The following is a 71,239-nucleotide window of genomic DNA, read 5'->3' as shown; positions in this document are numbered from 1 at the left end:
CCCCTTTTTTAGGTTTTAAACATACTTTCATTAAGGGCCTTAGCACTTTTCTAAGGCAAAACAGAATAAAACAGCACAAATACAATTTAGTTAATACTGTTAGATTATGATATCTCTATCCTCTCTTTAGAATGTTGCCCAGTGGCAGCAGTTTTCATTTCTAAAAATAATTTTGTACCTATAATTTTATTTTGCCACAAATAAAACTAGTAACAAAGATGTGACCAATAGTATTTGCCAGCAAAATCTTTCAAAAAGTAGCATATCTGCATTAAAAAATTGTGTAACATTCTCATACATATTTGCTCATTTTTTGAGATATGCTGTCCTGTCTTAAGATCCTATATTGTTGACTACAGAGGCTGCCAAAAATACTACAGTAAAGGATGTCAAATGTTGTTGTGAAGTTATTTTAAGAGCCTGTTAAGGTGGATTGCAGAATTAGTGTCGGTTGCAGGACCCTGTTTTAAGACAAATCATTATTAGAAGGTGTTTGACTTAATTTTTATGGGGCTGATATTTTCACACTTTATGTATTATCTTATAGGCTAAAATAAACCACATGACTGATGAAGTGAAGATGAAACTTATTTTTTTCTGTCTGGTAGAATTTCTAGAGTTGGTCACTTGCTTTGAGCAAGTTGGTGTCCGGCTTCTCTGGCACCTTAAATTAAGATGGCCCTGCATGTGCAAATCAATATATATATTTGCAAGGAAGTAATGACAAAACAGGCATGCTCTTTACCATAAATCATCCATCCTCCAATTCCCTTTTTTTGTAATGGCACTCAGAGGAGCACACAGGCTGCAGATCACAAAAGGGGAGCCATCACTTTCCTCCCCAGCCAGCTCAAGGGTGGCATTCAAGTGTTTCAGATGCAATTCCAGCTGCCCTTTACATTTGGTAATCAGTATGAACCATCACTAATGTCTGACTCACCATTAGAAGTGTTTTTTACACTACCAAAAGAAGATAAGACTAATAGGAACCTGCACTGTCCCAATGGCTCCAAGGACTCTGGGTCACTTCACCCCTTCTTAGCCCTCTGAGCAATCCAGCGCCAGCATCCTGCACAAACAAAAACATGGAATCAACCTCTTGAGAAAATTGTGTTGATCCTCAGAAAAAACCCAAATATATGAAAGACATTGCCAAAGCTCTATTTGCTTAAACCTGCATGGAATTATCTTAGTGAAAAATTAGAGAAGCCAACTAGCCCTAAGAGGGGAATGTTTCCCATCATAAAGAAATATCCCACCAGTGGCTCCCTGCCAGCAGGGAGAAAGAGAAAAGGACACCAGCCCCTCTAGAGCAGCTCAATCAAAACCATATAGCAGTTATTCTGCCCACTCAAAAATCACCCCATTGGAGTCTCCGAGTGCAAAACCAGTGCCATGTCCCAGGTACTGGCTAGTAGCAGGCCAATGCTACTATTTCAATGCTACATTTCTGGGCATGATTGTGGATATAGTTTCCAAGAGTTACTGTCAGTGTCCCAGTGAGGCTAATCACAAAAATAAAATGAGCAGTATATAGCCAAAGCCAAGCAAGACTGATTTAAAAGTAGTACCAAACAAGGGAAGTTACAAAAATGAAAATTGTAGAAGCATGTGTTATATTTCTGTTTCATAACAAGAATAAAAATAGTAGTCTGGAAAAAGAAAGTTTTATTTCCTATTTTCACTGCTAAGAACACCTACATGGAATAATTCCATATTCATAGCTGTTTCTCCTCTACAGCTATTATCTGTAAGCTGCCATGGAAGCCAACACACAATACAGTCTAGTGCAGTGAATGGAGTTATTATGAGACTCTAAGAACTTTTGTCTTCTTTGGAACCCTCACACTAGCTACAGGCAATTATGATTTGCAATAGAAGGAGAGGACCCAGCAATCTGCACAGCCCACATAGTGCATCACATTGTCTCACTGGCACAGATTATGGATACAGCAGAGCCAAAGCGGAGTGTAAATACCTTAATGTCTTCCTTGCTTATGTCATTCCTGGAGAGCATTAGCTCTCCATCTGTAGAATATTGTCTGAGCTGCTACAGATATGTCTATTCAAATGTGTCTTAATATTCAGCTGACTGTGCCTTTTTGACATGTCCCATCAAATAGCCAATAATGATGTCTTTTTGGCATTCCTAAAACTACTCCCCATGTCTCTCAATTACTTGCCCCCAGCAAAATGGCTGCAGTTATTAGCTTGTGCTTCACTAGTCATTTGTGTTTTTCCAGTTCAATGTGAAGTATGACTTCCTGACACTTATTTGCTGATGGCAACTAGCTGCCTTTCCTTCCCCCCTGAGGTTTTGTTTCCCCTCCAAAACATACTAGATTTTTCACTGGCCAGAAGCATAATTATTCTTCACTGTCAGTAAATCCCTCAGTTTCTGTTCTGCTTAGGTTCTGTTCACATCCGGTATATAGGTACTATACTTACTTAGTAACAAATAAACTTCTAGAGTATAATTAAGAGGTATTTTCAAAGTACCAAATCCAAACAGCATACAATATACCATCTGACATGGTCAAAAAAAGACAGCCATAGAAAAATTACTTGGAACTTAAGAGTATGATTTTTTGGTTGGTGTTGTTGATCACCTTGGGTTGTAGTCTTTGACTCCAAAATACAGTTTCATATTAACATATGCACAGTAATGCTACAAACTGCCTTGGAAGAGGTTTTTAGTTTGGTTTTGTGAAGAAGAATGAGTGTTTCATTTAATCTTCTTAGAATCAGCCATAAATAAAGCTCACTGAAAATCATTTATATCTGTGCTATTTCCATTCGTCAGAAGAAATTAACAATTTTTTAGATTTTAAAATTCAATCTCCATAAAACACTGGTTACAGAAAAAGTCTTTTGTTCATTTCTGGGCATCACACACAGCTATCCTGGAGTTTCTGATTAAACTGGTGGGATTGTAAATGCCTAACAATGCACTGAAAACAAATAAAATCCAAAGAGTGAATTGGAAATGGAGGCAACAGAAGCATGTCTATCCCACACAATCCCATGTTCTGGCCTACTTCATTATTCCCTTTACTGTTTTCTGTACATCGCATTGCCAGACTGTGCAATTGGATGATTGATTGTTGACTGTACATATTACAAGTGGTACTTCAGCATTCTAGTACTTCCTGATCTGTTTTCATGACAAAGTGAGCCCAGGCCTCTCAGTGTTCAGCTTTGAATCCCCCCCTGTGCAGTCGTCCTTCCCTCCATACTCTGCTTGGCAAAATGGCAGCTCTAATCCTTCAAACCACAAATGGGTCTGACATGATGGATTTGAGATGTGGTGAACCAAGTCTATGGGTGAACAGCAAGAACAGATATGAAACCAGCACAAAGATCATGTTAAATATGTGGGTTTGCATTAAATAGTGCCAAGGACAATTACTAGGAAAATGATAAATTCTGTGTTCACATGATCAGGCTGGTCCCTGGCCATATGAGCCAGTGTTCTCACAGGTCTCCCCAAGGTCACTTACAGCTATGAATCCCTTGATGACCATTCCCAGCAGGCAGTGTGTGCCCCACCACGTTGTTTTATGGCCTGTTTATATGGGCAGGGTAGATCATGCCTGGTGGTCTCTTTAGCAGTAAACAAAAGTAAACCTTCATACTTTTAATGCCTAATCTAATGCCTAATCTAGAGGTAGCTTTACAGCCCTAGCATCCCCCAATGTACCATAGGGGTAGCTACCCTAAATTCACTATTATCTAATATGTCACTGTGTTAAGATTTGGACACAGGAAAAAACAATTGTGATCCATTTGTGACTGAAAGAACCTTTTAGTTCAGTGGAACAGCAGCCAGCAGTTTAATTTTGTGCCATATGTTATTATATTTGTATATACTGGGTTAGATGTGTAAAGTATTAACTCCACATTATGTTGTCAGTGAAGAATTGCTCAGCATTCATTTGATATTATGCACAATAGCAGATTTAAAAGGTTTAGGATGAGAAGTATGAGAGAAAGTGATATAAACAGATTAATAGAGAACTGTTTAGACCAATTTTTATGGTGAATCATCTAAATGGATATTTGTTTAGTTATTATTTATATTGTTGTTTAGTTACTACAATATTCTTCTCACACTTTTTGTTTGATAGCAAAAATTCAGCCTCTGTTTGGACTACATTTCAGACTAGAGAGTAGGAAAAATGTTCTAAGTTTCTTTATTAGTATTACTACTTTTAGAGGGACTCCACAGATTGACATGATTTGGGAAGAAGACATTCTCAAGAAACCTTGTGGAAGAATGAGAGACCTGTCATCTAGAGAGATTGGCTATTGACCTGAAAATAGAGGCAGGAGGAAGGCACCATTGGACTGTCTGTCACAGCTTTTTAATGCCCACTCTTTTCTCACAGCAACACATATTCATTCTACTTACAATTTTCCCCTCAAATCAGACTTGCAGTCTGCAGCCTAACATAAAAACAACACAGAAATAGTTGCAAGCTTTACAAAACAACAGAAATTACTCTTCACAACATTAATCAATTGTCCTACATTTTACTGGGGAGAAGTCATCAGCATAGACAATAATCATTAAAAAAAGAAAACAAATCTGTTTCTCCATCAGGTTCAATATTGCTAAAAAGCAAAGAAATGAGAAAACAAAACCAAACATGGTGAAAACTGTTTATAACCAAGAAATCTGGGTAAAGAAGCAATTTGAATACATCCTGGAGGCAGCAAATGTCCCTCTAAATTGCCTGCATCTGAGGGTTCCCATGTATATGCAATTCACATAGAAATCAATGTAAAGCTCTAGCTATGCTTTCTATTGCTCAGCAACTCAGAGAACTTCAGCATGACTCCCACAGAAGACAAAGAGAGGGTGAGACTTTTAACTTGGCACCTGTAATTTAACACAAAACGTAAAGAAAATGGATACATTTTAAAATGTTTTATATTTGTTCCAACAACACCTGAAAAGAAAGGGTTGTAGACTTCAGTTTGAGTTCAGTCCTGCAAAGTGCTAAGAAAGAAATCCTGGTGTCACCTCAGACGCAGCTTAAAAAAACCATCATCAAAAGGAAACCTCACATCCACCACACTTACCTTACTTGTTCTAGGCTAAGGCTATCTATCTCCTCTGAAGTAAATGCAGCAAAAATTGGCTTCATTTTTAGCACAAGGAATTAGCACCCGCTGTAGAAAAAAATTCACCCTCCTTATATGTATGTGGGGGGTTTGTAGACCTTCAAGCATTTCCCTGTAATGGTGCCAAAGGATTTTGGTAATTGATTTTGAACAAGCTCCTCTGAATGAAGCCTGCTGAAGCTAATTGCAAACCATATTAAATTAAGAGAATCAGATGGTACAGTGGGGAGAAGTTAAATAACTTTAAAGCTACAATGGAAAGCTTGACCATTTCATTAGAAGTTGCTATCTATAATGCTGCAAGGGATGGAAAAATCTCATTTTCTCTTGAAAACAGCTATTTCAGCTGTACTAGGCAAAGTCCTTCTTAATTAGCCAGGTGATATACACGTAGCCTTTGAAGTCAGGGTATCTGTCCACAAGGATTACTCGTGTTTCTAGAAGATACACTGATAATTAAACAAAAGTTTTAGGGCTGGGCATTAAATAAAGCAAGAAGTAGACATTTCCTCACATAGCTCTGTTGCAAACAGCTTTCAAAACAGTGAGGGTTCAGCTTTCAGACAGTGAGAGAGAGAATGTCCAAGTGAGAGAATGTACCATTTTGGTACACAGTACCACTGGCAAGAGGGACAGGCAATAGGAAGGAGGCTGGGAGCTGTTCCTGACTGATGAATAAAGCACTTCTCTGCTGTCTAGGAGGCCAGCAGAAGGTGAGATGGTGACTTTGGGAATCAGCATGTAGCCTGTGAAATAGCTACAGCTTCTCACCTGTGGAGCAGAGGCCTCTTGTACCTCAGCATGTAATAGGATGCAATTGACAAAATGCTGTCCACAAAATGCACTTGTCCTTATCAATGGTCTTCGGCACAAAACAGTGGAAGGGCCATGCAAACATGAAAGTGAGGTTAGGAAATGAGTTTCCCAGTTTTAACTGCAAAAGGATTTATGTTGCCCTAGCACTTGCTGCCCTTGCAGTTTGATGAGCCTTTGATGTAGTTATGTGTGACAGTCTCACCGTGAGGTGAGGGAAACCTGCTGGGGGAACTGGAGTTGCTGTGGGGAGAGGGCAGAACTGGTGCGAAACACCTCAAGCCCTTTCCAAGAGCTCTTTGGCAGAGTGGCAGGATGTTTTTCAGAGGGTTCATCAACATCATAGCCCAGAAGTCTGGACTTCTACCTAACCCACAAGAGCAGCTTCGTTTGAGAGGACTCAGCTATCTTGGAAGACATGCAAGAAAATCCGATATATGTAATGTGGTGAAAGAGTGGGATTGTTTGTGTCTGGATGAAATTAAAATAAATAAATGAATAATGTTTTTGTTTGTGTTGCATGGTTTGGCTGATGTAGTTTATGGCTGTCAGCAGCTCATGACATTGCAGAAAGAGTCCTTGTGACCCTCTAGCAGGGTCCAAGTGACAGAGGTGACAGCAGTGTATTTCAGGAACCTAGTTACACTCTACTAGGGCTGCTCACTGCTTCAGCCCCTGGCACAGCACAGGTTGGAAAAGCAGGGCTCTGCCCTAAGCCCACCTTCGCACATTTCCTTCAATCTCACACACACATTCCAAGCAATTAGTTTGCGCCTCTCCTCTTAATACTGAAATTGTGGTGGGATCTGATTAACCTGCTCCTGGTGGACTCAAAACAGGCCCAGCAGCTGTGACTTGCACAGTCAAGAAGAAGGCAGGAGGTATCTTTCATATTTGAGGGAGACTCTATGTTTATCTGAAGAAGCTAGTGTTTCTGAGCTTAAAATTAAAACATGATGCCATGAAAAATGTCCATGTCCCACAGTACTTGTTAGATTTTCCATCACTCTACGAATGCAGGAAACACTGTCACCCCATTTACACCTTTGTGGCTCAGTAATGAAAGTCTTTTGTGAGGAAAAAAGGAAGAAAAGCCTGGAAGAGCTAAGCCTAGGAGCTAGTCATTACTCTTCTTGTCAGTGGCTGTATCTCAGTGAACTTTATAAGTAATTCATGATGGTCCCTTTGGTTTTTTACTCCACAGCATAGTGGGACTGTCCATTGAGACTGTGATTCCTTGTTGGGCTTTACAAAGAGTCAATGGTTGACCAAGAAGAGACAAAGAAGGTTTGTGAATCTGTTGAACTGAGGGGCTATTAAATTTTTTAGCTAAATTTGAGAGGAGGAGAACGTCATCTAGAATAAAAGGAGCATACTCAACCCATATGTCAAAGCCTAATAAATCCTGTCTTTAATTTTGGGATTGTGAATGGATCAATTAAATGGATGTTACATTCTTGAATGAACCCTTGTAATTTTTATCCATTTGTAGCATAAAAGCATTTTCCTAAGTGGTAACCAGGGGCTCAGAAACAAAGGACTCTTGAGCCCACTTTCATTTCCTTTTCCCAAAGAGCTCAAGTCTGAAATAGTCTTCAGATTAAACCAGAAATGAGGACTCGACACTTAAGCAAAGTAATAAATGAAGCTTCTCCACAACAGTGGCACTTCTGGCTAAATGATAAAATATGTAGACAAAAGCTTTTCATTTGGAGCATTTCATGAGCATATTTCTAAGAGGTAAGAATACTTCAGAAGCTGAGAAACATTTTTTTCCTCCCTTTCACAAAAAACAGTTCTTCTATAGAACAAAGAAAGTGGCAAGGAACATAATTTTCCTTCCCATTCTGGGGAAGGTGATAGGCTCTCCTCAGAGCCAGGAAAACAGGCGAAGCCAAATGCTGACATGGTGCCTGCAGCACTGATTCACCTGTACAGAGTCACACCATAAACTGAGCAGTCACAAAGGCACAGATGGGCATGTCAGGACCAGCATGACTTCACCTGTGCATGGCCAAGATGAAAAGCAGGCTTCATCCAGTGGCATATTGCCCAGAGGTGAAATATATTTAATGGAAGCAGCTGGGAAGAAGAAAGGAAAAGCAGAGGCATCATGACAAGGGTTTTCTGAGACCCCTGGTGCCATGAGCTGTGAGTGAGCTGGGTGTGCTCTGTCCCAGCTGCTGCCCCCGACTCAGAGGATGTGCACAGCAGCTCAGGGAGCCACACTTTTCTGAAATGAACCAGGAATGCAGCATACCCCAGAGAAATATGTCATTAAAGACAGCAACCATGCTCCTAGCACCACTGCAGTTTCTTTCTGCTCTCCACAACTGATAACACATATCAAAGGCAGTGATTTCAGTTCCTGCTGGTTTTTGACCCTCCAACTTCCACTCTCCTCCCAGAGATTCACAAACACCAGTTACCTCCTCCTCATCTCAGAGCTAAAGTTAGTTCAGCATGTGAATATTTTCTCACTGCAATGACAAACAGGAAAAGTTAGCTTTAATTTTGTTTGTCTGCATGAGTATCTGCTTGCCTGTGTGACATCATTAACACCCCCTGCTCCAAAAAAATCACCAAGAGAATAAAGAATTTCAGCACTTCCCATAAGAGACAGGCTGATCAGGGCATTAGGGAAGTAAATTTATTCACAACTTCCATTTACACAGCGCTCTTCCTTAGTGTCCAGGCAGCAGAAAAGGTGGGTTCATTTTCACCCCTTCTTTTTCAGATGTGGGAAGATTACAACATTGAGAGAGCAAATAATTACACTGAGGTCAGTCACCTGTGGAGCAGGACACAGGAGCTGGGGCTGATTTATACCATCCTCTGCCACCAACACAGAGTGAACTCAGCAGAGAAGCCAGTTTCAGAAACCAGCTCCAAATCTGGTGTATCAAAGTCACATGAACTGATGAGAGATCCCTGTGTATCTCATGAATGAACTTGTTTATTCATGCTCCCTTCATGACCATGTCCCTCACCTGCAGGCTGTGGTGCAGAGGGATTTTCAGGTTTTTCATGTTCAGTGAAAATTCAGTTGACTCCTGCATCATGCAGAGTTCCATTTACATAAGGATTTGCAATGCGTCTCCAAATCAAAATCACATGAATCAAATCTGTGGGTGAAGTAGCTAACAAGTACAGTCATAATGGAACAGAGACTAAAAGATTTAAGCTTGGTTCTAGAGACCCAAATAAGCACACACACACAGTGTATCTGCCTGCCTCCAGCTTGCCTATTGTCCTTGAACCTGCTCAACACCACCAAATACAGAAGCAAATACAACGGAGATATCAGGCCTTTGCAATTGCTGCAAAAATTGATAGTCATATAAAAGAGAGATGTCAAAAGTACTTCCATTGTAGGAAAATCCACCTTTTATGGACCACAGAGGATTCCACACAGAAACGGTCCAGTTGCAAAGTATCTAATCTAAAGGGTTTACTGATTTATCTGACACTGTAATTACTGTTCAAAAAAATGGAAAAGAGAAAGTTCCTGACAGTGTAATAAAAGTTTTAAAGGAAGGAAAATTAGGGGTGCCTAGATTTCCAGACACAGCCTCCCTCTAAGAAATAAATCCCAAATTAGTCAGTGACGTAAATAATCACCTAAGAGCCCATGCTTCTGAGATTGTGGCCTCAATTATTTTTGTCATGAGACTTAGGAGAGATTAAGCAGATAGGGGCAGAGCATGCTGATTAAGGAAAAAGTGGTTTGCTCAGCAGATGTCTTGTCAAAACCACATCCTTTAATCTGAAGTACAAACACACTAAGACCAGCATTCCAATTATCTGTTTTAGGCATCAAAGCATAGAGTATTCTGGGGCACAGCAGCAGGGAACATGAAGGAAGCGTGGTCATTAGGGCACAGAAAAACTATATGGTAAATGTCTTTCTGTGCAAGGATAAACACGTTTGTCTAGGCAGTTTTCCACCAGGAGGAACTTGGGCACAGCCGTCCCTCATTGTTAACACTCAAGGGACATTGTGGTGCCCTGGAGATGTGCCAGGGATGAACTCATCTTTCTGCTTTTTTCAGGAAAAGGATGCTCTGTGCAGAGCCCATGAGCCAAGCAGCACTGAGAACAGGAACAGTGGTGTGACCTCAACAGAAACCACCCCAGTTTCTGGGAAGCTGGAGACAGAACAATCTCATGTCTCTCTCCAGAGAGCATTGAGAATGAAAAAGATTAACTTGGACATTGAGCTCAATTCCATGACTGAGACTTGGTAGTCTGAAGAAATCTGTAGCCTAAGAGACTGAAGATGAGGCTAAGAAAGTGGAAATCTTAAGTTCTGTCAATGTGGTCACTCATGTGACATGTAAACTTGTCTACATGAGAAAATCTTTCATTTTTATTAGCTGTAATAAACTGCTTTAAAGTGTTTGTTCACACAAAATTGAAAGTAGCAATTTTTGTCCAAGTGGAGGATAGATTCAGCTTGTTCTTCCACAGTTCAGAGGAGACTTTATGCAAACAGGAGCTGTTCAGCCAGGAACCAGAGACTACAGACAGTCTTTGCAATGTTAATTCACAGTTCAATCATAATGACAAAAAATAACTTTTTCAGCAAGAGACCTGGGATAAAAAGCCCACTGACAATTCTAAGTCTTGGTTCAAGCTGGCTGCAGCCAGTACATTGCATCAAGCTAGCCCAAGGAGGGATGGAACTTACATTTCTCTGCTAACCCTTAGTCTAAGAAATACCTTTGTTTCTTCTCCAAATGTAATTAAATTCTGTGTAGGATTTGCCAGAATTTGCTTGAAGGCTTGAATTTATGATGAGACACTAACTCATCCAAGCACATGTTGTTTAAACAGCATGGGAAGCATATCTGCAGTATGCAGCCCCCACAGCTCTTTCATTTGTCATTTCTGAAAATGTAGATACATGGCAAAGATTATCTTCTGTACAGTCTTTTATCCATCATGTATAATATTATATAAACCTAGTTCACCTGAGGCTTTAAAAAGTAATGATGGTTACCTTTTTTTTAAATCTGTTCAGTTTTCTGAATATTAGTTTGATGGGAATCTTAATAGGGTTTGATTAAATATTAACAGTGTATTAGCCATACATATGTTCTTTACACCTAAATGTACAATGACCCAAGGGTGCAAGAATGTGAGTATGCATATTTGAGGGAGTAAACATTTGCATAAAGCCATTGTCTTGAATGCAGGCATGAAATTAAGATCAAATAAACAAGCAACTTCTGTCTAAGGACATGAAATCCCCACACTGATGTGGTCTGACAAACAGGGTTTGTCACACTGCATATGGAGGTTTCCTGAGGAAAGGCTCAAGGGACTTTGCTGCAGGATGCACAAGATGTGTAAGAGAGCACATCTCTCCTGCCACCCCATGTCCATGGAGCACCTGCAGGCACAGGCAGAGCACCCACTGGGAAAAGGCAGAAGAGTGTGGAAAGCCACAGGGACTCAGGCAGAAGGCATGAAGTGGTGTGAGACGTAACAGAGCACCCTCTTCATGGGCACTGTGTCTGCACCTGAAGCTGAAAGGACACTGCCACCCTGGCACTGCCACCCTCTCCTTCTGTCCCTGCACTTCCAATGGGGAATGTGACTGACAAGTTCCCCAGATGAGCTGCCTGAAGGTACATCAAACAACCACAAAGCTAAGGGCTATTTTCCAGCTGTCCAACAGGACTGTCACATCCAGTGCACGAGCAAATGGAATGGGGCAGAGTGTCCAGACAGTATTTCACATTACATTACAACCTCTACATATTATTTGGATCCAGCAGCCTCTCCTGTTTAACTCCTCCCCAGTTCCAGCTCTGTACTGCTTCTGAGCAGGAAGCAAATGTTATCATAGCTCTGGAGGTGCCAGCCTTTCCAGATTACATTAAAGTCCTTGGCAGAGTGACGATTGCCCAAACCAAAAATTTAAAGCTCATTATCTAATCTACAACATTCTTTTTGGCTTTAAAAGAAAAAAAGTAACTTCTTGTCTTATTTAAATTATATTAAAAGTTTTAGTGGCATTTAACATAACATTTTACCAAAGTTCTCAACAAAATTTCATAAACTTCACAAAACTCTTAATAAAAGTTTGTAAAAATCATATACCTAATAAAATTTATTTTCAAATATGTAACCAAGTACATGAAAAAAATTTAGAAAAAATTAATTACCTTGATTCAACTAAATTGTGCTCCAAAATCCCAGTTCAGTGAGTCTTCTGCTGACTGTATTGGGGCTTACACCTAGTCCACAGTTAGTTTCTAGTAGAGCATTTTATCCTGCATTGACTGTTTACCTTGGTATTTGCAGAATGTGACACAAAAGCATATTTCTGAATGAATGCTTTAGGTTTGCCAGAAGTGAAGAAAAAAGTTTTGCTAATAATTTTTTAAATTAATATTGGCCTCATATTGTCCATGTTTCTGGCTGCAATTCCACTACAATCTGATGCATAAGTCATGTATTCTGGATACATGCACAGGCATAGATATCAATGAGAATAAATAGAAACAGACAATATGGAAAACAATGTGTTAAACAATCTCCAGCCAGCAAAAAGGTGAAATTGTTTTTGCTTGGAACAGCAAAAATTTAATGTAAGAAAATTATTCTTGAGATGGCTTTGTTGGAAAACACCGCAGCACAGAGGGGAAATGGGAGGTTAGAAATCCATAAGGAGGAACAGGTTTGTGTACTAATTTCCTTCCTTCAAGTCTGTGAATGTGTTTTGGGGATATCAAGTATTTCACTCACAGAATAGAGAAGGTTTTAATGTTCGTTCCTCCCTCCTTCACAGTTCCACTTCAGCTGCTGGCCTGGGCAGCCATTGGAGGTCTACAATCAGCTGATTCAGCTTTGTGAGCTAGGCACAAAATTGTACCTAGATAGGGGAGTGTAAGGACTGTGAGGCTATAAGATTCATTTTATACATGGACAGATGGAAAGTTTTGTCCCAGATATCTCAGGAAAACGCACTTGGGTTACTTGTATAAACATTAACTTTACTATTCACTTTCAATGCATCTCAAATGACATTCAAATAGAAACTGTATTTCCAGCATCATCCACCTGACATAGCTGGCTTATGGCTTCCAGGCACCATTGTGTTTTTGCTTAATATGCTTTCAGATATAGCCTACAAGCCAGACACTTCCATCACACACTTTATGAATGGATGCTGCACCATTTGAAGGCAGAAATTAGGTCAGAGGAAAGCAGGAAAGGCTGTTGAATAAACTATGTCAGGAAATTATTTGGATAACAACACACTGAGGAGAGGTGATGTACACCAATATGTACAGAATCTGCCTTCAGCTTGAAATACTGTCACATGAAACCTTCAGTCTGTATTTCAATTCAGTTTGAGCCATTAGCCATTTTTCCCCAGTCACCCTTTTCTGGGGGGAACATCTCTCTAGAGACAGCACTGGATGATACAGTCATTATTTATCATCATGACACCCCTCCCGGGACTGGTAACAAATGGATCCTGAAAACCTGTCAAGACCATCAGTATATTACAAAGATGGCAGAGATAGTCATTATATAATAACTCTTCCACAAAAATGTAGTTTAAACAATATGATATTAAAGCCTAATAGCCTATTCATCAGCAAAAAATCAGAACAATCCTTAGACTCAATGACCCCATCAATGTTTATGTCTTCTATCATGGGCCTTCAGAGCTTATTAACTAAAATGTTTGTTCATATATGTGTATACATACACATATACACACCTCTCATGTGCTGGAGGTGAAAATTGCAGCGCACTTTTATGCACAGAAGAGAAGAAAACCTGATGGGTGAAGGCTGTCAGAACAGCAGTGGTACTTGGTACTGCTAATGTCTAGTTCATAGTTTCTAATTGTTTTCTAGTAGACAAACCATTCACCCATCACTGGTCTCATATTGTAGTCTTTACCAAATTAAAATGTCCCTGTCTTGGACTGCAATACAAGATGTGCCATCTGTTAGAACCAGGTGGGGCAGCTATCTTCTGTTAATGGGTCAGCTGATAAAGCCAGGTGGGTGTGGGATCTCAGCACATTGTTCCCAATGTCCAGAGATGCCAGGAGAACCCTTGGGGGTCTCGAAAATCCTGGAATGTTGCCAAGAGTGTCTGGTGGCTTGATTTTGATCCATCCACAGAAATAACAAGAGTTTGAAGACAAGAGAATCACTCTAGAGTAAAAGGTGTAAAATAGACACATTTAGAAAGTGAAATATAGACTTTAAAGTTTTTGGGTACAGGGGGGTTATGGAGACAAGATGGAGGGATCAGGGCGTGTCTTGTCCTTCTTCTTCCTTCTTCTTGTCCTCCATCTCCTGTGGTGATGTTGGCATTTGGAGATTAGTTTATAGTGAAAGTGCACTTGCCAACATGGGTGAAAAGCATTGGGAAATAAAGGTAAATATTGTGTACGTAGATATTAGTATAAAAAGACATGACCGCCCCGTGGGTAGGCAGAGAGTGCCTGTGACTGCTTGCAGATCAGACCTCTGTTAGGCAAACAGAAAATTTTGTAGATAAGAAATAATAAACAACCTGAAGACCGAAAAGCTGAAGAGTCCAAACTCATCCTTTAAAACGCGTGCCACCCAAGAACCACACTACCCGTGTCGGGGCAGAGACAGACAGCCGAACCCGACAGGTGGGCCAGTTTGCTTTGTCTCTTCCACAACCAATCCTCTTTCCAGGAAATATCTTCTGTTAATGGGCCATTGAGTCTCACTGCATGACTGATAAAAATTACATCATCCCATTGTGAGATGCTCTGCCCAGAGGGAGGAGCCAAGCATTCCTACCTGGATATAATCTGAGATTTGGAACACAGTCAGCTGTTTTCCACTGGATTCCCAGAGGAAGACCTGGCCCATCTACACCACCACTGAACCTTCAGAGGGAACCTACACCCTTTCTGTGGGATCACTGCTCCATCAGAACCACATCTACCACTCCAGGAGGACTGTGGCCATCCTTTAATGAGACTGCTACAAACACCCTGACCAACAGGATGTCACGTTGTATTCTGACTCTGTCAGTGTTGTTTTGTATTACTGAATTTTTATTTTAATTTTTTTTTTGGTTATAAAGAACTGTTATTCCTACTCCCATAGTTTTGCCTGAGAGGCCCTTAATTTCAAAACGATAATAATTTGGAGGGAGGGGGTTTACATTCTCCATTTCAAGAGAGACTCCTGCTCTCCTTAGCAGACACCTGTCATTTCAAACCAAGACACTCTATTCCTGATTTAACCAATTTTAGGTCTTCAAAATCCTGGGTTTAGCTAAACCTAAGAGATCCCATAGAATCTTCAGTGTTTTTCTGTAACCCAGATCCTGCACTCACAAACCTCAGTAAGGACTGAAGCTGCCTGTGGGACCCTGCTCCTACAGCTGAGTAAAATACATTACTTAATAACATCCTTATAGTCTGAGTTTCCAACATAGATTTTACTCAGCATTTTCCAGGCTTCCTGGAAAACTCATGATTTTTCTTCTGATTCATAATAAAATTAATTTTTTCCCATGGATACCAAATTTCAGTCAGCACTGGTAGTTTAATGGTAAGACTTTGGCATTTGAGTAGTAATTTGCAAACATCTATAGATTATACAGTCTATAAAAAGAAAGATCAAGATATTAAAATTATAAAAGACAAATGTGTCTCTGGAAAATTACTTTGGACTTTGAGTGTTGTACTACATTAATAAAACGGCTCTTCCTTCCAGTTTGTTTTATATTACTTTTTAATAGAATTAAATTTGCAAGGGATAAATCATATTTTAACCCCACCAGGAAAGAGCAATGTATCTTTCTATCCAACTTCTTGGAATTCTGCTAACATTATTTTAATTATACTTTACTTCTTGCTGCATTTGAATAATTGCTTTTCTAATACATTTCACATTTAATATTTCATTAGAAGGACATTTAATTTTAAAATTACTTAAAATTATTTGCTTTATATTTTTAATTTAATGATTAAATTGACAAGGAAAAAACAGTGTATTTGTAACAGGCAATGACAAAAAAACCTCTACTACATGACACTTATCAGAATTATTCTATTCAATCTGAGAAAACAACAGCTAAACAATGCTATAAAGTTAATTTCTGCATCTAATTTAGCATTCCTCCCTCTGATACCTACATACAGATAGTTTTGCTTTGAGGGAGCTCATTTTCCTTTTAAGGATTTTTTTCTAGTTAGTTCATTGACAGTGATTCTTTGAACAATTTAATTTTTCCAGATTCTTCTGTTACCTGTCACTGTCTGCCAAATGGAGAACTACATAATCTAAATATAATAAATGAGAAGTAATATTCCAGTCCAAGAACAAAGTCCAGAAGTCCGCTGAGATGGGTATTCATTCATCTTTGAAATGAATGGTTTCATTTTGGAAGGTACAACACCAATGCAAATCTCATTAGCTGTCCAGGGGATATTTAAAAACCCATCCACTTTATCAATGTATCAAATATAGATTCAGCATTTCAGGGTAAAGTACTATCAAAAGTAACACATTTGTACTTCTTGCCTGGTAATTTCTATTGGGATACACACACATACATACATATATACACACACACACACAGACACATATATAGGGCTTTTTGGTGAGTGTGTATATATTACATGTATTACCTAAAGTATATATTATATAAAGTATGTGAACATTATTTATATGCTCTATATTACACATTGTATGGTATATTTATTATATATATAATTTACTTTTTAAACTTTTTTGTTTTCCAGTGGGATTCATCCACACATTCATTACATGATGTATTGCATAAACTCCAAAGAAGTTAATTTGCCATTTAAGAGGAGTTTGTCTATAAAAACTTAACATTTCCATAACTTTGCACCTACTTACACGTCCAGATCTTTCCTAAGTATGACTATGCTTTAGTGGTTACACAAGGATTCAATATTTGTCATTTTTATGCTTTTTTTCACAGGGAAACTCAATGTTATTCGGGGAAAGTGCTCACTAATCTCAAGCTAAAGTTGCACCACTACATCACTATTGATAATAAACAGAAATACAGGTCTTCTGTGACATCATCAATTGTAAAATCAGCTCCAAACTACCCTGATGACATCACTATTTAGCATTTGTGGAATATGAATGTTTTTCAGAGCAGAATTTTTTTATTTGAGTTAAAGGATAATCACAAAGAAAACAGAAATATTGATTATCATTCAAATTACAGACCTGAAAACATGTTTTTGTGAACAGTCTTATGCTAATGATAAAATTTATTACCATGAGTTTTCAGCATATAATTCACAAATTTCTACAGTAGTGATTTCAAATAGGCAGGCTTGGGTAAGGAAACCAACAAAAAACCCCTGCAGTGCTGCACTACAATAATTCACCAGAGGTCATGGCCACAGTGCCTGGTAATGTGACCACATCAGCCTCACAACAGAAGCTGCCAACCCAGATCCAAGCTTTCATGAAGACATAATGGCAAAGCAATTGAGTCTGGATTGCTGGATACAGTTATTCATGCATACATGGACTATTGGTGTTGAACAATTATCCAGAAGCAGTAATGCATGATATTCCACCCACTTATGTTTCTGTTTCAGTATCACATCATCAGTAGCACAGAAAGACTCTCCAGAAGACTTTCCCAGAATAAAACAGGAATGATAGGAATGTATTTAGTGAAGCTAATCTTAAATGCATTACATTGCCAGATGAAGGCTCTACTGATTACCCTGTAAGGTTATTCTGCTAATATTTATTATTCAAATAGTTCAGGAGACTAAGAAAAGAAATAAAATTAAACAAAATGCTATTCTCATCAACCTAAAAGCCCAGACCAGTTTGTCTGTTGTGTGGTCACTGCAAATATATTCTGCTGCAGCAGAGATGTTCTGCAGTGCCTTAGAGATGTAAAAACTATGGAGGAACATCTGGCACACTAACAAACCTGATTACTGCATTTGTTATTACACTAAACTTTTACACCCTTCCAGTGAATTTTCCCTCCCTCAACTATGAAGAGATAACTCATTCACCCCAGGCTATTTTTTGGAGCAGATATCCATTTTTTTATATAATTAAATGTCTACAGGAAATAGATTCCACTCCACATACACTGGTACATGTAACTCTTAAATACAGTCTTGTTCATACAATAGGAAAATTGCTTTTCATATTCTGATTTGCATTAGTAATGATGAATAACATGCAGTTCTTGAAAATATTGCATCCTAATCAGTGTTTCTGTAATGAAGGAGTAAGGCTATCCAAATTTTCACAATAAGGCAATTTGCTTTTTAAAGGTCACAATTCAGGAGCATGGGAATGAATTCAGGAATTTCTTAGTTTTGACAGCTGGGTCCAAGCCATTAAGCGATATGATATGATTGACTTTAAATAAATGACTACATACATAATTCAAGTCTACTGTGTGAGTGTGCTAAAAATTACACAGGGATGCATGTCTGAGAAATAAGATTTTCCCAGGTATATGTTAGAGACTGAATTTGGGATAGGTTTTTCAATATATTGTTAACAACTCACTATTTGAACATAGTCATGTGGTAAAACTCTAACAGTCTGAGCAGGTACAATTGTATCTCCTTCCCTAGGCAGCAGCAAAAAGGACATTTTGATGTTAAATATTGATATTATGTACTTTAAATAACTGATGAAGACATCTCATGAAGAACAGGATCAGACAATTACACCAAGAAAGCACATCTGCACAATGAAAAAGAGATTATTTACATATTAGTACTCTCTTACACAATATGTGTTTAAAGGCATCTCTCAGATACTGTGGAGGGAAACATGCAGAGGGGTAAGGTCATGGAGCTGTCTCAACAATAGCATATGTGCCCCTGGAACAGAGTCTACAGCTATAGTTTTTAACCAAGATAATATCTCAATGGTGTTTTCCTAGTCCAGAGGATGAACAGAGTATCTCACAGAGTACCTCTGTGTCTAACACACATTTATCCAGTTCTACCTACTGTCACTGTCATATTTTCTGGAAAAATCCCTTTGCCCAGGATTCTTCTCCTGGGAAGCTGAGAAGCCTCAGAGAAAAAGGAAAACAATATGATCGCATTTGCTTCTCCTGTGTTTTGCTGCTTTGGAATGTGTTTAGACATTGTTTACCAGCAGGTGATTGTTCATTGATTTCTGCTGTGAATTGTTTTGACTTAATGACCAATCATGGTCAGGCTGTGTCGGGGCTCTGGAAGGAGTCGTGAGTTTTCATTATTATCTTTTTAGACTTCTGTATCCTTTCTGTATTCTTCAGTATAGTTTAGTATAGTATTCCTTAATATAATATAGTACCTTAAAATAATAAATTAGCCTTCAAGAACATGGAGTCAGATTCATCATTCCTTCCTGCCATGAGGCAACCCACAAATACAATAACCTACATTCCTGTTGGTATAATGGTGTCAATGGCTGTGCCAGTACCATCCTCTCCCACAGGTTTATAGTGACCTTGCAGAGGTCTGGATTTAGGAACAATTCAAACTGACTGAAAGCAGAGGCAACCAAGTGTCACAGTTTCAGTAGGATATAAAGTAATGTCGATTTACAGGAAATCAGAATATTACTCTCAGAGTAATCTTGAAATTCATAACTGTATAACTAAAACATGTTTCTTGGTAGTAGAAAATCTTCTCCAAAACCTTTCCTTCTGCCTGGGGTCTTAAATTCACTGCTTCATTCTTCAGGTTCTGGGCCCCTTGCTGCCATTCCAGAGCTGTGGACTCACCCCCTGCAATTCTGCATCAAGGGGTGCTGGGAGAAGCTGCTGATGCCCCTGCAAGGTCAATCTGCCATTTTTGAGTCTGTGGAAATCCAGCTACAGAGACACAAACAGGGGTGCTCAAGAACTTTCACTAAATTAAATGTCTCAGCATCAACATGATTCTCTCCACTGCTCACTTAACACATATTCAGACCTCTTCCATTTTAAAATCTGAAATAGGCCTCTGAGTGGGAGTATTTCACACATCCAGAATGAAAGTCATATACCAGATTTATGAGATTGAAAGTCCATTTCATCTGAATAGTTCAACCAGGACAGCCCTGCTCTTTCCTGGGAGGTTATTTTTGCTTCTGGCTGTGCTTAAATACTGGAGTGGGGTGGGCAGTGAAGGGCTGAGAAGCAGAAACACACTTTTAACCCTCTTTTCTTCTTCAGAGAGCATTTCTCAGGTCCTCAAGCATCACCTGAACTGCCCCCATCTCACTAAGGAGGCTGCTGGCACTGGCACACGCTGCAGGCTACTGGCATCACTGGTGGAGGGAAGGCAGCAGCACTCGATCACCTTGGCACATAAGTTCTCCATATTAAAAAAACCCTACAACCCATCCCTCCCCCCCACAATAAAAACCAGGATGCCTCAGACTGTACAATAAATTATATATATATATATATATATATATATATATATATATGTGTATAAAATATTGGTATATATCATTATATATACAAATAAATTGTTAATAGTAGTGGCAGGAGGTTGTTTGTTAGGGTTTTTTAAGGGGTGTCTTAGATGCCAGGGGGCTTCTTTCTGTTTTTTAAAGCAAAGACCCTGCACACACTTTCCCCTGGGTTTAGCTGGCCTCATCAAGGTTACTAAGTAACCTTGAGTTGTATTCAGCTTTTCTACTGTTTTTTTTTGAGAAGGAAATTGAATCCCTCCCATGTTTGAGAAGCCTAGCTTTCAGTTTAAATAGGATTTTTCTAGTATTAGCATATCAAACACTATAGTTGACAGCATGCAACATAAGATTAGCACATTTTATTTTTTCTAAGTCTTAGCTTCCTTCTGTCCTGCTATTTTGCATTTTTACTGAGAGCAAACCAAAGGCAAGCTTGGTAGCCATCTGCAGGAGCAGGACACCAGGTATATTTACACCACAGCTTCATTTGCTTTCAGGACTCAAAGCGTGGCTTTCATCCATGAACACTGCTGGCCCCCAGGAGGTCTACAGGGCAACAACATTTCAGCCCTGGCCCCTGAAAATATTTACCAGTACTGAAGAGATGGATCCCAGAATGCCACAGAGGATGTTATAAATGTTAAAGAAGCCAGGATCCTCTCCTGATCATAAATTGTTCAGGGGACATGCCAGGTCACATAGTATATTAAAAGGGACATGGAAATAGCAGCTCTGGCCCATCTCTGAATTGGCAGCAAGCAAAAGCAGTTGTAGACAGTATGACTTCTAGAATCTACATTCTGCAGCAATATTTTGGGCTTTTAGGTATTATTTTAACATTTTCTTGCATATTTGATGAAAAGCTCACAAATTTAGTGTCAGTGTGGAAAGTGAAATAGTTGCATTGATTGTCTCAACATGTTTAAACACACTGAATGTAAACCTTGGTCACAGGTTTATTGTGAGCATGGATGTCAATGCAGACAGCCACTAACATTCCACAAACACAAACTGAGACAGAGTTCATAATTAAGGAATGATATATAGGATATCCTACACACACACACACACACACACATATATATATGTGTAGGATATAGGCCTCCAAAACTCATAAAAAACATAGTAGGGCTTTACCTGCTTTTTTAGCTATTACCACCTATATAGGTAATCCTTATATCACTCCTCTGACTATACCAGAACAAAAGTCCTCTGGTATAATTGTCATGAGAAAAGACAGACTGAGGCAAATTACATTCATTTCTCAACCTTAACTATATTGCTGGGACTACTAGAAGCATTACTTCCTAAAAACCTCTCAAGTATGACATACATCATTACCTTCCAGGTATCCATAACTGCAGTCAGTGGAATGTTACATTACAGTGATGCCAAAGCTCCTTAATCAAGTTCTACTTTTCCTGCATTAGGTGATTCACTGGTTCATGAAAAAGCAGCTCCATTATGGAGCAAGGTCAGCTCCACAGTGCCCATGACAGCTCATTAAACTGTGTGGCACCTGCTACCCATCCACAGGAAAAACACCTCAGCTCTGAGGCTTAAGAAACAAAGATTCCTGAAGAAAAACAAAAAGAAAAAAAAACACAACAGAAATGTAGCAGGATAGTTACCTCATCTGACATCAATAGACTTCTAGCAAAATTAAAAGTGTGATTTGGCATTCCTTAAGTTGCCAGATAGACATCACCTTTACACTGGAAGGCAATTAGTGTCATTCATAATCAGTGTACCCAGAGTACTCTCAGGTGGATATGTCCCAAAACCACATCCCAAGTATGCACTCAGTTACACAGTTATACTGAGATCTCTATGAAATTTGGAGAAGTAAAAGGAAAGCAATGTATGGACAGCCAGGGAAACTTCAAAATCTTTTAGAAGTTTCTGTCAGTTAGGTCTTTGAAATGAGTCTATTTCAAGATGTCAGACCTTTCAGTAGTTAGATCTCAAAATAATCTGCTTTGGGTGTTCCAGAATAAGAATTTCTAGGTCTTTCAATTTGTCCAAATTCATATTTGATTATATATTCTCATCTGTTAGTGCATTTATTCACTTTTAATGCTCTTTATACTCCCCAGACAGGCAAAGTGGCATTTGAAATTTACCTGGTAGAATTTCACCAGGTAGTCCCCTACCTGCTTTGAATGGAAAAAACCCCTACCCTTTCCTTTGTAGTCCCCTACCTGCTTTGAATGGAAAAAAAAACCAACAACACAGGAGAGGAATCCAAATAATGCAGTTTGATGGTTTTGGACTAAATAAAACTGTTCACCATTAAAGATACATTTCTGTCGATCCAACTCCAGATCAGTAGAATAAGACAGAACCAGATCTTTCCATTTCTTCAAGCTCTTATCTAAATGAAGGAAAGGAGTGCTTAAATGTTGTTTTTCTCCAATTTACAGTTAAAACTGTCCAAGCCCTGTATGGAACACTGTAAATGGTTATGACAACTCTGGGATGGAAAAATGACTATGAAAATGAAAACAGCAAGCATGACTGTAGTTATTTTCCCACCTAAACTTAGTTTAAAAAAGTCAGCCTTTCTAAAGAGATTCACAAGCTGAAACAAAAACCCTCTGCATACAAAGACCCCCATTTGTTATCCAAACCAGAAAACTGACATAGCACTTGTGAATATACAAGTTTTCTCCAAGACAAACATTAAAAATACCCCACTAAGTTGTTCCAAAACACCTGTGTAAAGCTATTTATAACACCTGAGTGTTATGAATGTTCTGAATGTTCCGAAGTCATGTTCTTTGTTGCCCAGTGTTTAAAGATTCAGGTTTTTCAGCAATAATGGTTCCTTTAAGTAGCTTTGCAGATAGCTTTAACTGTGTGTGTCTGGGATGGAGTCAATTTTCCTTACAGCATCCCAGCCATACAGCTCTGTGCTTTGGGTTTGTGGATAAAAGAGCGCTGATAACACACCAAAGTTTTGGCTAGAGCTGAGTAGAGTTCACACAGCACCAGAGGTGTTTTTTTCATTGCCTCTTCCCCCTTTGTGTCTGCCCAAACCTGCAGGCCTAGGCTGTGAGTGGTCAAGAAGCTGGAGGGGACACAGCAGGACAGATGCTCCTAGCTGACAAAAGGGCTATTCCATACAGGATCATGCCCTGCAATAGAGGCTCAGGAAAAACAGAAAGGAAGGCTAATCAAGGTTATGGTGTTTATCTTCCTGTTGTAAACACCTGCCTGCTGCAAGGAAATAAATTTATTTTGTTTTGCTTGTGAACACAGCTTTGCTTCTTGTATTAAAATGTCTCATCCTGACCCAAGTTTTCTTGCTTTTCCCAGTTTTTCTTGCTTGTCCCAGTTCTTTCTACCATTCTACTGGGAGGGAAGAGCATATGAGCAATGGCGTGGGGGCTCACCTGGTGGCAGGGGCCAAACCATCACAAGAGCCCAAGTTTGGACTCAGTTATTTCAGTAGCTCAGTGAGACAACACTAATTCATTCACATATGGTGTTCAGCTTTCAGATACTCAAGTTTATTACAGACTTAACACAATAAAACATAGTATAAAAAAAGTAGATTGCAAAGTCTTCACATCATGGAATGCCAAGTTACAAAAATTGAAGTAATATCCTTGAAAATACATGAAAGCTAGTGGAAAAATATGGTGAGACAGAGAGAAAACTTGTGGGAGACAGGAAAGAAGGGGAGAAAAATACTAAGTCAGTTAAAAAAAAATATATGTGATTCAAGCTTTTTAAATAGAAAATTTAATATCATTCTTTGAGTCAAACAATCCTGCCTAGAAACATATTCTTAATGAAGTTAGGTCCAGATTTTGAACCTCTGAATAACAAGATCCCTTGTGCCCCAGTTAGCTTACGTTAACATAGCTTCTGTGTCCTACATGTCATTCCAAAATACGCTTTGACTTTAGAGTTTTTATCATGCTTTACTCGATAGATTGTTTGCTACACACTTACAAGAACATCTTAAGTTACAAAAATAGTTATCACTCATTAGTATTTCTATACATATCTCAAGCTATTATATGCACACTCTGTACATTGGATGTTAACAGCAGTTAAATTTGTTTCCTTAAATCAAACAAAAGAACTAAATCACAGTCAGTCAGACCCAAAATACTCAGGCACCATAATACACTTACATGTGTGGTACTAAACATCCCTGCCCATGCAAAGCAAAAGCAGTTCCAGTACCCAGGAAACACATGCATCCAAGTTGTGGGACCCTTGTGATGGCTGGAGGAGAGTATGAGGATCAGGATGTTATTCCACTGAACAGTCTCCCACTAGAAAAAAGGGCTCTCCACACGAAGTGTGCAGATCCCATGCAGACTGGTTTTCCTGGCCAACAGGCCTGCCTACCCATGGAAAAGCAGATTTACATGGCAAAAGCTGTAGGTAGTAGAACTACCCCAAAACACCCCTCTGGTAATGATCACACAATTCCAGAGCTAAACAAAATAGGAAGGTGACTTCTAAGTGGGACAAACACTGGGTGTTTGCCACTGCCACATAATCGTTCTCAACATCTTTTGGCTGAGATCTATTCCTCCTCCTTCCCTGTGCCAAAAGGAAAAAACTGAGACTTTTTGGTGTGACCAGGGCCATCACTAACAAATATTTTGCTGGTTGCAAGTAGTCCATTGCTGAAGTATATTGGTTGCACTTGCATTATTTATCCTTCCCTTTCAGTAGTGAAAAACCTGGAAGCATTAATAGGGTTGTGGCATTTTGTTAAACAGGCAGGTAAAAAGTTTAGTTCTTAGTTCTTAGAGGTGCCATTACTGGTCTTTCTCATCTCTTAACTCTACAAGTGCACTTCAGCTGATGTGAAGCTTCCTGCAGCTGCCCAACTCTGGAACAAGCCACCCATTTCAGAAGGGAACAGACAGATGTCTTGCTATAGATTAGGGGGGTGGGAAGAAAAACAAAACCACAACTACCACCCCTCAAAAAAAAAAAAGGGAAACCTTAAATGCTGAATAAGAAATAACACTATTTCTCTTTTGACACTCCCTGAATATAGAAATTTCTCTCATACCACTCCAAGCACTATCTTTTCCATCATGAGGGCACAGCACTTCAGTCAGGTTAAAGACCCTCATGGCACAATCAAAGCACTTAGAGGTTCGGTGTTAAAATGGTTCCCCTTTATAAACCACATGCTAAAAAGCCCAGGCATGTTTGCAATGCACTACTATGAAAAAAGATATTCACTTGCAGAAGTGCAAGGACAACTTGAAGCAAAGTCAACTAAAACATGTACTCAAATCTGCCAGCACCAGGCTGCAAAATATAAACACTACAATGTTAATATCAAGGTCATGCACACATCAGAAGTGCATAAAGAACTTCAAAGTCACACCACAGAGGAAAAAGATACTTATGGTTTGTCTTCACAAAAGATTAGGAATTAAGCAACCATCCCTATGACATTGAGATGAGTAAAGAAATTATGAATTAACTTCTACAGGCTTTTCCCCACACCAGGAATTCAGGAATGTCAGGTATTTCATCTTTTAATAAGAGTGCTTCCCTTTAAAACTCTCAAAATAGATATTTGATGATTAAATCTTTGATGGTTTGGATCTTGGATGGTTATTTATTAATTCTTTTATTTTTAAAGCAGTATATTTGAAATGTACAATAACTTTGTTCCCCAATGGTCAAATAGTCAACATTTTTATGCATTTAAGTGTTCCATACTTCAGTTATATTTTTGAAATTTTATAGTTATTTTAAACAGAATACATTAAGCTGATTTTCAATAGTGCCATTACAGTGCAACATCCGGACTAGATTTCTTACTGTTCTAAGAAAAAACTATCAGAGCTTCCATTTTTAAGTGCAACAGGTTTTGGTAAAGGAATTGCTACAAAGTATTCAAGTGACAAGAATTCTACCAGAAATAAACACACTACAATATCAGCATAAAGGTATTTGATAGTGTTTGAAGACCAGAGGAAGTTACAAGTGAAATATGAATCACTTCAGAAGACACACATAAGTAAAGCCAGGAAAAAAAGTTTTACTTTTTCAAGTCAACTTTCTGGAGAGAATTGCATTTATTGATTTACAACTGAACTGAAAGACTTGCCTTTTTTATTTTAAGATCAAGATAAAATGAATGCGAAAAACGAAAGGTCTGGCACTTGGATCTGTACTGATGCCTTGTTTACAAAGTCATACAGGTTAATAGTGAGTTCCCTTGCTCCCTTAGCATGTTTCCAAGCTTGGTCATATAAAGCAAGTACAAGTTATCTATTCAAAAACATATTACTTGTTTATCTGATGAAATGCTGTATTAAAATCAGTAGATAAATTGAAATACTTGCCTTATTTGGTTAGTAATATGCTGACAGCTGTGCAAGGGAATTGTAGCACTTGGAACCTTAAGCCTTTTATTCTCCCATTATTGACTTAATTTGTGAATTCAGTGGGATTTTTAACATATGGTTTGCTTCTTAAGATGAGAACTCTTCATCATTCATTAAGTCTATCACAAATTGATGTTTAGATATCCTAGATGAAATAAACTGAGTTTTATCCTCTCTCTTCTGACACATACACGGAAAAAGTAACTCCACTCAATTATTTAATTTAAATCAGAGAATTCCAAGCACTTCATGCAAGGTTAAGAATCACAGATTTAACTATTGATTTAGCTCAACATGTACACCAAAATTTCAAAAGCCAGTTTGAGTCTCAACACTGCATAAAGTGTAACTTCCCCCTGCCACGCTTGTGCAAAAGCAGCATTCACTATTGTCACCTAATAATTTGATCATTGTGCCATTCCAGTTATTTTAGATTACTTTTCATCCTTGGAAGAAAAATTTGTTTTAAATCGATGTAACTATCTGCCTACAGCTGTTTTCTTCTTTTTCTATTTCGAAATCCACAAACAACAACCCCCAAACAAAAACAACACTCCAGTGTGTAGATATTTAAGCCTAGAGGAAAAGAGCCTGTGTCACTTGCTGGCAGACTTCAGTTCTGATATGATTTAAACTAGAATTCTCTCCTACTTGCCATTATCAGCATATCTTTCTACACCAGGTATCATGAGTTCACCTCTCTGCTTCCAGCCAGCTGCCCACTCTCCTGGTCTTTAGTTATCACCTGTATCTTTACAGGCTATCAGACAAGCTTATAAATGTATTTTAGCAGCTACAGGACCGAACCTCACCTAAACTCTAGAAAGGTAAGTCAATTGTGGACTAGTTTCCCTCATGACTGTGAGTTGTAATAAAGAACGCTTACTTTTAAGGGCCCAAAATCAAGAATAATCTTCAGAATCTAACTACAATAAGTCATCTCAACTGACTACTCCAGTTACAGAAGTTCTCTAAAGGCAAAAGACGAAGTCTTCATCTTATCAACAACTACATGAAACTGATATATGACAACAACTATATAACAGTTGAGGTTCCAAAGGTTTTCATAGACTCTAGAGTAAGTGCTCAGAGCAATTGACATAGAGGAGGGGGGGGTTTATTATGGTTACTTAATGTCTCTTAAATCAGTCTTACATCACCCACATTTTTCCCCACCCACCCCCTTAGGTCCATCTAAGAGAGGCCAGCAAAGAAGAGAATAATGTAGACATGTATCTTCACTGAAGTACTGGAGCATCAGAGATTGTTAGTGGCAAGTTACCCAGAAGCCTTTTTCTATTGGGTTTATTGCCAATTCATTTTGTGTAGCTTATTTCCAGGAGATAGGCAGCACAAAACCAGTAATACCTATTTGAAAAAATACATTTTTCATTACAATGCAACAGTTTCAATAGTACCTTCTTACAGCTGCATCTCACCTAATTCAGAAATAAAACAATACTGATCGAGGCTAATTAAAAAGTTAACCCTCAGAACAGTCAGCCTTTAGGAGTCAAACAACTTTGGACCCAAAGTTTATAATCATCATGATTGACAATTACCCCAGAAATTGGCATGTGCAAACTGTGCTACAGAAACTATTTTGTGCTGTCAGTCAGTCATCTCACAATTCCACCAGCATGTACTCCTACAGAAAGAATTGCTTCATCTTCCCTCACAGAACTTTGATGTGACCGTTGAGTGCTCTGGAGGTACCGATAACTACAGCATTTGCTTACTGAGCCTGCGCCAGAAATGAACACAACCCAACCTATTAACACTTAAAAGTTGCTTAGGTACAGAATATATTAAAAAAGTAAAAATCCCAAAAATTTACACCAAGCTCTCCAAACCCATGCTCAAAGTTTCCCACCTAGTTCCAACTGCGCAATTTTGATTTTAATACCTGTTCTAAAAAGCTTACTAAAAACCAGACTGGTAAAGTCTTGTTTGTTTTCTAGAATCTTGTATTTTTCCTTTGTCAGTAATTGTTGTGGGGGTTGTTTCTTTTTTAATTGTTTTTCTTGTTGTTTCTTTTTTAAATGTTTTTCTTGTTTAATTTTTAAACCCAGCTTTAAATCTAACAATATATATTGTCCTTATAACATCCCAGAGGTAGCAAGAGGGAATATGAATGAAAAGATGTCAGATTCTAGAAACTGGACATTCAACTCTAGTGTCATCCAAGAGAGCTTTCCTGGCTTTCATAGACTGCATGTCACCTCTAATCACGGATAGCAAATAAAGTGTAGAATCCCAAAATAAAGAGCTACTACCACTGGGTTACTAATAGAAATTTCATACCCAGACACCATAGTAATCTTGTTATTTAAGTAGTAACATTCTGTTTTCAATAGTCAAATATCAAGAACTGAAGTATAAACTGAAAATTTATGAGTAATTTATGAGTATTACTTTTTAAAAATGCTCATTAGTGACACATTTCACCTAAACACAGACATACACACAGTTACTCTAAGTTGATGTACCACACTGTAAGGAAAAGTCCCAGTTCTGTTCAAGAATCTGATATTCCCCCTCTCCCCCCCACCACACAACTTGACAGAAGTGCTTACAGTAACAGAAAGCAAACAGAAGGGGAAAACACAACATTTAACAAGTGCACCTATTTACAATTTGCACCTTTCCCTCCTTGCATCTAAAGTGTACAGATCTCCACGTTTGCTATGCTGTACATCACATGTACTCTCTGCTCCATGGAACACCAGTTCTGTCCAAAGGATCTCTGCAAGCACCAACTGCAGTCATTCCATACCAACCAACAGGTGCTTTTACTGTGGAGGCTGAAGGACATTTAAATATTCTGACTGGCCCAGCTGGTAGGTTGTGTTTCCTCCACAGTCCACATACTGGTATCTCTCCTGGGATATTTGCTCAGGGTGGCCTAAGTATGAGGTTGTCACTGTCACTCTTAAAAAGACAGAAGAGAAGAGATTTTGAGTTTCCTATTCTAAAAATCACTGTGTTTATATTACTAGGGTTATTAAGGAAAAGGTTTTGGAACAAAACATGCTTTAAATACATTTAAGAACATTACTGATTTACCACTATAATTTTCTCCATGAAAGACATCTGGTTCCTTTTCCTAAAGATGCTAAAGCTGAGGTTTACTTGTAAAGTCTACCACTACAAATAATATTTCTTGTTTGTGATAAGAAAGCAAATGATTAAACAAACTACAAGCCATGCTACATCTACTGTAAAGACATGCCCCATTCCCTCACCAACTAAAGACTCCACCATTCTGAAATTTATGCAAAGTCACAAAAAAGCACTGTCACAAAGCAGTCTCTGACAGAGTACTAAAACCATGAACTCCTTCAAGATCAAAGTTCTCAGCAAGTTTTGAACCATGGCTGATACACAAAGTAATTTTAAAGTTTTTGAGACATCAGTAGCTCCATGGCTACAGCCCAGCTGCACAGCAGATACAGTAACAATGATTGTCAATCCAGTCTTTACACCACCAGAACCTGTCAAGAGACACAGTTCACTTTCTGTAACTATAAAGCTACTACACTAAAAAGCAAGTTGATTTCATTTTATCTATGATGCAAAGACTCTAGGATTAAGTATTTGAGTACTATTTTAATGAGAATTACATGGCTCCTGAAGTTGTTTCTCACACATAGGAAGACTACCATACTTACTGCATCATCACTACTATGTTATGTACTTTGATAGATGGTAAAGTACAGAAGTCACTGCAAAAAAGAAGAACAATTGTTAGATTTACATCAAGTTTCTCCAGGGCAATTACCTGAAAAGCAAGACTTCTGGCTTCAACTGGAAATTCTGCTGTCTGTATACAGAGACTACAGAGCTGCTGGCAATGGCAACAGAATAATTTGCCAGTGACTCTACCTAGACCCACTGCTACATACACAGTCTTACTTTCACAAGTACTGTCTTCACATGTGTTTGCTTTCATGTAATGCTGAGGACACAACAGAAGTGTCCTCAGAAAGTGTTCATTCCATCTTCCAGAAGCTAACCAAGGTTAATCTGAGCCACTACATTTAAAGCCTGTCAGTGTCACTTTGTCACCTATTTTTTGAACTCATCCACTTCTACATTATGCAAAATAACCTTTAACCAACATACAGATATTCCAAAGTCAAGGTTACTGTTCCCTTGCAAGATTAACCTTTTCAGACTTTCATTTTCTGACACATGCCTACATACCAGCCATAAAGAGCACCATGTAAGTGCACACTTTTAACCCCTGCTTCTTATATCACTGGTCTTGGTCAAAAATTTATCAGCTCTAGAATGAAAAGTATGTAATCAGTGCAGTGAGACTACTTGGCAGCTACCTACAATATTTGCATTCCTATTTGCAGCCTTTGTCATTCTTTCCCCCTGAACCAACAAAAATATAATATAAAGAGTGAGTGAACTCAGCTTATCAAAATTATAAGAAAATACAGCATTATCATGAGCTCTATGAAGGCTATTTATGAAGTTTATTTATTCCTCATGCATCCTAAGTGTGTGCAGATTCACAAGATTCAGTGTTTACATAAAGCTAACTTACACACTTTTAAAAGGTGACAGAGGTTCAATGTTTTCTGTTGATTTGAAGTTTGTGCCTCTCTTAGCATTTCACATCTATTTAATTTTATTTCAACAATTGAAAACAACAAGGTTTTCTCCCATCCCTAGGAGGCTGGCATCCACTAGAACTGCACACAGACCTGAAGCCTCAATAGTTAACTCTTTCTGTTCAGTCTCGATTTCAGTGTAAGAGAACTAAAATTGAGGTTTGTGACCAAGAGATAATGAGGTTTTTCATTATCAGTGTTAGATTTCAGTGTAAGAGAACTAAAACTGGAGTTTGTGACCAAGAGATAATTTGTCTGATGGAAAAATGAACTTTTAAAACCGCTCAAAGGGCAGGCTGTAAACACTGCTTACTATATACACAACATGTGAAGACAAGCCTCTAATTTCTATACCACTGAATATAAATTTCCTTCTACTGCAGAGAAAGTTATGGGAAAGTTACTAGAGAACTTGTTAGGGGAACACACCTGCACTTCCACCCCTAAAGCAGCAGTCCTAACTAGTGCCAACCCCTAAAATACTGTAACAGAGATACCATTTAAAGGGTATATAGCCAGGTACAGCAAGCCACTATATGAAACTAATCAAGCAATTGTGGTTTACCTCTCTCAGTACTACTAAACTTAAAGAAAATGCCCCAGCATCTCTTCAAACAGATTCCTGCTAACTTTGGAAAAAGTTATTCTTAACAGCCCTGCAACTTTTAATAAGATCCATGTGATATTTACAAGTGAGTACACTTACTACATGTAGCTCATTTCATCTTGTATGACTGTGGGCACCATATAATCAATCTAAAAAAAAAACCACAATAAAAAATCAATGAAAACATCACTAAGTAGATTTATATATGAAGATTAACACATGTTTAACTTGGAAAGCCTAAGCTACTTACCTGTTTCATATCCAGTGGACCAATGTTGGTGATGTTGTTTAACCGTGCTTTGCCAATAACTGTTTTTGAAAACTGAACTTGGGCTGTGATATTTGCCACTTCAACAGAGTAGTAGTTGTTATTTGTTATATTAAGTGTGTTCTGAAAAAACAAACACAAAACAGTAACACTTATCCATTCTGTGTATCTCCATGAGCAAGCATTTTGAATCTTGTCCATGAAACAGTAAGATCAGAAATTCTGCAAGTAGATTTTCCTGCCTGTGAGGACTGCAGACAGGAGTAGGGTCACCATCACTTCTGAGTTTCTTTAGTGATTATATTGAGTAACACAAACTTCTGCACAACTTTCGTGGTAACAACCCTCCACTTCAAATACTGCATTTCTTCCTATCCTCAATTGTTCCTTCCAGGAAATTTAGCTATTGAAGGACCTCTTTCTCCCATTGTAGCTTCACTTTATTTAAAATTAAGAAATCTACCAAAGGTCTTTAGGCAAACCTGTATGAAGGTCATTACGAAGAAATCAAGAACTATCTGGGAAGAGCTCCTTTAAGTTTTAAGGTGGCTAAGAAAGTATTTTTCCTCAACACCAATTTTGACAGAGGCATAATACCAGGGCAGTAGCAAATAGCATTCCTACATACACACACTACATTTCAGACATATTCCAAAAGTAACACTGAGAACTCCAAAGTTACTGTTCCCTTGAAAACAGAATACAGTGTCAGCTTGCAACTACATCTCTATTAGCTACAGGAACCAGCCTCAGCAGGCTCAGTTACATTTTTCAAACTGGTCACCGACCTAATTCTTAAAGCACCAACTAAGCCTTTCAGCCAGACCACAGTTTCTACCTACACTAAACTCTCAAAGCAGTATCTCTGGTTGCATGCATGCATTCCAAACACCCAAGAAGTCAGACCTACCGTAATATTGAGATAGATTATCCGCCTTTCCTGTTCGTAAGTGACATATACTGACTTCACACCAATGTACTGAACATCAATCGAGCGAGGAAACAAGAAAAATACAGCCAGCCCAGAGAGTAGCAAACACACAGTTACAGAAGCAGTCACATAGAGCTTTCTGGAAGAAAAAAAAAGCACAATTCAGAGTCAAAAGCACATTAAAAAACAATGACATGCTATTTTAAGTGATAAGGAGCAGGACTAGTGAATACAATTAATTCAGTCTATTTCTAGCCTCCACTAGCTTCTAAAAAGGAAAAAAAAACCTATGCTGCACTTCACAGCTATGTCTTAAACTGCTGTTACTCCTGCATAAATATCAGAAACCACATTTCAAATCATGTGGTTACCCCAACATTTGTAACTTCCAAAGGAAAACAGAAGAAGTAAATATTTATGTGCTTTGAAACAAATCCACTTCCTCTTAACATTTATTTATAGCACAACTTCCATCATTTTGCGGAAGTCTCACAAAAACCACCCAGAACACAAAATAAAGCTCTTATGACAGACAATCCTGACTTCCAGGGAAAGTGTTAGGACTTCAGCTAAGGAGCAGGAAATTCACAATTAAGCTAACAGAAAAGTGTGTTTGTGTGCATACAAGGGTGGGGTGCTAGTAGTGGTGTGAGAGATAATAAAAATCCCTCCACAAATAAAAGGATCTACTTCAGCTCCAATTTTGTCAAGATTTGAACACTAAAGTTATACGTTTCATATTTGTACTACCATTACATCAGTTATATTATCCAGAATAGTATTATGTGAAGCTAATATATTTCTTTTTACCTGGCACTCATTTCTGTTTACTACAAAAATATCAAAACATTAAAAAAAAAATGAAGTAAAAACTAAAACAAGAAGCCCCGAGGATTGCAGTGAACCCCCCGAAGCAGATCCTAGAAAAAAATGCTATTATGCTATGCTAAAATTAAATATAATTATGTATCATAAATTGTTGACTTTTCTAGCTGCAAAAACCAGAATGTTACTAATTATTTTAAGGTGACCTATTTTGTAGTAGTGGCTCAAAGATGCTACAAATTAACTCCAACTCTAACAGAGAAGATGTGCCTGCTTAGATCAATTAGGATGTTACAGAGATTAAGACCTGCTCACATCATTACTATAAATAGGTCATACAGTACTCCTTAGCTTTGTCCTTAGCTAAGATGTATTGTGATGGAAGTATGCAGACCTGTTAATAAATAACTCACCAAGAGTTGGAGGTTAAGGCTGATATTACCCACAAGCCCTGTTCTTCCCATAATGAATGCAAGAAAGCACTACAATGATTTTTTGCTTGATTCTTCTTATAGCTATCCCCTTAGAATTGTTGAATTTTAACTAGAAGAGAATAATTAACTGTAGATTCAGGTATCACAAACAGCTATTGACTTACGTTCTTCTTGGCCTCAGTCTCTGATCACTGTATGGAATTAAGGCTACCAGCTGATTTTCCTGCCCTGGAAACAAAAACACCCTTTCAGAATTTAAACAAAGAATAAGTGTTGTTGCAGCTCTTTTAAACAAAGAGTAACCATTACAACTTAGTGGCTTAGAATAAACAACTTAGAATAAACACTAAAGATAAACATTTAAATTCCAGATAAGGACCCAGGTCAAATGCTACTGTAGCTGATGTCACTTTCTGAAATAGAGCATGGCTTATGCAACATGAAGATGAAAAAACACCAAGTCCACAAGGACCAAAACAGCAATAAATTTTGCCTCTGTGCTGCACTCATGACCAGAGGCAGTATTTCCTCTGGCACCACTTCCTGGAGAAAAAGAGATGCAGAACAGCTCTGAGCTATTTATGCCAGACCATATGAACTCATGGGACAAAACATTCAGAAGCTTGGGCAGTAAGAACTGATCCAGAAGGCATTCTGCATGTACTCTTCTGAAAAAGCAGAGGTCAGGTTTGGTTAAAAAAGCCCAAAAAACAACAAGCCCAAACTGAAACAACCAAAGCTAACAATAAAGGTGATCTGGGCAACACAAGCTATGCATATACGGCATTCTGAAAATCAGAAGTATATAAAACCATATTTATCATGGTGCTGCTGAGCTGTAGCACCCTGGAAGTCAAATAAGTATCTACTGGAATTTCTCCATGAAAGTTATGTCACTGGACAGCATTTTTATAGGGTTTATTTTTTAACAGCAGAAGTAAAGAGCACATGCACAGATGAGCAGTTGAAAATACGTGTACTACATCTGCCAGGAGAGCTTTTGCTATTTGTTGTGGAACTGTATTGGAACAGAGGCCTCAAGGACAAGTCAAATCTGCAATTTTTAAGCCAAGTGCAGAATTTGATCAAATCATCACTTAGCTAACCAAGCACTTGGCAATGATTCCATGCTGAATCACTAAGCTAAGCAAAACATGCTAACCAAGCATACAGTAGTATGCAAAACATCAACATTCTAAAAAGCCTCTACCAATTTAAAACACATTTTCATCTCTACTTCAATGAAGCATCTTCAACCTTTAAGAAAATATCACAGTACTCCTTTCATACATCATACTAAAAACTAAAGCTGTTCAAGTAACAAAACATAATTTAATGGATTTATTATAGTTTAGCCATCATATCATGAATTAATTATAGTCTTACTAGTCATGCTGTCATTCTTAATTTTTCCCCTCTCTCCTCAAGTGACCCCAAAACGTGACATTTTTTCTTCTCTAAAATACTAAGGAATGATTACAAACACAATCCTCTTAGCTGTAATAACTCATTTTAAGTTCAACCACATTATTTCATTAGAATTTATACACAACGTGCAGGTTTTTATAGTTACTGCAAAATCTTTAATAAAATAACTAACTAACATTTATTTAAGTATTACATCCAAGGATTCTACAGTGAAAATAAGAAGCTTTTGAACATGGAAATTCTGCTATTTCTGCACTTTGAGTAAAACGTGCTACTGATATTAACAAGTATTTCAAGTTAATGAGTTAACAGAACAAACTTTTTTACCCTTTCTGGCTAAGGCAATTTTTAGTTTCATAGCTTTTCTAGGCGTGAAATTTGATGAATTCAGAGGTACTCCAAGAATACATTGTAGTAGAAAGTTTAACAGCTAAAACACAAATCTCTTGTGGTATTTGCAACCACTGAAATATTCTGTGCTCCCTGGTCCTTCTACAAAGGTGAGATGCAAGTGTTTGTGAGCTACGTCATAACCTAGTCTCACTGAAGCACATGTAGAAGGACAACATGGCACAGACATCACTCAAGTTTCCTGAGCTGCTGCTCAAAATCAGTTCCAAGAGCTTTTACACCCAATAATCTATTTTGGGTAAGAGGTCTGGCAAAGGCAAACTCTAACATGAAATCATGTCATCAGCTCTTCCCCAGTCAAAGGGAAAATCTCACAGCTGAAGCAAAATGCTGTGCCTTGGCCCACTTGGCTCTCCTTCTGCCTGGTTTCAGATATCCCATGTTCTCCTTTCTCTCTTCATCAATATTGAGGGAGCTTATCATTTAGGACAGAAGCATTACAAGCAGCATGTTTTACCAAGAGGAAAAGTAAAGGATGAGGGCAAAGCAAATAAAACAGTTAGGTATGGAGACTAATGCTGTGCAGCCTACTCCTTCCTGAGGCAGCCAAAGAACCTATATATTTTCAAATCCAAGCTGGAGTTATCCACCTAGCAAGCACCACTGGGACAAAAGCAGGATAAAGGAAAACAAGGGACACTGGCAGCAATGAGGGCAAAAGAATTAACTATAAATCAGGGAAGAGGTGTTGCAGCCCAGGTCTACTTTTCATCTCTGTATTTGCAGCCATTTTTGCAGTTATATATTGATTCAAAAAGTTTAAAATAGGTAGTGAAAAGAAAAAAATGCAATAAAATGTCATGAAACTAAAAGTTTGCTAATTTAACTTGCAAGACCTATGGTTATGGGTGGATTCAAAGCTGAGAAGGAAGAAACAGTTGCATTGTTTCTTCCTCCTCAGAACAGACAAGAAGAGATCCAAGTTGTAACAGCCAAGGTGCGACAGCCAACCCAATTTGTTACACTCATCTAGTGCAACAAAATTCTTAGTGCTGAAAAAAAAGTCAAAAAGATGAGTAAACTTCATCTTGACTTGAAAAGCTATTTGTTATGCATTATTACAACTGCATACGGTTATGATGTAAATTTATAGGTTAAAAAGAGAAATAAAATAATAAACAAGGAAACTTACCTCGTGGAATTCTTCCTGTTCCCTGGCAGGTTGGGCAGGTGACACTGTCCCTTCCTGTAAATTCCACATAGGGAAACTGCGACACATCTCCACATCTGCTGTCCTCATTGTGCACTTCCGAGTGAACTAAACCATTCCTCACGTTATCAGACACTGAGCTTCCATCATAGCCATCTTCCTTGCATGTATGCATAGGCAGGTGAGAAAGTGATTTTCCCATGTCTGAAAAGAAGTCAGAAGGATGTTTTCAGGGACAATGACTCAAACACAGCTTGCATTTATTCCTCTGCACCAGGTAACTGTTAGTGTGTGGGCACAGTCTGACAAGGCTCAGTTCCCCTTTGTTCAGACTCCTTAGGATCCACAAAGCACTAAGGCCTGGTCAAACTGGAGTCAATCCCAAACTGTAAAGAACCTGAATTAACTGGGAGTTTTGTTCAGATTCCCCAATATGCACAAGTTGGAACCTGATCTATGAGAGACACTGTTAAATTTAGAACAGTACAACTGAAGGGAAAACCTGCAACAGCTTTTCAAAGGATTGCTATTGTACAGGCTTTAACAAAACACGCTAATCTTTGTATTATAAAAAACAAACAAAAAAAAATCAACACTGGGCCACAGAACGCAATTTGCAATTTTGAGTAAATTCTACACACATGACAGACCAAATTTTAGTACATTTTTTCAGCCTGGACTTGTTTTGAGAACATAGGATTGGCTGTTAGTTTCCAAGCTAGAAATATAGATCACCTGATATTTAAACTGATGATTCTCTTTAATTCAAAAGAGAACTAGTTCCCAGGGAAGTCAAGTGAAAAATGGGAGTTACTTAAACATAGCAGCTGCCAATATATAGCATTTATAAAGACTTGTTTAAAAAGAGGATCACTCACAAAAACATTTTTGTTACCTGTATTTTAATTTTTTCTCGTTACCGTACCTTTTCAGCCATGACACTGAAAATATTTTGAAACACAGAACATTTGAAACTAAAGTCTGTAAAAAAGTGCAGTAAGCAGAAACACCCCAGTTAGCAACATGTGGGGAAAAACCTCCAAGAGAAAAAAAATAAACCTCTACAGCAATGGCACTTAGTTGTTCCGCTGATCCACAAAACCCATTTTGGTTACTTAACACACAGAGACAGCAATCACTCAATCAGTTTTTTGATTAAAATTGACTGACTAATCGATTGATCAATCAATTGATTAAAAAAGAATATGCAAAGCTTCACTGTTTGTTTTTTTTTTTTTTTGTCCATTAAGAGGTATTTTTAGAGTGGCAGCTAGGAATTACCATGCTCATTCACTAAAAGGAAGCCCTAGAAGGAAGATGAAAAGAGGAAGGTAAGTCAGAATATTTTAAACCAACTACTCAAGACAGAACAGAAATACCTCAATACTAATGGCAATGCAAACACAACATTAATTCATTACATTGCCACAAAGCCTAGGTGAATGTGGGAGAAGGAAAGTCAACAAATGCCAACTAGTCCCAGTTACTGCCCCAGCGAATATGCAGGATTATTTTTTTCACTTATGTCATTAAACTCTTACAAGCAGGAAAGCTATTTACCCTTCTGCTGCTACAGCACTTTTTAAATACTCTAAGTTTAGGAGCCATTCAATAATGGAAATTGTTGAACTGGAAATTAAAACAACTGAGCTATTGAAAAAAAAAATCCTGAAAAAGCTGTCGACACTGTTGACAATTATTTCACATGGGGTTTTTGTTTACTTTTCTCCTTGCAATTGACCTACAGCCTTCAAGCTACGGAACTTGAGTCCTGCAGCTTAGGCAATAGCTGTCACAATTACAGATCTGAAAGCTCAGGGATCATGCTGTTCTGCCACCACTTCATCCAACACCCACTGACAACTGAAATGCACCTTCTAGTTTTAGCTTCTTCCAGAAGGAAAAGCTCACACACTCCCTGATCACACTGTGACATGAACCAAAGTGCAGCAGGCAAGGATGACTGGGAACTCCTTTCAAGAGCACATCCTTTATTTGAATTAAAGTGCTAAAGCAGGTGCATCCTTCAATGCCAACTGTACCGGAGCTTCAATAATTGAATTTAATGGTGCCAGAGACCAGGGAAAAACATCTCAGTTCACAAACAGGAAAACACAGAACCATCTTCAAGCAAAATTAGATTCACCAACATGCTTTTTCCCCTAGCCAAGCCTGAACCTTACTACAGTTGACCACAAATCAAGAACATGTTGATCCAGCACTCAGAGGCTCAACAGTAGTAACTCTGACAATGTAATAACATCCCTGTATGTCACAGCTTCCATGCTGCTACCAAAGTCAGAAGTCCTACTTCATGAACAGCTCTGCTTTGGTGCAGTCTCCCTTGCAACTGATGTTAGAATCACTTTGAACTTAGCTGGGATTTCCGTGAATTCACAGTTTGTTAAAACGGGTTCGGTAAATTAAAAATGTGACAAGTGGCTTTTCTTTACGACCGCACCCTTCAACTTGCTGTGCACTGCAGCACAACAGCAAGTGGACAAAACCCAAACAGCGTCACAAGACAGACTGAACCGCCACATCCTGAGCTACACGCAAGACTAGAGGAAACAACTTTGTTTGTAAATTCAGTGAAACTTCATAGAGTCAAACGAAATTGTTATACTTCTCCAGCAAGTTAGGCTGATGTTCTTACCCTTTATATGCAAACATATAAAGTTGAGATTACAAACCTATTTCTTTTTTCAATACAGCAAAAGATTTCGAATCGCAACCACCGTCTGCCTCATCAGCTGCGCCTTAACCGCGAGCATCAGCAGCTCCTGCGAGGCAGAGGACGCGGCAGGGCAAGGCAGTGACTTGGCAGCACAGGCTTGGCCAGCTCGGCTGGGCACGACCAGCGCTGCCTTTCCCGACCCCGCTACAGAGCCGCGTCTCGGACACCGCCTGAGCGGTAAGGTGGGCGCTGCCAAAATAAAGCACTCAAAAATCCTGGGCTTAAGCGATTTTCTCGTCCATCAGCGCTAGCTGCCCTTACAAACATGGCGAAGTTTACAGCCGGCAGGCTTGGACCAAGGCCCGGCGAGCTCGGCTGCTGCTGGCCTGCCCGGCCAGCTCCCAGGCCCCGCTCGGCCTGGGGTGGTCTCGGCGCAGGAGCCGTCCCGGCGCAGGGGCACGGCAGGGCAAGGGACAAGGCCAGGCAAGGTCGGGCAAGGCCAGGCAAGGCCGGGCAAGGCCGGGCCAGGCCCCCGGCCCCCCCCGCCCGCCGCGGGCCTGCCCAGGCCCCGCCGAGGCCCAGGGGCGGCCGCAGCGCCCCCCGCCCGGCGCGCAGCCCCGCAGCCCCCGCCCGCCGCGGAGCGCCCTCCGGTCCCCACCTGCTGCGCGGCTCGCCGGGCCGGGCCGGGCACGGCACAGCGGCAGAACCGGAGGCTCCGGGAGCGACGCAGCTGCCGGCACCGAGCCCCGGATCGGGCGTGTGCGCAGCCGCGGGGCGGAGCCGGACTCGTCCCGTCCCGCCCGGCCACGGGCGGAGCCGGCTGCGCTCCTGGCCGTGCCGGAGAGCAGGTGGCCCAAGGCTCGGGAATGGCGCTTCAATCGCCGTCCCGAGGGCTGCAGGGCGATCCCGTATCCGGGAGTGGGATCAAGGGAATAGGGAAATGGGAAAATGCCGTTTTGTGGCAGAGGGTCTAAAGGGGACAGAGCGGGATCCCATCCGGGGTTTCCCTGGTTCCCGGGGTTCAGAATCCTATTAACAGAATCATCTAGATTGGAAAAGGTTGTCGAGTCCAATCTATGATCGAACCACCGTGTGAACTAGACCACAGCACCAAGGGTCACGTCCAATCTTTCCCTAAACACCTCCAGAGACAGTAACTCCAGTACCTTCCAGGCCAGTCCATCCCAGTGCCCAATCACCCATCCTGTGAAGAAATTCTTCCTAATGTGCAGCCTAACCCCCAGTCAGGTTAAACCCATGCTCTCTCGTCCTGTTGCTAGTTTGCCGTGCTGTCCGCAGCTATGAGCACCCCTCCTTCTGTCCTCAGCTTCGTGGTACCCTGTGAGGCACCATCACTATTTTCTGGGTCCTCTTTGGTAGCTCTGGTGGACGTTCCTCGCTCCCTTGTGCTCCGGGAGAAAGGAGATCCTCATGAGAGCAAAGCGGTGGCAGGGCAGCAAAAAGAGGTGCCCGAAACGAGCGCAGTTTGTACATTATGCAATGTTGCACATTATACAATGTTGCTTGTACAGCCGATGTTTATCCAGGACTCGGGAATGCCATGTTCTCCCAACGATTTGCCAGGGCAAGATGAAGTGCGTTGGAAATAAGTTGTGACGGCTTCTCTTCATGGGTCTGCCTCTTGTTCACGAAAACCATTACCTGCTGTGCTTGAAAATGCTCCAGAGGACTCCGTGGGGATGTGTGAGAACCAAGGAGATGAGATCTGTGCACAGGGGACACAGCTCAGAAGGAAAGCAGGAAGAAGCTCTGCCTGGTTTGGGAGCCTCGACCCAGCTGTAGGAATGAATCAGGCTGGGGGTAATTCTGTGATTCACACCACGTATTGCAGTGCAAGGACAAGCACAAGGTCAGGGTTCGAGGAAGAGAATGAGGAAGAGAAGTTCTTATGACTCTTGGGGTGATCATGAGGCTGGGGCAGGGTGCCAGGCTGCTCCAGAGGCTGGGAGGACACAGGCTGCCTCCAGCAGCCACCCAGAGCAGGTGCAGCTCTGAGGCCATCTGCAGCACAGCCATGCCTGTAGTGTGCACAGCACTGGGTAGTGGGACCAGCATATGATCAGCGCAGAAAAGAAATTTTTCCCAACCAAGCATGTGCTTAGAGAAAAAAGTCTTCATTTATTTTTAACCAGGCTAATGCCAGCCCATTTATTCTCTTTATCCTTGGAACTTCTTGTTGTTTTCTGTGAGTTTTAGAAGTCTTGGCTTGCAGAAGTCTCTAGCTTTCATTATCCAGTTCAAGTAATGGTGAGTCCTTCATCGCAGCTGGCTTGGCTCTACTTATCTAGCCAGGCACGGTCAAGCTCCTGGCAGTATTGGCAAAAGCTGGCATGTCCTTCTGGTAAATCTCTACCTGAATATTTGGCCCATCACTGTTCAAGGTTCCTGAGATACCCATTGTAAAGCAATATTGACCATGGTATTTTGTGAGTTCTTAACTACAAAACAATGCGTCAGATACCTTGAACAGGTGCCTGGCATGCTCAGGATCAATATGGAGCTTGTATCTCACTTTAAAACATCAGCAAATCCCAAATTTGGAAGGCTCAGGTCTAGCTAGTAATTTCACTGGCTATTAGCTTTTGGATCTGGCTCAACTGTGCATTGATCCAGGGAGCACAAAATGCGCTGTGAAAAATACTCATAGCTTTCAACTGTACAAACAGAAAGTAAGAGCACCAAGTCTTTGCCTTTCACATTGTTTTAAATAGTAGTGGCAGCCAATCACATTGACCTGAATCATCACACAACAGGGGATGTGCCAGAAAAGGTCAAGAAAAAAGGTTTTTGGAGTAGCTTTGGGAGATCCCACTGAGATCTGGCAACTAAATTCTCTCAATTTTTCAAGAGAAATGTTACTGGTAAATTGTAATTAGCAGGGAGATTTTTTATCAAATTAGAATTTTGCACCTTAAATTGCAGTAGTTTTTATCCAATGCTTCCAGCTCTCAAACTTATTTATAAGGCTCCATGCAGACAAGAATATTATAAGACTGCTGGACAGAGTTTTTTCCCCTGCCATGATAGAAGCAATAGTTGAAATCGGTAAGAGGCTTAGAGACAGTTGTCCATTACTGTAGTAAATAAACATGTTTCTGGTTAAACACTTACTACTTGGTAGAGCCCTTCCTCCATAGCTTTGACACAAACAGAATGGTTTGGGGTTTTTATCTCTTTACAGCTGTCATGATGAAAGGGAACATATCTCTGAGTCTGTTTGCTTTGTGTTATTTTCACTTTGAAAGTACATGTTAAAGATAGCATTGTAGAAAGAGAAATGGAAATACTGTAAGGATCAAGCTTAGCCATAAATCCTCAAGGTCACCTTGAATATAATTTGTTTGGTATAAGCTAAAACCATTCAAGGAAAACAAAATAAACAATAATATAAAGGTGAAGTGTCACACTGACTGAATAGTCTTGGGAAAAAAAAAAGAAAAATATACGGTAAGAAGATGTAAAACTTAGAAGCAATGCTTAAATATGCTATTTAAACGTAAATAAGATATTTAAGCTTAAATATATTATTTAACTTAAAATGTTACTGAAATGAGACCAAGGTTGGGATAATCAAGACAGGGTTCCTGTGATTATGAAAGAGTATTTTACAGTAAAGAGATACAGAATGTACAACATCTAATATTGCATGAACTGAATAAATTATATCTAGATGAGGATTGCATGCTTAAACAGAAACACAGCAATTAATCAGTTCAAAATACATAGTAGAGTAGTGGCATGCAATACTGGTGTTAGTAGGAAGGGTATGAAACAGAAATACTCAGATGGCAGAAGGAGAGAAGCTGGAATCATCACCTTTGGACTGAGTTATGGGACAGCTGCAAGTAATATGAGCTCTTAGCTCTTCTCATAGATCACTAAAGAAGTGCAGTTTATACTTCTGATAGTACATCAGTAAAGAAATCCAAGCAATGAATCTGCTTTCAAGTTGAGTTTTGTGGCTGGGATATGATAAGTGAGTCAAGGCCTTGAAAGGTCTGGAGTTAGCAATCCATAAAGGAGCTGATTGCACCAGTGTGCAGCCTCGCAGGTCCTGTGAGCAAGAGACTTAGACCCTTGAAATACCAGTGAAGAATTGTATTTACTTCTAATTTTCTCCTAAGATGAATTGCAATCGACTAACATTGGTTATCTGAAAAAACTTCAGGCTGTCCACACTTATTTCATCCTTTAGGAGTATAAGCTACTAATTCTGTGAATATTGAAGGTAATGAAGCCTGTATTTCTGCAGAGTTTCTTCCTGGTTGGCTGTTATTTACGTAAATTATATTTTCTATTATGACTACATATACCTAACATCTTCTACTGCAGAGCATTTTGACAGCAAAGAGCAGTTGCCATGCTCAGAAGTGGAAATTTGTAGGAATTTGCTGGCTGGATAGGAAGTTATTTAATGTTGGGTCCTAAATGTTCAGTTCCTTGTGTCTCCTGTCTGGTTATCTATTTCTATGAAATTTCTGGGAACGATATTATCTCTCAAACTCCACTGAAGCTGGATGATGCTTTCAAGGTTGGAACTTGGGACAGAGAGAGACAGAGATTGCATAAACCTTGTTTTCATGTAGCCTAGCAGGCTAGAATTGGATGACATTCTGTCTGAATGCTGAGCTGGGAACAGAACCCTTTTTTTATCTGCAAGCAATCTCCAAGTCCAGAAAAACAAACAAACAAACAACAAAACAAACAAACAAAAGAGTATTAAAACTGTAATCCCCATCTCAAATAATGTATAAAGAATGGAGGATTGTGTCTGTTTGTCTGTTGATAGTGGTAGAGAAGATTCTTATGAGTTCCTGTAATTACTTTAGGTTCATCATTACTTCACTGGGAGTTTTGTAAATAAGGAAAAGCAGGCTTTGCAGAACTGTTACAGTTGTTTGTGTGGATTGGGTTCCTCCTCCACCTTAAGTAGTCCAGGGAATACTTATCCTGCCATGTTGTAAAGATCATGTTTTTTTCCTGAATTTCTCTCTCGTTAATGAGGACACCTGAAAGAAAATGTTTGTTCCCTATATTACAGTTTTCTTAGTAAGAAATTTTGGAAAAGAGATACAAGTTAACCAGACAAAAATAAGAAACCTAATTTTCAGTGAATTTACCCTTTATTCCTGTTTTTTTTGCAAGTTACCCTAGTCCCAGGATGCACTGGACTGATTTATAAGGGTTTGCAACAGTGACTTAATTTCAGTTTTGCAAAATATGCTAAGTTTCATCATTGAAAGGCAGATAAAGTCACAGGCAGGTCAAAACAAAAAAAAACCCCTAATATTAATGTCTATTAAATCTTATGCTAACTAAGATATCCTATCTTATACTATCTTAAAAACATATTCCACTGTCTTATTTTGGACTTTTAAAAGTTCAGTTTTGAAACATCTTTTTTCCCCTCCTAAAGTATAAGCTGTACTTGTGAATTGCTGTTTTTAATGGTATTCTATGGTAAATATTTTAGACACAACACTTGGATGCAATTTGTCACAGATACTTTCAATGCTCTGTAATTTCTGATGGTGGGGCCTGAGCACCGAGTTATTTTTCATGAATAAAACATAAGCAGTATTTTATAACTGATGTGTTTCTGGTATATTTCACAGCTACAAGTAGCTGTCAGTGTTGCAACACTCCACAGTCTTCTGCTGTGTATACTTTATAGCTGCTCTTTGTTCATCACATGTGCACAAACCTTAAATTCTGCATTAGCTGACAAATGAATAAGATGATTGCATTCAGTAAGAACATGGGTTTTGTCCATTCCTCCACAACTCTGGTGCTGTATAAGAACTGTGTCACACTTGCTGCAATACATGCTTCCTACACCTTCTGGTGAAAATGGCCCCCTTCTCTCCTGTTTACATATTCTCACCTTTTTGAAAAAAACATTAGCTGAATATTGATGAGGAAAGACTAAAACTGACAACAATCCACAGGTCTAGACAAAGAATAAATCTTTGGATTGACTGGGTGAATGTCCTCATGATTATACTTTTAATTCTTTTGAATAGCTTCTTTCAGAACAAGTTTTTTATAAATTACATGCAGGACCATTTGTCTTTACTTTAGAGGAGGGGCATTGGGTGGCAGATGTGGCCACCTTTAGCCCTGCATATGGGCATAGAAAAATACTATTGTAAGCAGTCCCATAGATCTGAGGCTCATCTAATTTACATGTGACCTGTGCTGCAGTTTCTGATGGAGGAAAGTACAAACAAGGATATTCTGTCTTTATTGTTTCTAATGCATGACTTGTCTAGCTTTATTCAAACTGGCTTTCTGCAGAGCTAAACCTATTACTGAGAGGCTTTTAAAATTGTGTAGCTCCTCAGGGGAAGACTTCAAGTACCAATGGAATATTTGGCCTTTAAGCATTCAAAGTCATTTAACTTTTAAAAAGAATATGTTTTTAACACACATTTGCAAAAAGTAATGACATATGTATGAGTTATATAAACCTCTGAGAAGATCTAGTTTCACGTGGTTGGAAAGTTGTGTGAGTGATGATGACTCACTTCACTAACAATAAAATCAGTATGTCACAAAGCAATAAATCCACGAGTTTGCTATTTTTTCAATTTAAGTTGATCAGCACCAAGAAAATCCACTTTTACTTAAAAATTTCCCATATTGTTCTTCTAAAAAACCTTGAGAGAAATCTGATATTGAGTTCTCCATATTTCATTTAGGAATCTCCCACCTGCTGTAAAACTTAAGAGTCAATGTGTGCAACCTTCTGCACAGTTTATTCTATTATTTATATAAAGATATTGATTATGGCATTGGTCTTACAGATACATGAAGTACTTTTCTGAGCCACAAAATATGAGAAATGGTACCTGTAACAGATAAGTAAGAGATAACAGAAGGTGCAGCATCAGGAGCAAAAATGTGAACAGATAACACTGAGGAAGATATTTCACATACAGTCTAAAGCCTGTTGCTGGCAGCTTAAGTGTTTCTTATTGTATGCATTGCAGCAGTAAATATCATGTTTATCAGTAGCATATGTCAAGATATCTTTGATAGCCTGCCTATTGTAGCAAAATTATAAACTGCTTGGTCAATTGTTAAAAGCAGATTGTGTTAGCCTGCCAGCTATGGGATTTTGGGAGTGCTGCTCAAAACACTACCAGTGTAATGGATTTGTCATTGTGGTCATGTCTAGCCCCACTCAGCCTCTTCTGCAAGTTTGCCAAGTGAAGGTGCCGGAAGATGCGAGTTTTTATTTCTTGGAAAATAGATAGAGGCAACAAGTTTGCAGAGGTTACTTCCATTTCTAGAGGTTTAGCTTTCCAGCAATTACAATTTTTACTTATTACTGACTGGACCAGAGTCAGAAGCTTTATAAGGGATTTCGAAATTTGTGTCTTAGAAATGGAACACCCTGAATTCCCTTGCTTCTCAGCAGGTTCTTCCACATAATGGCAATGGTAATTTTTCATTCTTGCCCACTCAGGTGGTCTTTAGCTTTCATACTTCTTTTAATAAACAAAAGCTCTTTTTTTTCCGTAGGTCCATCTCTTAAAGGTTTTATATTAGAAAATATTTTTTATTTTAAAAAACTGCATACAGTTTGTGAAGGCAAATGAAATTAAACAGTTTTAACTTAAAAAAAAAAACTTAACAGTTTTAAGCAACTGTTCAGCTAAAGTTTATACTCTAAAGTTCATTTTATTTCTTTGGAAAAATGTTTTGATAATAATTTTTAGTTGGGATATTTACTGAGCCAAAGTGCTATCAGAGACAGTGTTCATGTTTCTGTTGTAATATGCTCTGCAGTATTTTAATGGAATACATATAGAAGAGATGGAACTAGATATTAATATTTTAACATATCATGACCATCAAAATAATTTGTCATGGAAAAGATGATCATATAATTGCATTGTGATTATCTTAATAAGTATAATTTGTTATGTCTGATTTTTTGTCCACTTTTGCACTTCTTCAAAATAGGATCCTATTAAATATTTTTCGTTACTGTCATGAGAAGTGCATTGAACTATTTTATTGATAATTTAATCAAGCTATTATTGCATGATATCTTACTGCAAAAGTAGTTCAGCCAGTGTGCTGGGTTGACTCTGGCTGGATGCCAGGTACCCACCAAAGCCATTCTATCAGATCCCTCCACAACTGGGTAAGGGATTAATAATATTCAAAAGGTTTGTGAGTTGAGATAAGGAGAGGAAGAGCTCTCTCACCAATTACAGTCACAGGTGAAACCAACTGAACTTGGGGTTGTTAATTGAATTTATTGCTAACAAAATGAGAGCAGGATCATGAGAAATAAAATAAATTTTAAAAACTCTTTCCCTCCACCCCTCCCTCCTTCCCAGCTCTACCTCCTCTGAAGCTTCACCTTCTACACCCAGCAGTGAAAGCAGACAGGGAATGAGGGCTACAGTCAGTGCATCACATGTTGTTCCTGCCACTGCTCAGGGAGAGAGGTCCTTCCTCTGCTCTACCATGGGGTCCTTCCCACAGGAGACAGTCCTCTAGGAACTTCTCCAGTGTGAGTCTGTCCCATGTGGGTCACTCTTACACAGGGTGCTTTCCTTTGGGCACAGGCTGCTCCAGGATTGGTCCCTCACAGGGCCACAAGTCCTCTCAAGAGACCTGCTCCAGCATGGGCTCCTCTCTGCACAACTCTGCATATCCCTGCCAGGAGCTGCTCCAGCATGGGTCTCCCATGGGTTTGCCTCTCAGACATCCATCTGCTCTGGTGTGGGGCTCCTCCACAGTCTGCAGGTGGATCTCTGCATCCCCATGATCCTCTGTGGGCTGTGGAACACAGATGCTTCACCATGGGCTGCACCAGGGACTGCAGGGGAATCCAGCTCTGGCACCTGGAGCACCTCCTGCCCCTCCTTCTCCTCCTTCTCTACAGATCGTGATGTTTCCAGAGATGCTCGTCTCACAGACTCTCACTCCCCTCTTCCCTGGTGGCAATTACATCTGCACAATAGCTTGTTTTTTCTTATCACTGAAGCAATACTATCATTACTGGTTGTCCAACGCAGGTTGTACTGGAGTTGCCTGGCACACTGGGTCTGGATCTGGCAAACCTGGGGAAAACTTTGTCAGTTTCTCACAGAAGCCACCCCTGCAGCCATCCCTGCTACCAAAACCTTGCCACAGTAACCCAATACTGCCTAGATGGATTTTTTACAAAGCATATGTTACTACAGAATAGTGTCTGTAGTCAGTACTCAATGACAGTGTATTCATTCCTGTAATACCCAGTGTAATTTAATTATTTTTAAAGGAAGCAGAGAATTCCTTTCCAATAAAGAACAACGCCATTTCTAAACATGATAATACCATATAAAACTATCCATGTATTTTTTTATTGGGGGATACAGGAGAGAGCTTTAGTTGTTGTGTGGTTCAGTGGAGATTTGAAGAATACAGAGTTTAGTTTCTTAAGGATTAAACTTTTCTCTTTTTTTCCCCAGTGAATCATGCTTATTTCAATATATACAAGGTGCTCACAGATCTCTGATTCTAGATAGAGTGTTATTCATTTATAATTGATTGCTTCTCTGTTGCTATGGCTTTAGAATTCAAAAATTAACCTCTACATTTTCTTTCCCTTTTTGAGTCATAGATACCACAAATAATATGAATTTATTGCTAAATTGATTAACGAATTTCCATTTTGTCTTGCAGCTATGAGCCTCACAGAACTTTGGTTGACCTTTAGTGTTGTCTTAGCAAAAGATCCAGTAACAGGATTATAAACCTGCAGCTAAAGGTTTGGAGTCTCAGCTGAAGCAACAATCATTAAGAAAAAGTAGATCTTACTGTGCACTTCACTTCTAGATGTTTAGTATTTTGTGTGTCCTATAATCTTTTAACAACCAGTTTCCCATATGTATACATATCCTAAATAGTGTCACCATAACTGGGAAATAATCTAAAATAATCAGAAATAATTTCATGCTTGTTGTGAATGGAAAAACAGCTGTATAACATTTGTATGAAGTCTGAGGAAGGTTTTAGCCATGGTAAAAGTACTCCTTTCACTAATTACAAGTAATTCAATTAGTAGCTAACTTGTTTGAAATTAGAACCAGAGTTGTAATACAGGTAACCTGGACATTCAAAGGAAAATGTACATTTATGCTTGTGCATAAGGCAAACAGCAGAGTGGATGACATGAACTGGCCTAGATTAGACCATGAGCAAATAAAACTTAGAGGTGAACATGTTTAAAATATATATAATTACTGATTAGGTTGTTTGGAAATTGTGGGGAAAACTAAATGCTTGAAGGACAGATTTTATGAATTGAGGAGTTCACAGCTTATTTTGAAAGTGCGAAGATTTCACTGATGTAACACAGTCACTGAAATCTATGTTTCTGAGAATGTTTATGTGCAAAATAGTGTTGTTTGGACATTTCTGTTAGCAAGCGTGAAGAGCAAGAAGATTTTATCTCTCAATTTAATTTAAACATATGGGAAAAGTTGGCTTACATTCTCCCAGTCTGCTGATTTGATTTTCATTCATGTAATTTCATGCTCTGTGAGAAGAATAATGTTCTTCATGGAGGACATGCCAGGATGAGCATAGGTAGACTCTGGTGGGCAAGGACTAGGTAACAACCAGTCACATTAAAAAACAAGGACAAGAAGCAAGAGCAGCATTAAACACTGGTACAGCAACACTGAGGAAGAGGAGATAGCAAGGCAATAAGAAATACAGGGGTCCTGTGGACACTGACTGATGGCCACTGAAGGAACCTCTGAAACATGGCCTTGAAGAGGTTCAACCAGAAATTTGTTGCTGAAAGAACAAAGAAAGCAAGAAACAAGATTATCACAGAGCTCATGGGGAGGTGCAAGCTTCTAATGGAACATTTGAAGGGACTTCAGAAATTCTGTGAAACTTACTAAGGTGGATTGAGGGAATGAACAAAATTTATTATATCACATATAGAAAAGGGGTCAAATGCAGGGAAAGGAAGAGATGGTGAAGAACCAGAGAGGAATGAGTGGAAAAAAGGAGAGGAGAATAAAATGAATCAGTCCTGAGTGAAACAAGCTGCTGGCCTGTACAGTTCCCTGGCTAAACCTTTGGGCTTGATTACTTCAGTGCGGCTTATCATGCAGTTTAACTACTGTTCCCATGTGGATGTGTCTGATTATAGTATGCTTTACAACAGACTAGCTGCTGGCTGGGATGAGCATTCAGGGTGCTGACACATGTACACAGGTCAAAGGGGGCCATAGTTCCAGGAAACAGTGACTGGAGAGGTGGGTCAGCTGGCAGAGGTGCCCATTTGTGTGTCTGAACAGCACAGCTGGAGTAGCCAGTGGGTCGAGTAAGAAGACTGTGAGCTTGGCACTGGAGGGGCTGGGGGTCTGATGGTGAATGAAGGTACCATAGACCTGGAACAACTGGCAGCAAGTCTTCAAGCAAGTATTGGGCCTGGTTAGCTGGCAGGTAAGGCCACCAGTTTTGTTCATGCTAGTGCTTTTGGTGTAAACCTGTGGGTGTGCAGGGGCCAGTGAAGCCACTGCCGTCTCCTTGGGTTGCTCTGTGCTGCCAGACACATGTCTGTGCACTTTTGGGATACCTGCCTGGCCAAACTTCTGGACCTGGGAAAGACCACAGCAGCATAATCAGCAGCAGGAAAATTCCCTGGGGTCTTACAGCCCACCAGACTTAGCTTACCCCAACAGCCAGCTTCACGTCCTTATATCTGTGTAACTACACTGTGCCTTGGCTGTGCGCAAACATAAGAGCTGCAGCTTGGCAGATACATTTGTCTATAAGGAGAAGTCAGTATGTAAGAGAATAGTGCAGAAGGTAGTCTCACACCTGAGGAGTTGCAGCTGTACTAATCACCAAAGATTAGGAACAGGCCTGCCCTTAATAGGCCACAGCTGTGTCCAATAAGGAGCTGAGTGCTATAAAAGAGTGGGTTAGGTGCTGGTGAAGAGAGTTGGAGTTTGTTGGCTGTGCTGGGAAGGAGTTAGTGCTGTGAGGAGCTGCCTATGAGCAATCACTGAGAAGGTATAGGAGTTTTGCAATATAATAACAACAGCCTTGCTTTGTAGCTCATTCTCAGGGGTGGTAATAATGATTTTATAAACGTATATATGTCTCAGAATTTAGAAACTTTCTGGAGATAACTGAAGTTAATGTGCAAGTGCAGCACAGAAGTCTGAAATGACTCTCTGAAGTGTAGGTGTGTTTATAGGAGCCCTATTCATATATTACAGTAGCACATTGATTTAATGTCTTATTTCAAGTCCACCTAGTGGATCTCTGGGAATGACATAGCTTTTGCCATCAATATGGTCAGACTGAAAAGTTGTTTTTCTGTCTTCATTTTTATTCCCAAATGTACACTTTTGACACTTGATTTGTGACAGCTGACACCTCAAAGCTTATATACGGCTCAAGAGTTAAGCGGCGCAGGGCCAGACAGAATGAGCTAGCTATAGTCTCTCAAACATACAATACTCTCTGACATGGAGTGTGAAAATCATCAGCTTGTGAATAGTGTCATATAGAAAAAAATACTAAAATAAAGTAGAAAATTACTTGAGTTTTGACTTAGAGGATGTTACATTTTTAAACTGCCTGGTATATATTTTTCATCCCCTTCTCTTTCTTTTCAAGGATATAGTAATAAAGATTTTATTCCTATATTCCATATCCACTCCCATGTCTCTGTTGATGAGGGAAGGGTTGAAGTCTTTCCCCGTAGGTTTCTGGATTTTTCAGTGCTGTGCTAGAAGAAGGGACAACTAAATTACAAAGACAGACTTTGTTTTCTGCTTTTGCCTGGCAAAGGACAGTTGAAATGAAGGCAGAATTTATCAGGCTTTTTTTACCAGGAAAGGAAAACTGAAGTTGCTACACCCCAAGTTACTGTACCAAACTTTTATATCTGTTTAAAGTCATTTTGCTGTAAAGATGTATTTTTCCTGATGGGAAGAAACATGTTTTGTATCTTGAAAAATCCAGAAGCTGACTTTGAAGGTTTGTAAATGTTTAATTCCAATACTAAGTGTGATCATATAGAGATGATTGATCAGATTGGTGTTTGGGTGAGGATGGCCTGCCTTCCTCCAAGAAAACAAATGATGGAACAGATTTTGTAGGTAAAATGTAACTGATGACCACTAAAAATGTACAGATGGCTTAAGAGGGTTAGAAGAAAAGAAAAATACATGATTTTGGGTCTCAATATATGATCATCTAAGTATGTTCTCAGAATAGTTACAGTCACAATTTGGAGAGTGAAACCCGAGTGCATGGGAAAGGATATTTCGACCTCCTTAAATTGGAAAATTTGCAGTAATGCATGAAAGCAATTCCCAGACACTGAAAGGATTTTTGTGTCAGAAAGTCAGAAGGCCTTTCGAGGAAGCCAAATTTCATAGAATTGCAGACTCATAACTTTAATCGTAGAATCATAGAATAGTTTAGGTTGGAATGGACTCTTAAAGATCCTGTAGTCCAACCCCCCAGCAGTGAGCAGGGAGAGACCTCCAGTTCCATAAGGTTGCTAAGAGCCCAGTCCAGCATGACTTTGAATATTTCCAGGGATGGGGCATCTGCTATCTCTCAAGGCAGTCTGTGTCAGTCTCACCACTCTCTTAATAACAAATTTCTTCTTTATACCTAGTCTGAATCTACTATTGAAAGATCTCCAGTGGAGCCTTCTCTTCTCCAGGCTCAAGGACCCCAGCTGCCTCAGCCTGTCTTCAGAGGAGAGGTGCTGCATCCCTCTGATCAACAGAGTTGGCCCTCCTCTGGACTCTCTCCAACAGGTCCCTGTCCTTCCTGTGCTGGGACCCTGGAGCTGGATGCAGCCCTGCAGGTGGGGTCTCAGCAGAGCAGAGGGGCAGAATCCCCTCCCTCACCCTGCTACCACACTGCTTTTGGTGTAGGCAGGACATGTTTGGCATTCTGGGTTGCAAGTTCCCATTGCTGGGTCATGTCAACTTTTCATCCACCAGCATCTCCAAGTCTTTCTCTGCAGTGCATGTCCCAGTCTCTTCATCTGTAGTATTGGTACCAGGGGCTGCACTGGCCCATGTGCAGCACTCATTAGATTCACATGGACCCACTTCTCAAGCTTGTTCAGGTTCCTCTGGATGATATCCCATCCATCCCCAGACATGTCCATGGCACCACTCTGCTCTGCGCTGGCTGAGGGTGCTCTCAATCCCACTCTCCATGCTGCTGATGAAGACATGGAGCTGTTCTAGTCCCAGGAGGGACTCCTGAGGGACAGCACTTATCACCAGCCTCTGTCTGGTCATTAGCCTCGCTTCCGGTAATTAGCTGCCTCATGCACCAGGGATCAGAGGGAAGATGTGCCATTTCTCCCCAGATCAATAAACAGGTTTCAGTAGAAAGAGACATAAATATGCTCTGAATATTTTGTCTCATCTAAGAACCTTTAAAAAAGGATCAAAACCAACCACAGTATTGGGAAAAGGCTTGCTTCCATTCAGTAGGACAATCTACAGTGACAAGCTATTTTCCATTTTGAACTGCTAAAGAGAAGCCCTATTGTTTGGCTCACTGGACTCCATGTTGGGAAACTGAGATGTTTTATGATCCCATTGGGATGGTATAAATCTTGCTGAAGTTTATAAGCCAGTAGTGAAAAATACTAATTCACAATCATGTTTTTAAAATAAAGCACTTACTAAAATATTTTGTGGAAGGTTCAGCACTGCAGCTGAGTGTCAGCTGTGCTGAGCACACACCTGTTCTTAGGTTTAAGTTATTTTATTGCATTTCTAGGTTTTACTAAGGATTACAAATAAGGGTAAATTCTGGACTCCCAGGAAGAGCAGTTTGGAGTTTGCTTCAAACACTTGATGCTTTGTGAGCCCCAGGCATCACTCAGAGATGTAGCAGGTGATGCTTGAGGGGCCTTCCTGGCTCTGGACATAAAGTGCATTATGAAGCATGAGTATTCTTTTGGTCATGGATGGTATTCTAAGCACTTTTTAAATTCAGAGTTTAAGTTTGCTTTGAAGATCTCAGGAGAAGCTAAGCAAGGAGAAGTAGATTAGATTGAAAGTACAATCTTGTTGCAGTGTGATTTCCTGTTTCACCTATCCCAACCCCCTCAGGTGTGCCAAAATTTCCTCTCCCCCTTTTGCCCGCCTGCTAAGAGCTGTCAATCAATCTTAACATTCCAGCAGGGCATCGTGTGGTTGGCAGATGCTCCTCAGGTCTAGGCTCATTGGCCTATCCAAGTGTCTATCTCCCTTGAGCCTTCCCCTGCTCCCACCTGGTTGGCCCTCACCTGTCCTTTGCCTCCCCCTGTCCCCGGGGCTTAAAAGGACACGAGACCACGTGGCCAAGAGTTCTATTGTGAGCTGTTACCACATTCAGAGGTCTACCATGCTGAAATAAAACTCTGGATTAAGACTCCACGATAGAACCTGCTCCTTTTCTCTTCACCGTCGCCTGAACCTTTTCCACCAGAGGTAAACTGAGTTCCTACTTTGCCTGGATTTGTTCCGAGTGCCCAACTGCAGCATCCAGCCGGTCAAAGGTATCTCTGGGGAAAACGCCACAGCTGCCGTCTTTGGTCCAGCAGCGCGGACTAGACGGAGCCAGGCACCCCACACCCGGAAACATTGGGATTAATGTTCTATACAATCTCAAATTTGTTTTTTAAACTTGGAGATATTAATACAGGATGCATGACCAAGTCTGCTTGCATTTTGGTTTTTGGTTTTTTTTTTTTTTTGGTCTTATGTAACTTTTAATAATAAAGAGCCTACATGTTTATATCATTAAAACAATCCCTCCCCTTTGCATTCACTAACTCTGCTGTCTGCCTGTACAAGTGCAGGCTGAGCAACAGCAGAATACTTCTGCTGCCTGGGGTTATGGTGACTTCCACAGAGGGAGAATCCTTCTGCAGTGCCCTGAGTATCCCATCAGTGCCATCAGCTGTACTTGTGAATCCTCTTTCAGCTTAGTGTTTTGGTGCCTTATAGTCACTGATACCTCAGGCTGAATATACTGGGTGAATTATCTTTCTTTTGTTTGTTACTTCAAGCTGTTATAGCTAAATAAACAATGTGTTCTTTAACTTTCTAGCTATAAATTGTTTAAAGTTGATTATGCTTGCTTTTGTGTAATAAAAAGCTCCCTTAAAGTGAGCCATGTAACACATGTAAACATAAGAGTTTTCTTTGCAGTCCAATTATGGCTTTGGACAACACTTCAAAGCCTACTAGCAATTGTAAATCAATAGATGTCAATTAAATGTACATGTGGCTGCCAGATCAAATTTGTTCTATGTTTATTTACTCAGTTTGGCTACTACCAGTTATTTCACCTTTTATCAAGTACAAGCAGCATGAAGCTAACAATGAAGAATGATGTAAATGTAATGATCCTATTGACTGAATCAGTTTGGTCGCTTGAGAGAGATTGACTGCACTTACTGAAACAGAAGATACTTAGGTAATGGACTTAGATGAACTAAATATCAAGTGAAACTCTTACAGAATGGACATCATGGTATTCTCCTCCAGAGAATATCTAGATAATAGTCAATTCTTGTCAGCAGCAGTACCACAGACCTGCTTCTGGGAACATAAAGTTCACCATAATGATCTCCACAGCTCAGAAATACCACAGGTAGTTTCACTTCAAAATACTAAAAATAATTTACAGCTATGGTTTTCCTCAGTCTTACAAAAGATACAGCCCATTCTTTCTTTTCCTTTACCAGTTGCATGGCCAGGTTTCCTGTGGTTTGATTTCAGTCCTACCTGTGATCCTACACTGCAGGTGAACAGTGAATATAGAGAGCTGTCAAGTACAGCACTGCTTGCCCTTAAGAACAAATGGGGAATCAATACCGCCTGAACTCTGCTGATGCATCTCCATTGGTTGTAGAAATTGTTATTCCTAATAAGTGATTAACTCAGTATCTGTTTGTCTACATTAATGTGTTTATTTCGAGATTTTCCTCAATTTCAAACAATCCTCTAGACAATGGCATAATTACAGGAAGGTATCACTTCTATGATATTATGGCCAAGTTAAAATGTGTGATGGGAACTTTGATTCAAACATGAGAAGTGCTCCTTTCACTTTGCTTCTAAGATGTGTGAATAAGATTTTCCTCATTCATTCAATGGCCAGAGCATGTGAAATCTCATCTTCCTGATGGAAAAAGAAGTCCAATCATTTATTTACATAAACACTGAATCACTCAACCATCTTCAATGCTATATTTTAAAAATACATTTGTAAGGTAGACTTGTCAGTTTTCCAAGCTTAGGAGGTGACTGCCAGTTCTGGTGCCCCAGACTGCCATCCAGCTCACAGCACCAATTGGTTAGGGGCCTCACCCTTCACCTGTGCTAGGACTCAATCTTTGCTTCGTGCATAGATGCAATTTGAGTAAGAGATGCCTGTATGCAGAGAGAAAGAATGAAATATAAGATCTGGTAGTAATGCTCTTTCTTTAGCACTAGCAAGACATGACCATCACTGATTTGCCAATAGATCGTACTAGGTGTAATCTAGCTAACTTTCTATAAGCTACAAAAGCAGACTAGTTGCAGTAAAATAAGCTGTTTTCTCCTGAGGATCACTTACATGGACTTTTATCTGCCCATGTATCTACAGTGACAAAATGGTCGTTTTGTTCCTGTGGTTTGCACAGAGCAATGCAATCTGTTCATTGCTATAATGAACATTAATCATTATTCATACATATGTGAGAAGTTTTCATTTATTGGTCAATCTGACTTTGATAAGAGGCATCATTATTACAGTCTCCATGAGTTAATGAAGTGGTAAATGCTTCTGTCACATGTCTTGGAAAGGAAAGGCAAAGAATGGGGACAGATGAAGCATTGAAACTTGCATTGAGCAATTCACTGGGTTTTGTTTTTTTTATAATGAAGCCTTTCTAATAATACAATTATTTATATTTTTATACATTTTGCTTGGTTGGTTTTTGGGGGTTTTTGTTTGGGTTTTTTTTTTTGGTAAAAATAACAATTTACATAATCTGATTTCAAAGCAAAAAGATGTGCTCCATGTTTTATCCACAGAACAAGGACAGTGCAGTGGCAGCCTGCTGATGTGCAGCCAGATTCCGACCATCAGAGCTCCTCCACTAAGAATTAGAAGTCCCACACAAATAGGAGAATGTATAGTTTAATTTTTATCTTCTTTCCCTTTCAGACTGTTCTGCCCAGGCTCTCAGCCTGTATTCTGAGACTGAAGTACATGCACTTGTACTGATCAGCATGTATGTGAGATGTTACTGTGAATACAAGGCCAAAACCTGAAAGGCTTTGAGTCAGCGATGTTCATGTGCATAAAACTGTGCCAACATCTGCAAGATCAAGGCTCAGGGGAGCAATTAGCACAGATGGTTTTGTGTGGTACATATCTGTCTGTTAGGGCCTGGCCTGAGACCAACAACTCATCTTACATTGGTCAGTGAGTAACGTTTCATATCAGCTGTAGTTTACTTCTGGTCTGAACTGAACTGGAAATGATGAAATGGGATTTGATCTCTTAATGGGCCCATTGCTTTTCCCAAGAATTTGAAATGCTAATACATTGGTTTTTTATAGACTTATTTGAAATTAATTTTAAAGTCATGCTCTGGCTACTATTCCTTTTATTATGCATTCTTATGAAACATATAGTAAGGATAATTGAACTAAATGAATATTTGAATATTTTCATGGTCTAATTCACTGTAGTTCTCCTCTGGCCTGAGTTAGCATGGTTTGGGTTTTAGGGTTTTTTTGTTGTTGTTTTGTTTTGTTTTGTTTTCTTTTTTGTTTTGGGCATTTTGATTTTTTTGTTGGTTGGTTGGTTGGTTTTGTTTATTCTCACTTTTTTGAAAGAAGGTTTTCAGGTTCTCCTGTGTTACACAAATCTTCCTCCTTCCCCAGAGGTGGAGTATAACTTATGCTAGGACTACAAGGCCATTTTTTGCATGTGTGTGGCCTTTCCTTCCTGAAGGCCCAGTAAGTGACTTTTGGTCTCCAGTTTATTCCTTTGAGAACACATAATACTTTCAATGTATAATTCAGCTAAATTAGCAAATCTTGTTTCATTAGAACCCCCTCACTAAATGAGCAGGGAGCCTAATTAGATGTCAGCCCCCTGGGGTACAGCAGCACCTGCAGAAGCAGGCTTGGATCTCAGGTGTAAGCCTGGGGGTGATTTATCTCTCCCCTCCCACCCCTTCCCTTCCCAGACTTGTTATTTTACCTTTAAACGCTGATGGATTGCCAGCTCCTGAGCTGTGATGGATTCTGTGTGGCAGGGTGGGTGACAGTGAAGCAGCTGTGTGAGAACAAAGACTGGTTTGTTGGTGCTTGTGTGATTCTGTCTGTAGGGGTTCTTTCTTTTAATTTCAGCAATTTAGACATGCAATAATTTGGCAGTTTTGTAGTTATATTAGACTTTTGCACCCAATTTGGGAGAATAGCAAAATTTTGGTATCGCTTTGAAATAAGAATATTTATGACATAACTATCTTTGTTAAGAGCACATTTCCACTACTTTTTGTTGATCCACTAATCTTTTTTCCTCTTAGCGCAGGGAAAATAGAGTAAAAGAACATAGATGAGGAGGTAAGTGTGGCTTGGAGAAAAGCAAAGTGAAAGGAAGTAGGAAATACATCATAAAATTATCTACGTAAAATACTTCCAAAATTCTTTGTTGTCCAGAAACTTTCTACAATACTTTCTTGCAAAATGCTGTTTTCTGCATTTAATGAGGAGTAATTCTCCTATCTGTCTGTAACTTTGGGTACACAATGCTTCAATGTTGGTATTCTTATTTAAACTAAAATGCAAAACTCCAGTCATTCCAAAGACAAAGGAGCCCAAGGGCAAAGTAGTAATTAACAAGTGAAAAAGGCTGCTGGGGGGGAAAAAACCCCCTTATATATTTGCATGCTAATGTGAATTAAAAATGAATAAATTTCTGGAATAGCTAAAATGTTTTCATATTTACAACTTTATTCAACATTTAAAATGATGTTGCCAAGTTTTTAAAAAACACTTGGGCTCTCAGCAAGGTGACATCATGAGAATTAGTATTTGTTCTTTGGGCTTTATAATTCTTCTAGTTTTACTTTGTAACTGATTGCAGTAAAAATATGATCATTCCCTTATTCCCTTTAAAGATAAACTATTCTGAGAACAATTTGCATGAATCTATAATACCCTGTTGGCATATGGCTTTACTGACAAAGTATATACAAACAACATGAATGGAACTTTTAGGGAATTTTTTTTTTGTATAATTAAGAAAATACCTGAGCTTTTAGCCATGTTATCAGAAAAAAAAATTATTAGTGTAACTACTATTATAGGGAAAAAAAGAAAATACAAAGAAAGCAATATGGAGTTAATAGAAAACTCAGTGAATTAATGGATTCTTCTGATAGCAATTTTATATCAAAGAAACAAGTTCCTGCTCTATGGTGGTAAACAATAAGGAATCACAGAAGTTGCCAAGTTGCCTTCTAATTCTCAATTATTTTTCAGATAAAATAAAAAAAACCCACTGAGACATAGTTTCTTCAGTCTTGGATGTAATCACAGCTCAATCTGAGAGTCTTATCACAGATTGTCTGTGCAAGGTTGTATAAATAACCAAGGCTTCAACAGTGAAGTGTATTTTTCTTCCTATTTCTCCATAGTCAGTAACGAATTTACACTTTTTGTCCGTGTTACTCTGAGTTGAAATTGGATTTTTGATTACATATTAAATTTAAAAGCTAACGGTTTCTGAACAGAAAGGAAATCACACTTAAAAAGAGGAAGAAAAAATGGAAGGGAGTCTGTAAAGGGAAGATTTGACTTTGCCTAGTGTTGGCAAAAGGCCAGTCAAACCTCATGTTAGCAGGTGCTTTTATAGTTTGATGCTTTTTCTACCTTAGTAGTTTTTATGTTTGGAAAAAAAGAAATCTTATGAACTTTTAAGAAATAAACTCTGGTCTGAATGAAAGATAATGTTAGATCAGATATTGATGTAAAAAAAATGACAAAAATATATTGTGTCCAACTCAAGTTGGAGAGAGAGTTTTTCTTACTGTCTTTTCATACTTTTAACCTACCTGAGAAACCAGCTGATTATTTTAAACCTGAATGTGAATCTTCTGAGCAATGCCTTCTACAAAGTCCTACCTGTCTGTAGTTTCTGTAGTGCATGTGCCTGCACAGATGACGTTTGCAAAGTTTTTTGAAAAATATTTCTGAATGTTTTGTAGATATGGAGATGAACTCTTGCATTTCATATTCAAAGTGCTGTGAAATGAATTCTTCAACAAGTGTGTCCTTTCCTATTGCCCGTTTCCACTGTGAGAAACTGGTGACATAACATCTGTATTTATCCAATATACCAACAGATGCTTTGCTAGGAATTACACCTTCTTCAGGAATTACACTTTCTCCTTAAGCAATTCCTCTTGCTGTGGCAGAATCCTTAGGTGTGTTCCAGTCAGTAGAAGGCATGGGTTACTCATTATAATTGGTTATCTAAAGGGCACTGACACTCAGTATGCTTTATGTTCATATTCAACCAGGCAAGCACAGAAGAGGAAAAGGTTGCAGGAATAGCTGTGTCTAAACCAGTCTAAACCAGTAAGGTTTTAGACACACTGTCTAAACCAGTAAGGCTAGATGGCTGGAAGGAAAATGACTGATTGTATCTCTTGCTACTCAGAGACATAAGGAATTTTTTATGTTCTTTTTTTTTTAAGGAATTGTTAAACAGGACTGAAGATAATCTTCATTATTACCCTTTAGATTCACTAATCTTACAGAAAAAAAAAATGTTTCCTGTGTTTTTAAGATTCTTTTTGTATTCAGAACATGGCTACGTAGTAGAATTAAAGCACCATAATGAACCAAAAATACTGTTTAGCCAAGTGTTTATTGGCAGGATTTAGGAAGTAATATAAATTAGTTGAAGTCCATTGATGCTCTAGGACATGTTTTGGGATACATTAGCTGTGGCAGATTATATACAAGGATGATGTGACTGTCAAGCAAATTAAATGAATCATCTCCAGTGTGTGAAGTGACAGAATAATGAAATTTAAATACAAATAATGACTTCATTTATCTTAATTTAGGGTCTGCACTCTGAATCAGGTGCAGATATGAAATAAAATAGTCTGAAAAATGATACTTGTTCTGTAAACTCTGGAAAATTGTCTGTTCCGCTTTTTTTGTCTGAAGGATACTTAAATACCAATTTTATGTTTGATCAGAACAGAGCTAAACAGTTCTACTAAACCTAGACCTGCACAAATAGTATATGTTTTTTAATATATATTGCTTTTAAAAAAGCTTTACGTCAAGTCTAATAGAAGCTATTTGACATATTGTCAAAAATGTGGTTGCTGTGATCTATTTTGCAATATTCTTGTTAGCATCTACAAAAACAGTTTGTAGGGAAAACACTTCTCAAAACTGATTCAGAGTTAGACTGAAAAGTGTAAGCATTTCTGGGTTTAAAATTTGAGCTAAGTACCTGGGTGGGAATATGACAATTCTTAATAGTTGTTTATGGATGCTTTTCTAATTGCAGTCCTGCTGTTTAAATTAACTACAAGAAATTCAGTTAACAAGGTAAATCTGACAAGTGGGTCATACAGAGCCACCTTCTTGATTTTTCTTTCTTTCATTCTTTCATAAATAAATGAAGAAAAATTCAAGCTGTTTGTGCTCAGATCTGTAAGATCATTTGCAATACAAGTGATTGCATTTCAAATAGGGTTGGGGGCACTCTTTTTTGCCCTGCGTTTTGAGGCCAGTATTAACATTTCATAGTTTCCTTAATAATGAAAGGCTCAACAGGGAAAACTAGTATCTATCTAATGAAAAAGAATATCTAGTGATTGCTATGAATAAACCAACAGATCTTCTAAAGTGTGTAATGGCAAGCTGCAGAGTTAAATGAAAGCGAGTGATGCTCATTAGAGCCTGCTATGACACCTAGTTAGATTCATTAGTGCACAAGCAGAGGTTTAAACTGCAGAAGATAGGTATATAGTTTCATCTGCAGTGGGTGGTCAGTGAACAAAAGGAAAAGGGAACAGTTAAGAAAGAAAATGGTATTGTGAAAGTGCCATGTGGGAAACTAATTAATTACTGGTTGTGTACCTTAAAAAAAAATTCTCCTTTGGCCACTTATATGAAAAATAAGCATCTAAAAATCACAAAATCCAAAGTGAAATAATCAAAGCCTCTGAACTGGCTTTCTGATCACTGACAAGCCTTTTGCTTTAGGATTACCTGTCTCAAATCCATAAACCAGCTCTCTATCAACCAGCCTATCTCCCTTATCTAAAGGGCACTGATACTCCATATGCTTTATGTTCATATTTAACCAGGCAAGCACAGAAGAGGAAAAGGTTTCAGGAGTAGCTGTGGTTGTCTAAACCAGTAAGGCTACATGGCTAGAAGGGAAATGACTGATAAACCAGCTTTCTATCAAGGGGTATTTCTGCTGCTCTGCTTTCCAGCAGGACAGCCTGCAGCAGGACTGTGTGATGATACCCTGTTTTAAAGGATGCTACCAAATTTTATTTTTTTTAATATTCTACCCTCATTTGTGTCAAAATTTTAGGTTATTAATAAAAAGAATAGTCAATCTGTTAATTTCTTGGCACTATTTATGTAACTCATTTATTTTTGACCTGGCCAAATACAATGGCCTAGATGATTTCATTGCATTTTTGAGCTGCTAGCTCAACAGCATTGACTTTAATAATATAGCTATGATCACAGCTCCTTGGGACAGGAAGGGAGTTCCTGGGAACTCCTTTCAAAGAGACTTCCTACATTGGCACCCAGAGCCAGGAGCAGGCTGGGGCACACTCCTTCCTGAGCAGGGAGAGGCAGTCACTGCCTCAGGGTTTCTCAGCTGGAAGGAGGTGGGAAGCCAGGACCTCCTGGACCAGAACTGGGCACAAGAGGTGCTGTCCTGGCTTGTGGTTCCACTGGTGAAGGGCAGAGGAGCAGATGCAGCTCAGCACTCTCAGGGGTCTCTTCCTCAATCCTGTGTCTGCTGCATCTCTCAGCTTCTCCAGAGGTGATCCCCTTACTACAGGGAGTGTGGATTGGACAGGATCCTCTTCCTCAGTGGTCTAATGTATGGCTACAAGAAACCAACAGCAGTCACTAGGCAGAGATAGATGAATTTTTCTCAAAAATATGTGTAGGTTAGTAAAAAGGGTAAACTGGTCTTGGTGCTAAAAATTATTAACTATACATTTTTTTTGGTGGGAAACTTTGCCCTCCTTACTTTTGAGTATTTTCTGACTAATGTATTTCTTCCCTTTTTTTTTTTTTTTTGGTTATATACAAGAAGACAATGGAATTATAATCAGTGTTTCTAGATTTAAGTCCAACTACAGGCCTGCTTTGCAAATGAGCTGCTGTAAATACTGCAGACAAGCATGCAGAGTTACATCACTCCTGTAAATTTGCAGAGCAGTTGTCTGTTCTGGGTTTTGTCAAAGGGCAGGAAGCTGCTGTTTGGATCTAGCTGTTGGAGCAAGAACCTGTTTTTCAGGAGAGTGTTTTGGAAAGGGTAATTATGTGGGAAGAGTAATTTAAGTGCACTACTTCATCATAATTAATAATAACTGAATGAATGAGTCTAGTGAGATTGAATTATTAAGCCCAATTGTAGTGCTATAATATGCAGCAAATCTTAAGCCTTTCTTCTGGAAAGCTTAAAGTTTTTCTTAGATGTTAGAAATTCTGGTGTAGCTTTTGCAATGGTGGTGATTTATATAATAATAAAAACCTGAGTTCTTTCAGTCATTGCTACATCTCTTTATAATTTATAATATAATTGTCATCAGTCACAGCAGTTTCAAAACATTTAGGTGACTTCTGGGACATCGGGTTTGAAGTGAGGCAAATTATGGGTTCACGCTTCCAGGCATCATGTTTTATGAGAGCCTGTTGAAAAAGAAAGGTCACCAAATGCCCCAAAACAAAGAAGGAATTTTAATTATTGGTCTTAGCAAACTAAATAATTCAAGTTATGCAAATTATCTGAGTAGTGTCAGGTTAACTCCTGACACCATAAATCAAACATTTGGGTGAGATGTGTAACCTTGTGAACTAATCATGGCCTTCACAGAGCTTGAAAGGGCATTCTCCAGCTTATAGGTTCTGAAAATAAGACAATTAGGGGAGGGGGTTGCCTCTCCAGACAGCTCTGGAACAAGAGAAATCCTGTGTTATGGAAGCTGAGCAGCAGAAGTTTTCTGGGCTTGCATAGCTCTGGAAAATTTTCATCCCTTTTCTTATCAAGCCAGTTCTGCTTTGGGCAGCAGGGCCTTGTCCCTACCCATGCATTTTTTCTGGAGTCACCATAGCCACAAAGAAGCTACAGCATCTGATTAGGAATCCAAGCAGCCAGGAAACAGAAGAAATTAAAAATAATGCTTTATTAACCCAAGTTAGCATGCTGATATGATGACACAAGTGTAGAAAGACCAAAGTATCTTAACAGATGCTTCAGTGTAATCCAAAGGTGAACATATTGTAAGCAATGCTGTACTTCCTAGTGGCAGTGAGGAGCTGCTCTGCATGTGGATAAAAGAGAGGAATTAGAAAGTACCACATTCTTGTGGTCAAGAGGTTATGAAAGGGATGTAGTAACAAGATTTCTTGACTTTGGGGTGACCACAACTCTGAGAGCAATTAGGACTGGATTTATTCTTTCCAGCCTCTAGCTCAGTGTTCACCGAGCTCATTTAAATGAGAACTCAAATTCATTTGGAAGAGATATGAAGTGTGAATTCATCCTTGTGTGCTGCTAACCTGACCTGAGCATAAATAGAATGTCCATTTGGTTTTCTCATCACACTCCATACATATGTAGTGCCAGAGTAGAGACAAAGTGAATGCATTTTGTTGAGTCCAGTATTTCTCTTTTTTTACAGTGACAAACAGAATCTGTTCCCTTTTAATTTTCTGTTTGTTTCGGGGTGGTGGTTTTTCTTTTTCTTTTTCTTTTTTTTTTTGTTAGCCTTTAGTTCCTCCAGGAGTTGTCCCAAAACATGTGCTGGGACATTATGCTGCATCTCAAGTGCTTAAATGCCTGCTAAATGATGAATCTTGTCACCTGCTGTAGCTGATGGCAGGTGAGGTGCAGAGGGAAGAACGTTTCTACCTCAGTGTGTGATGCTGACCCAAGCGATGGGAGGGACTCCCCGTGGAAATGCCTTTGGAGCCCGCAGCATGGGATTTGCTTATCCCATCTCTTAAGAGGCAGAAATGTTACAACCATAAAATGATCCAGCTAAACAGAAATATGGAGATAATTTAATACAATACTCTTGCAGAGTGAGTAACATGAATGAATATATAATTTAATATAGTTAAGTGCAAGAATGAGCTGTTGATTAAATGAGACACCATTACTTCTTGTTACTGGGGATTCAAAAAGATGGAAGTTTATTTCTCTGGGACTCAATTATTCTTTTTTCCTTGACTGCACAGTAAACAGCAGTCTAACTAATGGGCCTGACTCATTTAAGGATAAACAAGTGCCACCTTCCTGTCTAGACATGTATGGTATGTAATGACCAACCTTCCAATTAAATGCCTTTGAAAGCTATGGTTAAAGTCCAGTTTTCAGTTTACAAAAACCATTCAGGAAAACTAAAACTAGCCTTGAACAGACAATCAAGACATCTTTTAGTTTAGTTCAAAAAAGAAAAACAAGAAGAAAAAGTAATTGCTGAATATTTTGACTCAAAATAAATGATATATCTTTTAGAGATATTAAAAGCATGTGGTAACAAAGATGACATTTTCCACCTTGAAGATTTAAAAATAGACTGTTAGGCATAAATCAAAAAGACTTTTAATATTTTACAAAATAGTATGCCAGCTGACCTCAGACCCCAGTGACAGAAATTGTTATAAACATATTTTATGCATTTGAATTGTGCCATCTAGTCAATCACACTTGACTAGATGTGACATTTTTAAACAATACTGTTTAAAAATGTAAAATGTAAACAATACTGTTTAAAAACATATTTTTAAACAATACTGTTAACAGGATTTGACCTGTTTTCATTTTGACCAGTTTTATATGTTGTAACTTAATGGGCAGCCCATTTCTCAGAACTGGCACAAATTTCAGGGGTTTGGAATGGTTTGGAGATGCAGTTAGATACAACAGCCCACAGATGGAGATGGTGCTTTCTTTTGATATTATTTGGTAATTATGCATACTTCTAGAGATAGAAATTTAAACAAGAAGATCTCAATAGTTATCACTAGGTGAATTTCTTAATATGTTTCTTTAAATCTATTGTAATGTGTTTCCTTTTGAGTTTTATTAAAGCTATTAATGTGTTCTTAAAAGATAAATTGAAAGATGAAGTAGATTGTGTAGATAATAATTTCAGCTTTGGAGATGGGAAATTACATTTAATTTTAGTATTCAAAAGAAATATAAATATCAGGTTATTTATTTTTTGAGTCATCTTAAGTGTTTGCAATATTTAAGATAAAAATCTTTACTTTTGAAGTACAAATGATAGGTATGTCAGTTATTTGGGGGTTAATATTTGTATATCTATTCTTTATAAGCATAGCTGAGTTTATTCTGTTTTTATTGAACTTTATATCCTTCATGCCTTATAGCTCTGTCTCATAAAGTCCTCTGTCATCTATTCCCAGATAAATATTACCCTGTGTACCATTACACAGTTTTACGATTTTTTTCTGCATGAAACAGTGATTCTTGATGTATTTCTGCTTTCATTTCATGCTATCTAAGCATCTAGAATTCAATTGCCTGCTTTAATCACAGTGTTACCATGAGAGGATAAATTTCCTGTGGTTTATTTAAAATAAATTTAATTTTGCTGTTGTTACTCTCAGGAGGTCTGGAAGGCTACAGCTGACACTGGAAGGAAAGGTGATCTAGCACAGGCAAAGTTTCACAGCAACAAAAAAATTTTTTTTTTGTTTTTTTCTGGTTTACCACTACTGTCTCAGAATAACCACAATGGCCTTAGCCATTGTAGGAATTCCAATTCCTACACATGTCTACACATGTAGACTACAGTAGCACAGGTCTACAATGTTTTTAACACAGATTTGGCTTAAAAAGGAGGAAACATTTGTAGGGGAACTGAAGGCATGGTTATAAATAATTTAAATGTTGCCTTACAGTAGGGTTAGGGTTCCAAGAAAACCTCATAGTACTGACTTTTCCTGACTTCCAGGGATTAAAGTTTCGAAATAGACTGTCTTTTGAGCAGTATATTTCATGATGTAATGCCCATAGCAGTGCAGATAAGGACTGATTCTCCCCATGTTGTGGGAAAAAATAGAGGAGGGTTGTTCAGAAAACTGCTATTTTTTTTTTTTCCTGGAGAAAAACCAAATGTCAGTATTTCAGATAATAATTTAAGGCATGTAGTCGCCATGTCCCATCAACTTCATAACTCGAGTTGAGCACTGTCCTTTGCAGTGTAACTAACTTACAGATTTCATTGTTTTAACAAGGGGCTTTTGGACTGGTTCTAGAAAAGAGCCTATCTTCAGGATCTTTTTTTCCTTTTTCATATTTTTTAACAAGCAAACTATTTTGGCAGCAGAGTAGGACAGAATTATGAGAACCCCAACATGGAAATAACACATGTCTTATGGGCAATTAGAGGAAATGACTACAAACTTTGGGGGCACTCAGTGAGATTCTTAAGACTGGTGATCTAGATTTTCATGCTTATTAGTTTGGTCATTAAAATGTTATATCAAACCACTTTTTTTGTACATTAATAGGCTTGTAACACTTGGACATTAATAGGCTTTCAAAGTTTTACACCAGCAACAATTTTCTACTTGCAATTTGTTGGGTAAACTATAATTTATGTAACTATGAAATGGTTGAGCTGAATAGCAGCTGTAGGTAAAATTTAGAAAGCCAGATAAAGGTTGCTGCACGGGCATATTGTCCATTATGTGGTCACCATTAAGATTCCGGGACTTAAGAGCACACTCTTAAAATTTGCAAAAATTAAGTGGCCAAGCCTGGCAATGAAAACAGAGGATGAAGTAACTGAAACTGGTTGCTAAGCTATGAAAAGGCTTTTGCTAACAGGTGTATATGAATGGAGGGCATGAATAGCAGCATCTTTGATATACTGAAGCTATTAATTTCATTAGTGGTTCTTAGCAGATGCAATGCAGGCTATCTTCATTAAAAATATGTTTGTTTGCGGCTAAAGGGTGACTTTCTAGTGAAAATGACTGCTTTGCACTTCATATTTTTTATATAACCCTAAGGGCTGTTTCTTAAGTACAATAGATTCCCTTTGGTTTTGTTTTGAAGGGACAGAATAGCCTTTTAAACTAGGAATCTCGAGTGCTTAGTTTGGAGATGTTATTTTAATTTATATTTTTAAGCAAACACCCCGCATAGAACTAAATCCAAGTATGTCTTCTGATATATATATATATATATATATTTTAAAAGCTGTTATTTTAAGCAACATTATTGAAGGATAGCTATTTGGGAAATTGCTTTAGGCAACTTCTAGTTCTGCAAATCAGAAAATAAAGGCAGAATTAAGGTTCACAAAAAAAAAAAGTAGTTCTAGAAACTCAGAAGGTTCCTCAAGATGTAATGTTACCAGCTGATTTATTTTTCTTAGTTTTTCACAGGTGAATCAAAGGTAATCAGCAAATTCATCTCTGTTGAACATAGAATTAGAATCGATCAGGTTTGTATTAGTAAAATGAGTGGATCCTAGTACTGCCTAAAGTTATGGGAAACTCTACTGCTTCATGCTAGTTAACATAGCATCTGTCCCCTCACCTCTCTTCATAAATAAAATTTACTTTAACCAACAATTTGTTCCAGAGATGTCCATACTGTGTCCATCATACTTTTTAAATGATGAAATATAATAGATGCTTCCCACTTCTTCCGGGAGGGGAAAATAATAAAATTATTATAATGATCTAAGGAACTCAGTCATTACAAAGCCTTAAGAGAACATAAAGTAGAAAGAGGTTTTGAGAACCCTAGAATCTCATACAACTTCTTCAAAGCTAAGTATACTTTCTAATTGCAATTAAATCTATAAGAGAGGCCAAACAGCTGTGTCATACCAGGTTCCATTTTTCTCTCTCTTTTTGTTTGTTTGTTTTGTTTTGGAGGGGTTTTTTGTTTGGTTGGTTTTATAAGTTTGCTTGTTTGGTTTGGTTTTAGTTTTGTTTGGGGTTTTTTGTTTCCTTGGGGAGGGGAGTTCGGGTTTTTTTTGTTTTTTGGTTGTTTTTTTTTTTTTTAAGGGGAAGATTTTGCTGGCATCCATCTCCATCACACATAATTGTTTGCTTGGCAAGATGAATGCCATCACTAAAATCATCCCTCACTTCCTTCTTCTTCCCCCATATGCTGAGCATGATACCATATGGTGAGAAATATCCCTTGGGTCAGCTGGGGTCAGCTGTCCCAGCTGTGCCCCCTCCCAGCTTCTTGTACCCTCCCAGACTCCTTGCTGGGGTGAGGAAGCAGAAATGGCTTTGGCTCTGTGTAAGCACTGCTCAGCAATAACTAGAACATCCCTGAATTACCAACACTTTGCAACACAAACCCAAAATAGAGCCCCATGTTAGGTATTATGAAAAAAATTATCTCTACTTCAACCAAAACCTGCATAGTTCCCTTCCTACATTTTCTCTGCAAAAGGACAGTAACTTGAAACCTAAGAGATCAAAGGGAGTCACCTATGAAAGGGACTGACATTTTGCAAGCTGGCTAATCTTGCAAATTGCTTAATTGTATGTGCAAGCAGGTACTCACTAATTGGATGCTCAATTATCCATTTTTCTCAAACAATGGACAATCGTGTATATGAAATTAAAGGTTCTATGGACAGCTAACCCTTTCCCAGTAATGAGATTAAGCAGAGACCATCTTAAAAGACATCATCAACATTTCAAGGCTTCAGAGAAGTCAAGGGGGATGAAATTCTCTTATGAATAAGCACTGTGTAGTGTTGCCTAACAATTAAAGTATATATGTGGTAAT

At 38.9% G+C, this 71,239-nt stretch overlaps 1 protein-coding gene across 1 annotated transcript; it reads right to left on the bottom strand.

Moving 5' to 3' along the window:
- Window positions 1-23,877: 23,877 nt before the first annotated feature.
- TMEM106B (transmembrane protein 106B) lies at window positions 23,878-40,869 on the bottom strand. The gene is made up of 8 exons (XM_066553956.1): window positions 40,782-40,869; window positions 37,429-37,650; window positions 34,622-34,685; window positions 33,178-33,337; window positions 32,250-32,390; window positions 32,099-32,148; window positions 30,439-30,492; window positions 23,878-29,698 (listed from the first exon to the last, which is right to left on the bottom strand). Exons 2-8 carry the CDS (start codon window positions 37,646-37,648, stop codon window positions 29,560-29,562), a joined length of 828 nt encoding a protein of 275 aa, XP_066410053.1. The 5' UTR covers window positions 37,649-37,650; window positions 40,782-40,869; the 3' UTR covers window positions 23,878-29,559.
- Between the last annotated feature and the right edge of the window lie 30,370 nt (window positions 40,870-71,239).

This window comes from Molothrus aeneus, chromosome 1 (assembly GCF_037042795.1).
Source record: "Molothrus aeneus isolate 106 chromosome 1, BPBGC_Maene_1.0, whole genome shotgun sequence".
In the NCBI taxonomy this organism is placed as follows: Eukaryota; Metazoa; Chordata; class Aves; order Passeriformes; family Icteridae; genus Molothrus; species Molothrus aeneus.
This window is presented reverse-complemented; position numbering and strand designations above follow the sequence as displayed.

Bases quoted from the DNA above. Each gene is read 5' to 3' on its own strand.
- TMEM106B (XM_066553956.1), bottom strand. From the start codon at position 37,648: ATGGGAAAATCACTTTCTCACCTGCCTATGCATACATGCAAGGAAGAT. The intron at 34,686-37,428 runs GTAAGTTTCCTT...TTTTGTTTCCAG, and splicing joins AACAGGAAGAATTCCACGAG to GGCAGGAAAATCAGCTGGTA. The intron at 32,391-33,177 runs GTAGGTCTGACT...TTGTTTTTTCAG, and splicing joins TAATCTATCTCAATATTACG to AACACACTTAATATAACAAA.